We start from the raw sequence: 71,496 nt of genomic DNA on the forward strand, positions 1-71,496 counted from the left end.
CATCACCGGCCACCGATCAATTCGTCGGAGACACTCATCGCCTAATCCACCTCCGCCATAGTGTGCTCCACCCACAGAATCTCGGTTCGACTTTCGTAAGTTTTCTTCTTCGTTTTTGGATGGCTTTCTGGTTGTGGTGGGTGGCTGGGTTTGTGGGTTGCGGTGGGTGATTGGGTGGTTTGTGGGTTGCGGTGGGTGATTGGGTGGTTTGTGGGTTGCGGTGGGTGATTGGGTTCGTGGGTTTGTGACTGTAAATGAAAATATTTTTACTTCGAAACAAACGGAGGAGTTACTTTTTTGCTAAAAGCTTTGTAGCTTGAAATGTTAGCGTTTTTTCATGGGATACAGTAATAGGGATTATTAGTTTTTTAGATTGAAATGTTAGCAAATTTTCGAGTATCAACCAATGTGACAGTGAGACAATTCAGCAATATTCATAGATCACCCATTTTCGGCTGTTGTGTCCAATATGTTATTCCATTACTATGCAATCTTAGGAATTTTTGTGGAAGACCCAGAACTGATCTTTATCACTCGATGAATGTGCCCGGAATGGCCAAATTTGAGATACCCAGAAGAGATTCTAGTGCCAATTCGTATTTGGCAAGGACTAATTGGCTGATCACCAAGTTTTTAAGAGAGGGTAGAATTGGGGATGCACGCCGAGTGTTCGATCAAATGTGTGAGAGAGATGTGGTCACTTGGACAACGGTGATCGCAGGGTATGTTAAGCGTGGGATGGTTGAGGAGGCAAGGAGGTTGTTTGATAGAGTGGATGCTAAGAAGAATGTGGTTACTTGGACAGCTTTGGTTGGTGGGTATGTAAGGTTGAAAAGGTTTAAGGAAGCTGAGAGTTTGTTTAATGAGATGCCGGTTAAGAATGTGGTTTCTTGGAACACAATGATTGATGGGTATGCAAGAGATGGTAAAATTGATTTAGCTTTGGACTTGTTTGATAGGATGCCAGAGAGGAATGTGGTTTCGTGGAATACTGTTATTACGGTGTTGGCGCAATGTGGGAGGATCGATGAGGCACAGGGGTTTTTTGAACGGATGCCTGAGAGGGATGTGATTTCATGGACGGCAATGGTTGCGGGTTTGTCAAAAAATGGTAGGATTGAGGAGGCACGGTTACTTTTTGATAGGATGCCTGAAAGGAATGTGGTTTCATGGAATGCTATAATTACTGGTTATGCACAGAATAAGAAGTTGGATGAGGCTCTTAGCTTGTTTGAGAGAATGCCTGAGAGGGATATGCCCTCATGGAATACCATGATTACAGGATTTATTCAGAATGGGGAGTTAGGTAGGGCTTGGAAGTTGTTTAATGAAATGCCCCAAAAGAATGTCATATCTTGGACTGCGATTATCACAGGGTATATTCAGGATGGGCAAAGTGAAGAAGCCCTGAAGATTTTCTCCAAAATGCTGGTGGCCGATGGGGTGAAACCTAATGAAGGAACTTTTGTAACAGTTTTGGGTGCTTGTAGTGATCTAGCAGGTCTTAGTGAGGGACAACAAGTTCATCAGATGATAAGTAAAACAGTCTATCAAGGTTGTGCATTTGTGGTATCAGCACTCATAAACATGTATTCGAAGTGTGGAGAGTTGGGTGCTGCTAGGAAGATGTTTGATGATGGGCTGCCAAGCCATAGGGATTTGATTTCTTGGAATGGCATGATTGCAGCTTATGCACACCATGGATGCGGCATAGAGGCAATTAGTTTGTTTAATGAAATGAGGGAATTAGGGGTCCAGCCTGATGATGTCACCTATGTGGGGCTGCTCTCAGCATGTAGCCATGCTGGTTTGGTGGAGGAGGGGCTAAAATACTTTGATGAGCTTGTGAAAGATGGGTCCATAATTGTGAGAGAAGATCACTACACATGCTTGGTTGATCTCTGTGGCCGTGCAGGGAGGCTTAAAGAGGCTTTTGATTTTATAAAGCGGCTAAGGAACAAACCATCAGCATCTATTTGGGGGGCTCTACTTGCTGGATGTAATGTTCATGGGGATGTGAACATAGGGAAGCTAGCTGCAAAAGACCTTTTAGAAGTGGAGTCAAAGAATGCAGGCACTTATCTATTGTTGTCTAACATATATGCTTCAGCTGGGAAATGGAGGGAAGCAGCTAATATGAGGTTGAAAATGAAGGATAAGGGGTTGAAAAAGCAACCTGGTTGCAGTTGGATAGAAATTGGGAATAGACCATATGTGTTTGTAGTTGGTGATAAGTCTAATAGTCAATCTGAACTTATTTGTTCTTTACTTCATGATCTTCATGGAAAAATGAAGAAGGTTGGATGTGTACCACATGATGATTTGATAATGGATGAGGATTTTGCAATAACATAAGACTTGAATTGACGTAATGTTTGATGGTGCTACTATAGGTCACATGTAGAAATGATGCTTAATTAGGAGCATCTACCTATTAGTCGGCCATATTCAATTGGATGATGCTCTGATCATCTAGGATGATTTATAAGTTAAAATGAACCAAAAATTGGAGAGAGAAGGGTAATGTTGTACTGTTTTTTTCACTTTTATGGGCCAAAGTCCCCTCCTTTCATTTATACAAAACAGAGAGAGAGAGAGAGAGAGAGAGAGAGAGAGAGAGAGAGGCAATGGCAAGGCCATGGGCCATGACTCTGTGGATGGCAAAGACGTTGTGGGTGGCTCTGTCTGGGTAGGTTTCTTCTTGTTTGACAGTTGCTGATGAGGTTGCTGGCTCTCTTAGAACTGGTGATATGGGACCCTTCCATGTTGGCTGATTGGACTGTCAAATTCAGAAGTCCAAAGCTTTCTGGTTTGTCTCTAAAACCCACGCTGATTATTTGTGATGTACTGTAATATATCTTTCTCTGTGTCTTTAATTCCTATTGTACTTTGTTGATCCTTGCAAAACTATAACTGTTTGGTTATTACAATTTCTTATATTTCTCTACCATGCTGATTATTTGTGATGTATTGTAATATATCCTTCTGTCTCTTTAATTCCTGTTTTACTTTGCTGATCCATGCAAAACTATAACTGTTTGGTTATATCACTCTAAAGTTGTGAGATTTCCCTATAATTGTTTCTGTTTTTGTTTTTCCTATGATGGGCTTGTTGAATTATTTATGGATATGGTCATCTCATCAGTTCAAAAGCTGTGGTTTTCGAGTTTTTGTCTGGTAACTTTGTCGGTCATATATATGGGATTTGCTCAATTGCAAGGAGCAAGTGTTTAGATGAAATATAAAAACTTGGAAAAATTGCAAGCTTTTCTTCATTTTTCAATGATACAACTTCAATTTATGTCCATCTGATATAGGGCAAAACCTATGGTCTGTAACTGTAAAAAGTACTAATTCTACATGTACGGTACTAGGTACCTTAGTGGTGTATGTCCCATGGAGCACTTTAGTCATTATCTATCTGATAAAATGCAAAATCTTTAGTGCAACTATAAACAGTACTCATTCTCTGTGTTTTAACTTTTGAGAGACAACACAATCTAGGCTAATGAATTAGATTATGGTCTAGACTAATGGGATAGAGAACTCTCAATCAATTTTGTTATGATAGATAAATATTCAGCGAGTTATATGAAAATACATATCCTACTTGTTTGTTCACTCCTCGTAAACATGTTTATTTAAAATATGGCTTATAAATTCAAAGTCAAACTTTCGGTTGTTGATTCTGTCATTAGCTACTATAGGCATAATGAAAGGAAGAGGTGAATGGGAATATTTGGGGTGGGTGGTGTACAAAAGAAGTAACAGCTGCTTATGGTGTTAGTCTGTGGAGAACTATAAGACAAGGTTGGCCAGCTTTCTCTAAATCCATCATCTTCAAAGTTGGCAATGGTAATAGAATTAAACTTTGGCATCACTTGAGGTGTGGGGGTTGTGCTCTTTGGGAGGCATTTTCAGAACTTTACAGCTTTAGTTGTAACAAGGATTCCTATCTTGTGGATGTCATGTCTTTTCCTAATCAGAGACTACTTTGGAATCTTCAATTCTATAGAGAGCCCCAAGATTGGGAGATGGAACAATTTGATATTTTTTGGAATTTTATACACTCTATGACCTTTACTGGTAAGGGGCAAGACAAACTTTGCTGGAAGTCGACAAAGAATAAGGGCTTTAAGGTTAGTGAGTTCTATTTATCCCTCTTCTCGACCCTTGACAACCTCTTTCCGTGAAAACCTGTGTGGGGCTCAAACATCCCTCCTAGAGTTGCTTTCTTTTCTTGGACTGCCGTCTTAGGCAAGATTTTGACCCTTTATAGATTGTGGAATAAGGGTGTACCTGTCATGGATTGGTGTTATATGTGTAAAAGAAGTGGGGAGTCAGTAAACCATCTTCTTCTTCATTGTCCCATTGCTTTCGAGCTATGGTCTATGGTTTGGAGCCTTTTTGGTGTGATTTGGGTGATGCCTCATGTTGTAGATTTATTTGCATCTTGGCAGGGTCCATTTGGTAGATAGCGCAATATAGACCTATGGCAGGCTGTCCCACATTGTGTGTTATGGTGTCTTTGGCGGGAAAGGAATATCAGATGCTTTGAGGGGACGGAACGGTCAATTCTTGCGATTAAATCTCTCCTCCTCCGCTCTTTATTTGCTTGGTGTTCTATTTTCACTTCTTTTCTTGCTCTAATTTTTTTGTTATGCTTGATCATTGTAATTTCCGATCTTGATGTAATCCTTTCCATGTACACTCCCGGTGTACATGAGGCTTTTGATTTATGAAACATCAAAAAAAAAAAAAGAAAGGAAAGGAAAGAACTTTTTTTTTTTTATAAGCACTACAGGGAAAGAACTACCATCAGTATTTATGACTACCTAGTGATTAAAAAGGTTTTTCTGCTAATACTCTAGCTTTCTATTGTTCTGTTGATTCAGTTGAAATTTGAGATGACAGATTGTATTAAGTATAATTTTTTTCCCTTTTCGTGGACAGATCAGCCGAGGCCAGTTGGAAACAAGAGAGGAGATTGAATACATGGTTTGGGGATTTAAAGCTATCATCTAAGTTCAGCAGTTGAATGCTTTGCGCAAATCTTCTTAAATGTTTTATGATTCATTTTCCATTTTAAAACAAATTGTAAAGCTTTGACATACTTTATACGAGAGGATTAATATTTGTTATTAGGGTGGGGAAAAAGAGAGGTAGGGGGGGGGGTGTTGAATTGGTGCTTTTGGTTTGAAACCAGTTCTGTAGAATTTACAACAAGGGTTGTATAACAAATAACTGTGACAATGTCTTGATGCTCCAATTTGGTTGCTGCATGACATTGTGTTTGGTGGTGTTCTGAAGAGACTCACCATTTATTGGGGGATTGTTCTTCAAATAGATAAAAATGAAACATAAACGTTTGGATTCCGAATAAAGGTCTAATCCTTTTTTTAGTCATGCATGATATTTAGGGAATGAAAGTAGTCAATGTGTGTTTGGCATGGATGAAATTCATCAGTTTATTTTATTATTCAGCTTATTTTTGGTACTATTCATGAGTTTCACTACACTTTTTGGTACTATTCATGAGTCTCACTGTACTATTTCAGTTAATTTTTACTTTTATCTGCAATACTTTCAGTAAACAGTTTTCAGTTTTAGCAAAATAAGCGGATCTCAAACAGACCTTTAGTTTGCCCTTTTTAGACAAGGTACGCTCGCTTTTTCCCTCATTTTGGCACATTTTTTATTGGCTTTGTTGTTTTCGGAATGTATTGTTTAATAGCTTTGAGACTGAAGTGGTTTGGACTATGGATTATCATTGGTAATGATATTGATAGCAACGCCTATTGAGATTTTATGAAATGATACCCTTTCCAAATTATAGACAACATAATATTCCCTCCTTAAAAGTTTATATAAATACGACATATAAAATAATATGACAGTTTCTAATGTTCCTATAAAATCTTCTTGAATTTCACCCTTAAAAAAAATATTACATGTAAGGTTAATATGAGTTTATGCACGACTTCCTCACATAATATTTCGTCTCTCCTAGAACCAATTCTATACGACTTTGGAATAAATGTTATGACACTACACTTGGCACTAACAAAAAACAGAGTAAATGATCATTCTAGGTCATTGATTCTTAAGATCAAACCTAATCCCAACTCTCATCCTTCCTTACTCGAAAGAAAGTACAAGCACTACCAGCATAAATAATTGCCCCCGTTGGATTTGTCAACTATAATATATAATTCAATGGTGATGAATAATCTACAACTTTCTTTGAGGTTGAGGTTTCACAAAATGATACTTCCTATAAAGAATGAACAAACATGATACTTTCTCCTTGAGGTTTTTATAAATACAACAAATAAGTCATATACCCTCTCACAATGAGACTTCCTCAACGATTTTAATTTTAAACAAAAATATTCCCACTCATTTATACAAGCCTTTATACAAACCTCAAGGAGGGAATATACAGGCCTCTATGGATTAAACCTCTCTTGCTATTTTATTTTGTATCAGTTGTCAACTATTATTGGTGAAGCTTCTATCCCTCTTGTTGTTCATTTTGTAATTCATTTGAACCTTACATTATACTTCTTTATGAGGTTCTCTTGTATAATCCTTGTGTATTTGAGTTTATCCCTTCTCACAAAAAATTTACTTCTTGTCTCCCAAAGGAAAAAGAAGTAGAAGATAAAGATGCAGCATGTATTGCTAAAAACATGCACAGCAGCACAGGCAATCGAGCATTCAAGGAAGCTTGAGGTGAAAGGCAATCAGCTTTGTTTCTATGCTTTGATAAGCTTGCTTACTAATTTAAGATATATGATAAACTAATATTGGGGTAGGCTACAGTGATTAATTATCCTCCCAACCAAATGACTAATTATTATTTTGAAGCTATGGTTCATCAGGTGGGAATCTGAGCAACTGTAAGAGTGCAACAAACTACAATCATTAAGGTGATTAAAGGTTGGAGAATTAGCCTTTTCTGCAATTCTAAAAAAAGTTTATTCAAAGGTATATCTCTTCTTTTAGTGAGGTGCCAAAGGTTGCTATTGTAGCCACTCTTGCTATTAGCATTTTGAGATTGGGCTGTGATTAAGGGTTTTTTGGGTTTTATTTATTGATCCTTTCTTCTTATTCTGTAATTTTTAAGCAATGGTGAAGCTAAGGTATACAGGACTACAAATCATCCTACTTTTCTCTTCTATATTATAATTTAATGTATAAATTCTATTGACAGAATCTATATATATATAAAAGTTGAAGCACAGCATTTATTGTTACTATACTCCAGTTGAGCCACATCATCAACCATGTCACTTTTTTTTTTTTTCATTTCATTTTTTAAACAATATTAATATATAAATAAATAGTGCAACATTACCGATTCTCTAACTCATTAAATCCAACTCACCATGAACAACTTTACACATTCTTTAACTCATTAAATCTAAGTCACCATTAATTTATCCTTCTTCCAATTCTCAACTCTTCATTTTCCCTTTCAAAACCATTTCGTTGTTTTTAGCACTATAAATTTACAGTTGCTCTCTCTACCTCCGCAAAAAGTTGCCAAAGTGGCATCAGATTTGGAAAGTCCCTTTGAGGTTTGTTCTTTTCCTTCTTATTTTTTCTTTTCCCCCCACTTCAGTTTTTCCATTGGATTTCTAAAGTTTGTGGATGATATGTTTTTTTGTGGGTTGTCGACAATGTGATCACTTTGGGGCTATGGGTGACTAGGATTGGTTTGTCTGTTATGAGAAGGGTTTTCAAGAATTAGAAATTCCTACGACAACTTCTTACTTCATATTCATATTGTATCATTTTTATTTTATATTTGTGTTTTTCCTGTTCAATTTATTTATCTTTGACATTTTAGTTTTCTTACATTTTACATTTGTTTAACTCTATGTAAAAAAATGAAGAATAGAAAACCAAAGTTTAATGTATTTACCTATGATTGTTTTGAAACAATAATAGAGTATACGTTGTAATTATATTCCAATTACTGCTTTCATATATTTTGACTCAATGGTTCTTTTTTGTTGTGGAACATTTCTCAAATTCTGTTTGGCTTCAACAAATATTATGTTTAGCACACTTTTTCTTATTATGTGTAGCATATAATAATTTGATCATATAGTCCAATAGACAATAAAAAATCTACCTCAAAAGTTTGGTCACGAAGAAATAGAAAATCTCAAAACATGATTAATTGGGGATTTAATTTTTATTTGATTTTGATAATGCTAAATGTAGAATTTGGTTCTTGCAGGGTTTAGGATCATTGACCTAGATACATGAGAGTTTAACAATGAAGGTTTCTTAAGTGGCTAAAGACATTTCTAAGGAACTTTAAGAAAAGAAAGAATTGTTTTTTTCAAAACTTCCATTATTATATATGGTATAGATAAGTATAGACATTGTTTTTTGTTTTTTATTCTTCATTGATTTCATGATTTAGTTATTAAGAAAAATCCAAAATAATAGAACGGAAATCGATAATACTTTTTAAAATAATTCAATTTTTAAAGAGAACAAATTATTTTCAATAATTTTTAGAGAATAAATTATACATTATAGCATATTACAAAATAATTAAATATTCTCAGTGAGTCTACTGCTAGTGAATATTAAAACTTGGAACATGTTTTCAATTTCCTTATCATTTTTTTAAGACTCAATTACCATATTGTTAAGTACCTATAGCATGGTGCTATAGAATATGAAAAAATATCTAGTGTTTTGAATGCATATAGAATCATACTCACATCATCTAGGCCCACACTTGTCACGAATGTGATATTGCATGCATCCCAAAATCCAAATGCTAGATAATCATCTCTTAAATACCACCTGAACAAACACGCCAAACCAACATTAATTGTTTTTTGACTATCTTGCTCACGACAATTACATTAACCAATCTAGTGCTTGTTTGCTAACACTTGATAATGACATTGACCAAGTCACTCACCACACAAATCTTCATAAGCTAAGCATGAGCTTGTTTGTCAGCATTTGATAATTAAAAGATGCATTTGCCTCATGAACATGGTATGTCAGAAGCTGAATACGATGTGCTCCTTGTACATGTAACAATATGTATCTTTCCTTCATCCCTTCAAAGACACTCGGGTGGTGAGTTCAATGAATTTAAAGAGCATACTATAAATCAAAATATTCCAAGTTCCATCTACCACACTATTGGCTAATGGAGAGTTTCGGAATGTTTTATAGGTAAAAAGTGAAATAATCTAACTACTTATTATATACGTAAAAAATAAAAAACCTTCCCTCTTTTAAAATTTGAAATAGCATAACAATAAAGTGGGTGCGATTGTGACTCTCTTGGTACCAGAGGCCTGAGCAGCACATTGAAACAAAAGAGTCATGGTCTGGTCTGTGTGTCATTAGGTCTCAATTGGTGCAAGGTGGTCCAGCATCTTATCATATGTCCATTTCTATATGTTAATTGGGGTGCAAATGATGGCAACCTTTGTATATTTATGGGCTTGGATTTCATCACGTCTTTCTGCTTTTCCTTTTACCTTGCCAGATAAACTGACAAGTAACTATCATTCTTTCATTACGTAATAAGCTTTCAGCTTTGTTTGTATACTGAAACGCGGAGAAAATTAAACCAAAAAAAGAAGAAAAGTTTTGTGGTTTTAAGTTTTAACTGTTTCAGCTTTCCGGGAAAAATGCACACACTCTCTTAGCATAATTATAAAGTATCATCTGGATGGGTATGAAATATGTAATACCTTTTTTTTTTTTTTTTTTATGATCATCACCGTCATCGTCATTATTATTATAGAGTTAAGGTACTATATTTGTGTGGGTCATGACAAAATATGAATTAAATCCCTGTAAAAGGAGAAATGGAAAAAAAGAAAAGAAGAAAAAGAAGAAATTTAAAATAGATCAACTTGACTAGCTTTGTAGCTTGTAGTGTGGTTAAGATTACTCTAACTCTAACCTAATAAATTTTAGTTTTCCTCTTGTCATGAATTCTGAAATAGTTTGCCTAGCCTAAATGTTAAGCTTTACATGATCAGCCAAGTCTTCTAAAAGATTGCATTTGTTCATTCAATTTCACTATAAATTCTGTGTTCTAATAACCTAAGAGGAGTGGAAATAAATTAAAGAAATAACACTGATTATAAATAGTCATTTATCAATAACATAATAAATTAATTTTCTTTTTGGTTTTGTACTTGAAAATTGACACCACAATTTATAAGATTTATGTAATAAAATTTATAGCATTCTTGCATTACTCGATTTTCTATCTATAGCACTGGGGTGGATAATTTCTTCTCAAATGGTAATTATGTGTTGGTGTAATTTTTCAAAATTTCAATGAGTTTATTTTATTTTTTTCCCTGCAAAGTTTCAATAAGTTCGTCATTTAATTTTCTTAAAAAAACTATTAAGGAATCCAACAACCCTGTTACAATTTGCAACACGAATTAGAGTTGAATAGAGTATTCTTCTATTTAAATAATCAAATGAAGAGAAACTTTCAGTTCAGGTCCAATTCAATCCAGCAAGGCGTTAGCTAGATGTTGTAGGGAAAATTAAAACTTTCATGAGAACTGTTCCTTGCTTTTACTTCCATGAGTGCCACTTTCTTTGGGAAACAGATAGCATAACACATTAATCATTTCCACGAGACATTGCCAAAAGGATGACAATAATTTCTCATCACTCACAACAAGAAGGTCATGTTAAATTGGGTTGAATGTTGACAATAATTTGTCATCACAAAGTAGTTCACAACAACAAGGTCATGTTAAATTGGGTTAAATGTTTGATCTCACAATTATGTAATATTGAAAGTCCTAACATGATTCTATAACTTAACATCTAAATTATTCTTATCTTAAGTGTACAAATTGGAACCCAAGTTTTCTTTTTATGGCAAACTAGCGAGTATCACTAAATCACAAAGATATTGAATATCACTAAATCTCATACACATTGACATTTCAAATTACTCATTTAGTTTAATAGAATGAGATAGGTAATAAGATAGTTATGGGAGTGATCATAATGTATTAAGTATTAGCCAATGGCTTTTGGTCCAAATGGAACTTTCACTCCCCAAAGCATTGTGTGTTGGGTGAGAGTAAAGGTTAGGATCATGTCATAATCTTATGATCACATTTCTTTTTGTTTGATGTTCACAATTTTTTTGAGCCTCGGGTTGGGTTGGGTTAGATTCAAGCTACTAGTTTTTTTTTTTTTTTTTGTTGAAAAACTATTTGACTCGACTTAACATATATAAATTTATTTTACTGACATTATTTTAGTTTTTATTTATTATTTAACTTATATTGGTATTTTGATTCTCTCAAAAAAAAAATTTGGTACTTTGATAAATATTTTTGACGAATTTGGAATATAGTTCAGTCATATCATAACAATGTATTGAAAAATGAAAAAAAAATTTATAAAATTCCAATTTTACAAGGCATGAAACATTTATGCTCAACTCTAATGATATGTGTTGAGATGGTTTCTACCCATGTAATTGGTTGGGTTAGGTTGAAAATTTCTCAACCTAAAAGGGTTGAATTAGGTTGAAAAATCTCTGATCCGACCTTTGCACCCTCTAAAAACTAAGGTCATAGACTCATAGGGTGACAATAATTTGTTTATAGGAATGCTAAGCTGGACTCAACTGCTACCAATCAGATATGCTTGAATAATGAACAAGCCAATCAGAACAGAGTTAGAAAAGCAAAATCTAACAACATCCACTTATAAAATAAAGTTGCTGTAACAGAATCTGCCTTTTGCTTATTCCTTGATTGCTTCCATTAAGGAGAACTGTATTTAAAATTCACGTGATTTTTTGCGAGTAACTTGAAGACAAAATCTTCTGTGAACAGTGAACTTGACTTCTTCTAACCAAAATTGAATACAGTTATAAAAGAGCCAAAATTTGAATAGTGCATTTATCTTTATATATTTTATAAAGAGCCAAAATTTGAAAAACTATAATTGAATTTGAATAGCTAAAAATGTTTTATTCGAGATATATAACTTTAAAAAGAAAAATCAAGACACTAATTAGTTATTAGTGTAAACAGATTTAAAATGTATAACCTAAAACATATAACCTAAAACATAATTATGAAATTAGTTTTAAAAAAAATACTATAAGACATGCTTCGCTTTTTTTCATGAAACTTCCCTCGAGTAATTCATAATATAAAAAGAAATTTATTACATTTGGTAAATTAAAAAAAGTATCAAATATCAGATTTGAGCAAATCAAGTATGGTTTGCCAAGTATTCATAGGTTCAAAAATCGAAACAGAAAAAGATCTTTTGCATTCTTTCCGCAAAAACATTATTTCATCCAGAGTCCGTTTGGATAGAACTTATTGCTGAAAACTGAAAACTGAAAACTGAAAATACTGTACAAAAATAATTTTTTAATGTGTAAAAATTACTGTTCATCCCAAAAATTACTGTTCATTGGCCTAAAATCACTGTTCATGGCCAATGAACAGTGACACATGCGCGTGGAAAAAAAAAAAAAAAACTGGCCAGACGTGGACGCAGCCTCCTATCCAAACGCATTCTGAGAGTATGACATACCAGCCAATTTTTTCAACCTTATTTAATTCTTGGAAACTTTCCGGAAATGTAAATATTATTAGAAAGAAAAAAGAACACATTCTTTGAAGCATTAACCAAACACACCTTCAATTCAAATCTTCCCAATCTATTAATAATGCCCCAAGAAGCAAACTTAATAACTGTCAATTATTGATTTCATCGAACAGATCCGTATAACAACATTGATTTCATCAACTCCTCCCACCCCCACATCCAACCCATCTTGAAAGCTCCTTATAACCAACACACTATTCTCTCTCTCTCTCTCTCTCACTTTCCCTCCAATCCTTCCCTCCATGTCTCCAAAGGCAATCCCATCTCTCTCTCTGTGTGGAGATCTCTTCTCTTCCTAACAACAGCAATCAAAAAATTCCCACAAAAAGGCCTTTTTCCAATTTCCAGAAGAGCACACTCCCAAAACCAAACAAAACCATCCCCTCAAAACAAAAGAGCCTCTTAAAGGAGACACAAACCAAGAACCAAACCAAAAGGTTTTGAGAGAGAGAGAGAGAGAGAGAGAGAGAAAAGGTAGAACACACTTTTTTGGAGTTTTGGGTTTGAGTTGACCACTTTATCTCCATTTTCTCTCAATCACTCATTCTTTCATTCATGGGTTGCTCTTCTTCAAAACCCAACCCCCATTTCTCAGCAGAACTCCCATCATCTAACCCTTCACCATCATCATCATCATCTTCTGCCTCAGCTTCACATTCACAGTCACATTCACACTCTTCAAATTCATCACCAGCCCCCAGAGCTCTCTCTCTCCCATCCCCACTTGTCCACCACCCACCTCTCAGAAAAGGTGACACCCACCACCTTGTTTCTCTCACCTCCACCACCTATGGTTCTCTCCTCTACATTGACCCCCCTAAACCCTATCAAAATCCCACCTTTAAAACTCCAATCCCACAACCAGACCCAAAAACAAACCCAAACCCAGAAGAACAACAACACTCATTGTCCCCTGTCTCTGTGATCAACACTTGGGAACTCATGGATGGTCTCGAAGACGTCTGTGAACTCCCCAGTTCTGCGATTTTCGACCGCCCATTTGTGATTCAGGAAAAACCCAGTTCGTGCAGGTACACTAGCTCTGATGGGTCAGTGCCAAAACTGTTTGATTTAATTGAATCTACGAAAAAATCTGAACTTTTGTCTCAGAAGTCATCGTCTTCAGTGAAACCACTTTGGCAGCATTTGTCTGAGGAAGCTTTGCTGTCTAAAATGGACCCCAATGTGGTTTCTAGCTATAGGCGTGCATTGTCATCCAGGCAATTGAATTATACTGCTTCCCCTAAAGGTACAGCAAGATCATTGGGGTCTAGTCCCATGGCTAATAGTTATTCATTTTCCAATAGTTGGTATAGTTTGCCTGGCTGTGAAAATAAGGTTGTGATTTACTTTACAAGTTTGAGAGGAATTAGAAAGACTTATGAGGATTGTTGTTCGGTTAGGATGATACTTAGGGGCTTTAGAGTGCCGGTAGATGAGAGGGACATATCAATGGATGCAGAGTATCGAAAGGAGTTGCAAAGGGCTCTTGGAGGGAAAGCAATGAGCCTGCCACAAGTGTTTATTAGGGGGAAGTATGTTGGGAGTGCAGAGGAGGTTAAGCAACTCAATGAAGTTGGAGAATTGTCTAATCTTTTGGAAGGGTTTCCTACGAGGGATCCCGGGTCTGTTTGCGTGGGGTGTGGAGATGCGAGGTTCGTGCCTTGTCCAAATTGCAATGGCAGTCGGAAGGTGTTTGAAGAGGAGGAAGGAGAGTTGAAGAGGTGCCCGGATTGCAACGAGAACGGGTTGATACGGTGCCCAGGTTGTTGCTGCTCATGAATATGTACGGTTGCCAATAAGTGATGCATATATTGTTAGGATTATGTTTTGAGATTCTATATAAAATTTTACTATTTGTAGTGCTGCCACTAGATTGCCATGAATTAATATATGTTTAGGTTTTGCTTTGAGATTTTTTTCTTTTCTTTTCATCTGTCTATATTATTATGCTTTTGTTTTCATCGTTAATGCTCTTTCTGAACAATATTAAATAAAACCTGGCATTTTTGCTTTTAAAATTTAATTATGCATTTGGTTGAGTTTGTGAAACTTTTGTTTGTATATTTTAAGGTCTTTGTGGTTGTTTCTTTATCTTTATGGGAGCAGAAATTGTGTTCTGTGTATTTGATTGTTAGACTCTTGATTGGAATTATTTAGTTGGCCATATTAAAAATGGACTCTTTCATGCTGTATTTTGCACTTAGGTAATTTTATTACTAAACTTAGAAGGTTCTTCCTACTAGAGCATTCCTAAATATCATGGACAGGACGCAATAACTAACAAGTTTAGAAGAGGCCAAACTTTTGAGAAGCATATGTTTATTACTATTCAAGAGTGTCTCCCCATGTGCATTGCTGAAAGCTTTCCTTATTTACATATACATTCAGTCTATTATGAACACCCAACTAGTGCGTGTGGTCGTGTTTCAGTGCATTCGTCTCTGCACATTCTTTAGAGCTTAGTATAATGCAATGGCAATAATTGTCAGGAGCCCCCCGGATTTTACTATTGATTCATCAAACTCATTCTGAACATGAAGTCTTCATTTTGACTTTTCCCTTTAGCATTGAACCAACCTTTTTTGCCTTAGAATTTATCCTAGTAATTATCTAGTATGAAACAATGGGACTAATATTCAATTACTTAAAAAGAGTTCCAAATAACTGATTAGCAAAAGATAAATAAATAGTCATGGCTTTCTTTGCTCATTTTCTTGACCATAAATTATATTATACAAGCAAACGTTGGATGCTCACTTTCATGGCTTTCATTGCTCAGTTTTGCATAGTCTGTCTTTATTCTCGGTCTTTATTTTTTGTTAAGATGTGATACATTCGTGTAATTTGTGTGATTCATTGTATGGTCCCCGGCTGTACCCGTATACTTGGGTGATTCTCTTTTTTGATATCAATAAGAATTGCATTACTTGACAAAAAAAAAGTTGGATTTTATACTATGTTGCTGTGAAATTTCAAGTCATTAATCATTATAACATGTAAAGAGTTCAAGCTGGCAATTGTCTGTGGGTCTCTTGCATTTAACATTTCCAAGTATCCCATTCTTGGTTGTATTTGACCCCAAAGCCAAGGACCATGTGCTCTTGGAAATATAGTTGCCTCCCATGAGCTGTTGTCATGTTAATTTGCAGCGTTTGGTAGAGAGGTAGGTGCTAAGTAGTCATAGCCAAACCAAAAGCAAACTTTCTGGCAGCAGCTGGAAACCTTGATTTTCTTTGGAACTGGCAGTGATTTAATCTTTTAGTCGTATTATGGGGAAAAAGAGCTACATTTATTGTGTATGTATTAGCTGTACCATAATATCTGGTTTAGAATAAATTTTTGCAATGAAAAACCTTAGCTAAACCAATTCTTCATTTCTAATAAGTTAATCTGGATTAACTTTCCATGGCCTTTGAAATTTGAAGACTTAAAACCCGACTGATTCGTAAGACAGGATTCAACTCTTGCTAAATGCCAACAACAGGTTTGGCCTCTTGAACGAAGAAGCAAGCAACCTTCATCTATTTTCAGCTGTATTTTGTGATTAAATCTGGATTCTTAGAATTAAACTTTGAAAGGAGAACATTTGGAACTCTCAGAAGACTTGTCTTTAGCGGCAGATATCTTGGAAGCTTACTTCTTCCATTTTTAAGCTTGAAACTTGGGACCCAACACCATGACTAAAGAAGAAAAATGGATTTATGAGAATTTAATTCCTAAATCACTTCCGAATGGTATGCTTCTAGCATGCGGCTGTAGAAAAGCCTCATCTAATCTTGTAACAATAATTATCTCATCTATCCAATACACATATCAATACATTAATCCCTCCTTTGGGGCCTCCTTAAAAATTAAAATTAATACGTGGGATTTACATGCTCTTACTTTGGGGCCTCCTCAAAATTAATACGTGGGATTTACATGCTATATAAGCTACAAGAGGAAGGATGTGTACTTGTCATACATGAAATACCTTCTTCCTGCTTTAGGCCACCTCGCCGCCTCAAAATAAGTTGCGACATGGCAAGGCACCATGCCAGAATCATACCACCGCAAAATCAATTTTGACACAGCAAGGCAATATGCCAGAATCATGTCGTCTAGCAATGATCTGCAGAAATCATGGGGACATAGTGACTAGTTGGATTGATAAAGATCTCCCAGGTGATACTATCTGGGCTGAAGGCTGAGGCAAGAGTAGCCTTAATGGATGTTAAATTGAATTTGGCAGCTATAACCCTGAAGGAGATGCAGTCCGCATCATTAACCCAACTCAAAGCATCAATTGCAAATCAGATCAACTAATAGCTCCAATTATGACACCAATTGAATGCGAAGTCCATGACTTACTAACTCCTCGTTTACTATGGTTTATTATCAATATTATTGCAGCTTTTAAAAGGATAACGAATTGTGATTCATATGAATGTAGGCCTGTGCAACAAACCTTCAATCCGACCAAGCCACTCAATTCACTCCGCTCAGCAGTGTCTCGTATGGATATAATATTTATTTTTAAACGGGCTAGATAGGTTCAACTATTAAAGTGGCTAGTACTGTCTTATATGGATATGATATTTATTTTCAAGCAAGTTGGGTAGGTTCAACTATTAAAGTGACTAACACTGTCTTGTATGGATATGATATTTATTTTTCAAGCGAGTTGGGTAGGATCAACTATTATAGTGGCTAGTCGATTTTTTTTTTTCAAACGCCAAGACTCGACCCAACCATCTATGTATATGTGTGTGTGTGTATATATATATATCCATCTCTTTTTAATCTTTATCTCATATAAAATTTAAAGTGTGCTTTTAAAAAAAATTAACTCCATGATTTACACGTGTCAATATGAAAAATGTGATACTTTTTCAACTTATTTATAAACATACATAATGACATGGATATGGTAAGAAACTAAGCATAGCCTTGTTTTGTTGAGAAAAAGTTAGAAAGTACCCATACCTTTAAGACGTGTGTATTTTGATTTATGAGAAAGTGGACACTTCCTATGATTTCCTTTAATGATTTATATTTTTGTTGCAAGTTCTTCAATGGCTTATAGGATTTAGAGAAAATAATTTTCAATTTTTATTTGCAAATGGTAAAATAAAATTTGAAGTGTACACTTTGCTTATTTTGCTGTAAAATGTTTTCATTGAAAACCTTTTACATTTGACATCAATTTTGGTATAATATTTTCAGGTGTTTGGTGTGACATGTAAAATTTGTTAGGCACAAGCCACCATAATTAATGGCTAAGCCATTAGAGCCGCTAGCACCGGTTGCTCGATTATCGACTTTTGTCATTGAAGACTTAGGCATCTAGCCATCAGATATTTTGGGGGTGGGGGAGAGAGTCACTGTGTGTTTTTATAAAAATGTTTTACCTTTTTTTTTTAAGTTAAAATGTTTTGCAAAAAAATTTATGATCAACATAAAACATTTTCAAATTTAACTAAATTTTACAATGAAATAAATAGAATAAAATGCTGCAAAAATGTCTTCACTAAAACTTTTTTTTTTTTAGTGAATAAACGATTGTAATTAGTATATAGTACATAACTAAACTAACCTGTCTAATTCGCCCAATCCACCTAGTTGAAACAACCCAAATTTTCAATTTAGCCGCCATTTTTGTAGGTTGATGGGTCGGTGGTGGTTTGAAAATTTTCCAACTTGCCAATGGTAAATTAGTTAAAAAAAAATTCGAAAGAAAAATAGCCAAATAATTCATTACAAAAAAATGTCATTGAAATATACTTATATGATTCTAATCTTTTTTTTATTTGGGTTCATTCTTTGAGTGTTTTGCTCACAAGTAAGAAAGACTTATTACCGCTTGATTTTTTTTTTTTTTTTTTGAGAATCACTTGAAAAATTTAGGAATACAAAAATGGTATGTTGGATTGATCCAACAAAGGAAGGCGTGAGAGTGCTCTCCACTTAAATAATTTTATTAGCTAAAAATTGAACAAAACAAAACCAATGAGCATTTTTACTGGTACTCATTTTCCTTTCCATGGTAGTATCATGACTCATCTGTACCAAACCAATGAATAACTAATTGTTTTATAAGACTTACACCATACGTAACATTTTCATATTTTTACAATGAATTCGAAGCAGTAAGTTATAGTATTATTAGTTCAAATTTAAACTCGCTACTGAAATTAATTTCTTTACCATTAGTAACAAGGTATAACAATATACTATTTAAAATTTGTTATAAAAATGTTATAAAAATATTGTGAAGATAAAATTTTTCTTGTTTTATTTATTTAATAAATCGGACCAATTAACACAAAAGTAGAATGAAAGGGTGAAGCCCATCCAAAATCAATCCAGTTGGTGGGCCGGCCATTTTGTGAGTGGACATCAGTGAGGCAGTTGATGTGCATATACGGATAAACCACTTTGATCCAATCCAACCAAAAGAAAGAAAATTAAAAAATAAATTAAATTAAATTAAATTAAACAGCTATGTTGACTTGAGTGATTATAGTGACGCGCTATATTGCGCGTGGAGTTCGATGAAAGCAGAGAAAGAAATATAAGACAAAGTCCAAAACCCAAGAAAGCGAAAGTAACGCACGCACCACGAGCAGTTAGTGTTACGGTCAGTAAAACAGTCAATTCCTTTGCCTGAAATAAATTTCATAACCTTTTTTACATGACCTAACTATTTTTACCGTCAGCAAAAAAAAAAAAAAAAAAAAAAAACTAGTTTACCCACTGTACAGAGTCTCTCTCATTGGCCAATACTCCCTTCAATTTTCAGACAGCAAGAAATCCCTGAACTCCATTTTACTTTTTCAGTTACAAACCGAAACGGTAGATTCGAAACATAAAAGGAAAAGTCAGTTTGTGACTTTGCAGACCAGAGCTTCAACGAGACTCTATATGATTGGAGGTGTTTTTTTTTTGGGTGCTAAAATTCTAATGTATGGCATTGACTCCATTTTTCAATATCTATATTTTTTATTTGACAATAAAAGATTTTATTAGCTGGGTAGATAAAATTTATTTCATAATTAAAGTTTAGTTAATGCATTAAGTTTATAAATTAAATTCAAAAACATAATTTTTTTTATTATCATTGAAAAATCTAAAATAGAATAGAGCAGTAGAGCTCTAACAAAATGGAACCGACGGAGTATAATACTTGTTGGAATGAAAATTATTACCATTTTTTTAAAAAGAAATAAAGCATTTGTTTAGTCCTCCTATGCCCTATTCCACACGGAAAATTATTGTATATTCTAAAGTACTATAAATGCGTATTCCTCCCCTCTCACATGAATTGTGAGTCACACCTAGAATTTAATTAGTGGAATCTATAATTATATGAGTGAGAGAAGTATGCATTTATGGTACACTGAGAGTTTTGTATAATTACTCTTTCACATGCCGTTTTATTACATAAAATAATATTTTTTTTATGTGGCCCTAAGATATTGGTTAAAGATTTCGAATCTAAGAACTTTTAATTAAAAATTACTGCAACTTACACTTAAAAAAAAAATAATACTACAAAATTTTCACACATATTCTTATGGTATATTGTAGTAATCTTTGTGTTCGTTTTGAATAGGCCGAAATTTTCAATTTATTTGTAATTTTAGCTTATTTTTGCTATTATTCATGGGTCTTATTGAACTTTTTAATACTATTTATGGGTTACATTGTACTATTTAGCTTATTTTTCAGAAAAAAATTCTACACTTTTAGTAAAAAGTGTTTAGCTTCAGTTAAAGAAGAGGTTTTCAAATGGATCATTTGTTATTAAGTGAGTGTTTGGATACGCCAGCGTCTGCGTTGAAGCTGGCATTTGGCTTTTTGTGTGGGTCCCGTGATTGTTCACGAGACCCATAAGTACCTTCATTCAACAATTTTTTTTTTAAATTGGCTTTTACAATACTATCCACACATTTAAAAATTATTTTACTACAAATTTTCAGTTTTCAGTATTAAGTTGTATCCAAACATATCCTGATGAAAAAAATATTAGAGCTCATGATGAGGTTGGTGGGCTTGCCCTCATTGTAGTTTTTCCTCCAAGTAAACTGTGGTTATGGATTGGTCACTTGGGTGAGTCATTAGAAGTACAAACAAAGGGAGCTTGTTTTGCTCTTTTGCTCAGAAAGAGAAAGAGAGAGAGAGAGAGAGAGAGATGGAGGGTGCTGGTGTTGAAGCTGAGGGGCAGGGTGAAATGAATGGGGATCAGGAGATTCTAGGACCTTGTATGAGCAGCTATGTGGACCAAGAAAGCACAGAGAGTCACAAATACTACCTAGCTCGCAGAACTGTGCTGGAAATGATCAAGGACAGAGGCTATTCTGTACCCACTTCAGAGATCGAGCTCTCTCTCCAAGACTTCAGAGCCATTCATGGCCAAACTCCCGACATTGAGCGCCTCCGCCTCTCCGCCACTCATCGCACAGACCCTCTCAAAAGAGTAATGCTTTTCTGGGTTTGTCTTGGTTTTTCCAATGAATCAAGTTTTTTTTTTTTAATTCTTTGTTTCTTGTGTCTTGGACTAGCAAATATTTATAGTAGTTATAAGCTTTTTCTGGGTTTGTCTTGGTTTTTCGATTTAATGAAGTCTTGGACTAGGAAATAGTATATAGTACTATGCTAGAAATATGGTTCACTTAGTTCAGTTTCTGGTGTTTTTTGTGTGCTAAAATGTTTAGTTTTAGCCCCCCTTTCTTACTTTCTGTGTAGGCTAGGCATTTTGTTTCTTCATTAGGTGAACTTAAAAATTTGCATGTATATTCATTGGTAAAAAAAGAAAGAAAAAAAGCCAGAAATTTGCATGTACATCAGGTTTTTGTTTTGAGCATTTATGGATGAAAGAACCTGCAGAATATATTAAAAAACACTCAGCTGAGCTAAGCCTTAAAAAAAAAAAAAAAATCTTTGTTACTTTTTATGGTCTAGTAAATACTAGGTAGTAATGGTGTGCTAAAAATACGATTCACTTTATAAGTTTTAGCCTTTTTTTATATGCGTTTCTGATTGTTTGGTTGCTGTGTATGCTAGGCACTTTGTCCTTCATTAGGTGAAATTCAAATTTGCATGTACATAATAGGTTTTAGTTTGGAGGATTTAAGGATGAAAGGAAACTCCAGATTGTATTAAAAACACACTCAGCTTAGCTAAATTAGTATTTTTTTTTTTTTCATGTTCATGTTGAGGTCTGTTGCATTAGTCATTCTCGCCCTCTATCTTATATACCTGCACTTTCTTTAGCCGCACTAAACTCTTCCTCTCATTTTGAGCCCATTTTGTTGTACCTTTAATTTTGCTAGAAGCTAATTTCATCACCTTTCACGCCAACATGCAGTATGTGCCATCTGTTTCTTGTGGTTATTTTTTATAAACTTCAGTATGGATTTTCATATTGCATTTGTTTACTTTGTTTCTGATATATGGTACAGTAATATAAATAGCATTTGATCATAGTGCAAATTGGTATAGATTTTGTTGTTAATTCTGTTATTGATTAAGATTTTCCTGCTTAACTTTTGAGCTGTGTTTTGTTTTAGTCTTTTTCTTTGGGTGTAAGTACTGGTGTTTGATGACAAAATGTAATGCTAGATTGTCTTGACATGAGAATTTTTATCGAACAGAGATGAATTATTGATAGGCTTAACACTCTGTTTTTATTAATTGAAAACCCTATGTGAAGATAGTTTTTCGCATTTTTCTGTATTTGGTAGTATCTGAAAAAAAAAAAAAAAAAAAGGGTCAAAGGAAAACTGTTTCTTAACTTCCCTTATCTAGTTTGTCGTGAGATAGAGTTGTTTTCTGCTAAATTTTTTTGAAAAACAATTATATCTCACGTGAAGCCTAAATAAGAGAAGTCAGCAAATAGTTTTTCGTCTCATTTTAAGGTTACTACCAAACATAGGAAAGTGAGAAAGTTTCCGAAGATATGCTTTTTGAAAAATGATTAATTTTCTAGAAAATATTAACTTCGAAACAAATAGAGCGAAGTGTCAGAAAAAAAAGACAGAGATAGGAAATGTTGTGTTATTTCTTTTTTGGCACTTTATTTGCTTTTGAGATTTGATTTTAGTAATCCATGAAGCAGTCCTTATTTGATGAATCTAATGATGGTTTTTATTTTCATTTTTAATTGCAGATTTTGGTCATTTTTTGTGGCCCAAGTATGGTAAAAGTTAATTCGATCCGTCTCATTACAAGTCAGATTGCCAACAAGGAGACTTTAAGTGGGCTGATATTAATAGTGCAAAACCATATAACAAACCAAGCTTTAAAAGCTGTGGATATTCTTCCATTTAAAGTTGAAATATTCCAGGTTAGTTAGCCGTTTGCCTTTTTTTATGCCATCCGGTGTCTTGATCTACTTATACTTTTTCCGTGGTCTGGTTTCAGAAAACTTAGGTTTTTCATGGGTCATATTCATTGTTGTTGTGTGTACACACTTAAAATCGGGTGCTTTCTTCATCACTAAATGAGAGTATATGAAATAAACATTTAATGTAATTTTTTTTTTTTTTGACCACGTAGAAAATGTTGTCTCCACATTGTGCCTTCAACAATCTAGAAAGATACTTTGTCTAGAACAAAATCTTCTTTTCTTCAAAGTAATATAGAGTTCTTAAACTACTGCTGGGCACCTCAAGTCAAAAAATTAATCGGCTAACTTGTTCTTTTTATTATGTACAGTTATGGATGTTTGAGGCACAAATAGATCCCTGTTTTTTTGTTTCTTTTATTTATTTATTTAAGACTGAAAAGGACTGCATTATGTGGCTTTGTGTGCATGAAGTTCTTTTGGATATTCTCACTTTTATTAATCTTGTTTACTAATCCTTGAGTCTGAAGTTAATAATCTAATACTTCCAAAAGCTTGAGTTGATGGGAAATGTTAAATTTAATCATTTATTGATCTCATTTGCCAACATTTTCACCATGGGTTTGTTTTTTGTCAGATCACTGACATGCTGGTTAACATTACAAAGCATGTGTTAAAGCCAAAGCATCGCGTTTTGACTGACCAAGAGAAACAAAGGCTCTTAAAAAAGTACAACATAGATGAAAAGCAGGTCAGTTCTTTATTTTATTTTATTTTGGATAATAAAATCTAGAAAATCACTTATCAAAAAAATTAAAATTAAATCTAGAAAAGCTACAGGGGAGATATCTCAGGAAACAGAGCTTATTTGATTTCTTTGGTAAATCTGGCAGTGGATTATTGCTTTGTGTGTGTTTGTAATGAAATTATTTTTTACATCAAATTTGCTAATAGGAGCATATGTGCATCCGATGTACTCGTATTGATACTTTGATTTTTAGAATAGTCATGCAAATATCCAATGCTTCTTCTAGACTACTCAATTCAACTAAGTCTTGATCCCAAGCCCCATGTAAATGGGGTCGCCTTTTGGAAGGAAGCGGATTAATTTTCTTCATCTAATTTTTTTTCCACAATAAATGGATTGTATGGTGTGCCTAAAAAATTTTGTGATTCTTTGGTGGATAGGCAGGGGAAAATAAGAGGAAGACTTAAGAATTGTGGCCATCATAGGTGTATTGCTTTATCTATGTTTAAGAAATTGTTAAATTTTTATATATATTAATTGTGGACTTTTTTGGAAATTTTTAGACTTATGAGATGGTATATTATGAAATATGCTAAAGCAAGAACGACAATTTAGCGTATGATAAATCTGAACTGCAATTTGCATTTCTCATGCTATAAGGGTTTGTGTTACAAAAAAGTACATAGTAAAGGTACTTAGCTGTAGTCATTTGATTGACAATAGGACATAAATTTTGGTGGCCTCATATGGTCTCAACGGTGCTATGCAGCAATTTCATATTTCTTGTCAATGTTCTCCATTTGTTTGTGAAGGAAGAACATTTTTACCATTACCAAAATTTCGGATCTGAAAGATCTATCTTGGTTTAGGATTTCCTCCCAAATATATGGCATTCTCAATGCTTCTACCCTTTCAAGTAAAATATACAGTATGTTACTTCTCGGGGTGACGATGTATATCACAAATCCCTTGAAGTGCTTTTAAATAATGTAAAGAGTTATTTCTATTGTATCATTCTTGCTATCCTTTGGTGGATATGTGATTCAAATTTCATATTTCCCTCCACGGAAATTGCTGAAAACCTTATTGGGGTATTTCCATCTTAAGCTACTCTTTTATAGAATTTATGCTTTTGAACTGTGGAATGAAGTAACTGCTACAACTGCTATATAGCGGTATGTTGGCTAGGCTGGGTGCACTACAGGATTTTATCGTCTAAGAGTGGGGTATTGCCATCTTGATCTTCTCTTTGTACTAGCTACAAACCATAAGCATAGCACAACTTGAAGGGTGGATCCCCAATAAATAAAATGTTTTCCTTTTTGAAGCAGGAAGCTAAGAAATCGATTCAATTTCCATTCTTTGGGCTACAAGAGTTTGAAAACTTCCATTATGTGAAGAACTCAAATACTTGGGTGCACCGGTATTGCATTTAGATTCGAGGATTTAGAATCAAGGAAATCATTTAACCATATTAGTATAAATTGATTCATCAAAATTCTAACGACAAACATATGATGGATTTAGGTTACGAAGGTTTGCCTCGATTGTATTATGAATCTGAACTAACATATCACACCTGATCATTTCAAACTCATATCAGTAAGGCATAATTCTATCCATGATAAAATCAACGGAAGAATCTTGGAGTTTTCTTACTCACATGAAACCATTTAAACAGATAAACTAAAATTCAAACATTCTCTTATAATAGTTTACTAAAAGGGGCCTGAACCCCCCCCCCCCCCCCAAAGAGAGAGAGAGAGAGAGAAGATATATAAGGAATGTTACTTCTAATATTTTATAATGCCTTCTCATCACGTAAAGTTGGTTCATGGTTAAGTTGTTTCTGTTTTAGCTTGACCAAAAGGTCTTTCTTAGTTTGGGATGGAATTGATAATCCTTGAGCTCTCTTTTATCTGACAAGATAGAAATGGTACAGTTTCTTCTTAATGCTGATTTGGTTTCTTCTGATGGTAATTGATAATAAAATAAGGCAATGAACTTATGCCTTTAGGTTGTGAATGTTGTTTGTTGGCCAACTCAAAGTTGACATAGGTATTATTAATTTAGCCAGCATGTAATTTGTTGTCTGCAGTGTCTTGGTAGAGGAAAACTACTCTTTGTAGCCAATAGATTTTGCCAAAAACTTATCAGTTCCCATTTAAGGCATATGAATTATGATTATGTGTTGATTTATGTGTTGATTTATCACTTCCCATTTAAGGAAAACTACTCTTTGTTTTTCTTTCCTCAGCTTCCTCGAATGTTGCAAAAAGATGCAATTGCAAGATACTTTGCCCTTGAGAAAGGGCAGGTGGTGAAGGTTACCTATGGTGGTGAAATCACCCAGTCGCATGTTACTTACCGATGTGTCTGGTGATGCTGATGCCTTCATTATGCAGTTTTCTAATGTATCTTCCTCTGGAAGTTCTCTTGTATCATCTGATGTATGCTTTATGAACGCTTCAGGTCACACTACCTAGTATGCTTGGTAGTGATGTGTGCTTTATGAAACAGTTTGGGTTACTATGATCCTTTGTAGTTCATTAACAGTCTTATTTTCATGTCAATTTGGATCTCTTAATATGGTTTACTGCTTTACAAAGATTTTGCATCCCCAGTCCTAGCTAAAACGCAAGGCATAGCAAATTGAAGAAAAATGCTATATATATTGAAGGTGTTAGAATGTCTGTTAAGTTAAAATGATTAAATTCATTATTTTCTAACCATTCCAAATGGCAGGACCCATTCTGTTCTCTATTCTCAGCTCAGCTAATGAAAAGATTTAGCAGAAATTTGTAATGTGAAGCTTTTTGAGATAAGGCAAAACTTATGTACAATTTTTTAAGTGTTTTACTTTAGGTTTTTTTAATTAAATTTAATCATATAGTTGTAATGGCCATTGAGTCATATAATTGAATTTAACTGTCTATGAGCATAAGTAACATCTAATACTGTCATATGGTTGAATTTGATTGGTGAAAAAATTAATGCTTAAAAAATTATATCTAAGTTTTTTCTCAAGAAATAATTAATGCTTAAGAAATTATATTTAAGTTTTTTATTTTATTTTTTATATTTTAATAATGGAGAGTTCAAATGTAGAGATGTATTACAATGTAGTTTTTTTTTTCCTCGGGTTTGTAGTTTAATTGTCACATTTCTATGTACAAAATGCTTAGGGATCCAGGGTTGAAAATGTTTGAGAGGCGGGATTAGGAGCATATTTTAATTATCTTAAAAAAATTGTAATATGGTGTGTTATAAGATGCATTTGTAGCAAGGAATCTATATGAAGGAAAATACTATAGAAGACAAGAAAAAAAAAAGACTTCAGCTTGTACAAAGTACAAACTAGAGTAATTTTTTGTGCTTCATAGTTCATATCCAAACTGAACATGGCATATGCCCTGATTTAGGTGATGGTCTCTCTCGAAAAAGTTTTTGAATTTAAGGAATCATCAAACCTGGCTTGTGCATTCGTGAGTTGTTTATATGTCATTATCAGAACGAAAAGATTTCTGAGATACTTTTCTTACAAAAGAATCTATCCATAATGATTTTAAATACTTATATCAAGATATATATGCAACGTATGCATATTTTGCAATAGATGCTACCACATGATACCGTTTGGTCATGTGATTTCACATAGAAAACTAAGTGATTTTTTTTTAAAGGGACAAATTTTATCTCCTCAAATCCACCATATGGCAAATTTTTTGTTTTACATTTTTCTTTTTTAGAAGACATTGTATGGAAATTTAATCAAGATTGTCCACGCATATTTTTTGTAACATGAGTCATGTGAATCATTAAAATAATTTGACCTTGTTAGTTTTATGAATCTCTATGTAATGAGTTGGACAAAAATTCCTACAAACCTATTTAAATGGAACACTATACACTTTTTTTTATAATTATTATTAATAATATATTTTATACTAAACCCACTAAACTATCAAAACACGTGATCAACCTCCCAATTTTCAAAATATGTTACACTTAACCTCCTACCACTTGTTTATTATTAAGTTCGATTTTATTCATTAAAACCAATTTACCATTGTTGGTTATTTTTGGTTTTTAAAGGGGATAAATTGGATTTTCAATACAAAATTTCATCATACTTAAAACTAAAATTGATGGTAAATGAGCATTGAAACATGGTTATAATTTTGGGGGAGGGAGGGTCAATTGTGCATTTCGATAGTTCAAAGATTTCAATGTTTTCAATGTGAAAGATTAAGATGCAAAAAAATACTTTGCCCCAATAACTATCCTAACTTTTTTTTTTTTCTTTTGAACTATCCTAAGTTCCTAATTTAATAATTTTACTAACTTAGCCAAGAATTTTGTAAGTCAGCTAGTTGAAACCTCCTAATCTATATATATAATAATAGGTGAAATTGGGAGAAACTCAAATTAAAATTTTAAATTAGAGTTCTAATTTTGCAACATGTATCATAAATTATTTATTCTCAAAGAGTTTTATTTCTTAATTTTAGAATCAAATATGAGACTACATCATAAATAATTCAAGTGAATTATTAAGTACAAAAACTAAAGAGTTAGAATAAATAAATCGTAAAAAAAAAATGCTTCATAATAATAAATGAAAAAACATGGACAATTTACATTTTATACCTAATAATATCATTACAAATTTTTTTAAAAAGTTAACAAAATATAAAAATAATTATCAATAATATTTCAATTATATTTATAAAAATTATATTATATATTTTATTGTGTATTTTTAAGTATATCCATACAAATCATAATAAAATTGATTTATTAAATAAAAATAAACTATAATTTTATTTATTTATTTATTATTTTACTCTTACATTACATCATCGTTCTCCCCTTTCTTTTGAAAAAAGAAAAAAGAAAAAGTTCAGACCGAGTCACATTCAAAAACATCTCAAACTCTCAAAACTCAAAAACGTACTAACTCTCGAAAGGTACTCTTTCGTCACCATCCATTTCATCAAATTTCCTCTTTCGTTTTCCATATTTTGATCGAATCGGAATCAGAATCAGATCCCGCATTTTGTAATTTTTGATTGGATTGTAAAGAAAAGGGATGAGTGAGAGCGAAGCGAAGAGTGGTGGATCCGATGCGACGCGAATATCGGACGTTGAGAAATGGCTAGCGGCTCGATTCGGCGATGCCGGCAAAGAAGTCCCCGATTTCGAGTACACTCCCAGAAGTGTCTCTTACTTACACAATCTCATCACCATCTCCGAAGCCAAAGAAAAATCCGCCGATATTCTCGCCAAAGATTTTCGCCGAAAAGCCGCCGAATATCGCTCTCAAGGTCATCCTCTCTCTCTTTTTGGCATTGATGCTTAGAATTGTGAATTATCATTTTAGTCCACTAAGGTTAGATTTTGTCATTTGAACTGTTAACTTTGAAAATTTGCTTTTGTTGTTGTTGTTGTTGTTGTTGTTGTTGCTACTAATGATGGCCGGTCTGGTATCAGTGTTTAGGTATTGTTGTTCAGTTTTCAGTGTTTTAAGTATTGATGTTTAGATTTCATCATTTAAGCTTTGTTGTTCAGTTTTGAGGGTTGTAGAAATATGTATTTGAGTGAAATGCTGTTGTTTAAAAGCAGTTACCATACAACTCCTATATCTTTTGAATAAATGCTATGCAAATAAGCTACTGGGAATTACAGGGTACACAAATGGATGCTCCGTTTGGAAATAGGTTATTTTATTTTTCTGAAAGTATTGTAGATAAAAGTTAAAAGTTAAATAAAATAAGTAGTAGACTTACACAGAATTTGCAAATAGTAGGAAGCTTATTATCCCAAATGGGCATTAGTCTCTCCGTTCATTGCCATTTGACAAACATTGTTAACTCTTTTAAGATGACATCGTTTTGAATCATTTTTCAATATTACAAACTGAAAAGCCGTCGTTTTAGGAGAAGTTATAGAGAATTTACAGAAGGGCAAGAGAAGGAATGACTCAAATGGCAATGTTGACAAGGTTTATAGACCAAAACTGACAAGATTCAAACCTAGTGGACTAAAATGACAATTCGCCAAACTTATAGGGTGTAAATTGTAATTTTGTCTAAGATTTATTACATGAATATGTAGCAGTATTGTAGGAAACTTGTAATATTTGGAGTAGCAGTTTTCTTGTTTTTTTACTTCGATTTGTAGTCTTATAAAGCTGTTGTTTTGTTAATATGGTTGTAGCTGCCAGGATCAGGGAGATATTGGAGAGTGTGGGGTTGGCGCAGGAGAGTTTGCCATCAAATGTGGTTGGATCCGCCCAAGTTCTTGCGAATGTGTCTAATTTGTTGAATATAAGAGACACTGAACTAAGTAGGTGGGTTTTCTTTGTTGTTTTTCTGTAAGTTTTGTTATTCTTTAATCTCTGCATTTAGTTTTTGGAGATTAACTAGGAGAAATGTTTTTTTATAGCTTTCTTGTAGCAATGGGGGATATTTCTTTGAGGAAGACTGGTGTGGATGAAAAGAGGGCTAAAGTACAAAAGGAGTCCAAAATTCTTCTAGATTTTACTCGAAAGGCAATATCTAGGCTAACTTATTTGAAAAGGTAAAATTTTAATGGAGATACATATTTATGTGTTTTCTTTTAATTTTAAACGCATTGCGAGTACTGTTTTTATATTGTTAAATTTTTATGTGGTATTTCAAAAAATAGTTTCACTTTATGAAAGTGATGTTGATTGTCTGTTTTATTTTAAAAACCATTTTTTTAGAACGCTGGCACAGTTAGAAGATGATGTAGCTCCGTGTGAGGCTCAAATGGAAAATTGGAAGACAAACTTGCAAGTTATGGCTGCGAAGGAGCGGCAATACCTGCAACAGTGTGCCAACTACAAGGTATTTAAGTATTATAAATTTTATACTTTGTTCTCAGTATTGGTCCCTTATCATGAAAAAAAAGGGTAAAATACTATTTTGGTTCCTAAACTTTATCAAAAATTTGTTTTTCATCCCTAAACGTTAAGAATTTCTTTTTTTGTCCCTAAACTATTGAAAAGTTCATCTTTCGTCCTTTCACTATTGAAAATGTTTTATACATGTCCTTAAACTTTACCAAAAGTTTGTTTTTCATCTCTAAACCGTTAAAAAAGTTCTTTTTTCATCCCTATTTTTGTCTCTAAGCTATTGAAAAAACTCTTTACAAAGTTTAGGGATGAAAAAAAGAACTTTTTAAAGTTTAGGGACCAAAAACAAACTTTTTGTAAAGTTTAAGGACCAAAATAGTATTTTACCAAAAAAAAATGTTGGTCACTATCTAGGGGACATTAAGTTTCATAATTAATGACAAAAAATGTGAGTCCTTCGGTGGTGTGATGCATTTACAAGAGGTGAAGTTTCTTGCGAAGCCTATGTGGATTGAGTAACATTAACAGAAATTCAAGTGGTCCAAAACTAATATGAAATGTGAAGGTAAAATAACTTAAGGGCACCATTCTGAGTGCAGATTTAACTTCAGATTTTTTTTTTTTTTTTAAATTTATTGATGAAACTGAATGTAATTGCATGGTCAGTGAGTTGTTAAACTATCTGTATAGGGTTGTGATGAGCCCATTGGTTTTTGGATTCAAACTGTGTGCGTTCTCTAACTCTCCACATGATTGGTTGGATGATATTGTAGAACTAAATTTTTTGTAAAAACTAGCTATAATAATGAGTTCCTATTAAGCTTAGCCAGTCCTCTACTACTCCTAGCTGCCTTATGCTCTTTGACAGTGTTTTGTTCTTAGACTGATGTATTATGTCTATGTGGATGATTCTGAAATGGCATAGGACTCTTTTCAAAACCTGTAGAGGTACTCTTGTTTGCAGACATTTGGGATGCAAAAATGGGGTGCCATTACACTTATACGCGGGCCTCAGTTAAAAAGCAAGGTTATATGTGAATCATACTTCATCAACAACAGCCTTATTCATGAAAAAAAACAATAATAATAACATTAAAAAAAAAGCGGCATAGGAGTTAGCCTTTTGTGATGCGTTGGTTACAAATTTATGAGTCCAAAGAATGGAGTCTGCCAGTTAGAAGTAGGCATATTTAAAAATTAGGTGAATATGTTGTGTGTGAATGTTGGATTTAGTGTTGGAACTCCTTCATATTTTGGAATCCAATATCCTTTCTATTGAAAATGGGGATCGCATGAGATGGATGTTGAAGAAGAATGGGGAATTTGATATCTGTTCGTATTATAATGAGCTGTGAGGTCCTTTCTCCATTGTATTTCCTTGGAAAGTTATTTGGAGAGTTAAGCCCCCTCAACAAGTTTCTCCATCGTGTTTTGTTTGGACCACAGCTTGGTATAAGATACTCATGGTTACAATTTGAGAAGTAGGGTTATTGCTTTTGTGGACTGGTGTGTCATGTGCCGTTGTTGTGGGGAGACTTGTGGATCATTTATTGCTTCACTGTGAGAAGGCTCATCAGTTGTGGTGTTTTGTCTTAGATCTTTTGGGGTCTCGTGGGTCTTACCAAGTATGGTATCAGAAATTCTTTTTGGTTGGGGAAGCACTCGTTAGACATTTGGAATTTAGTTTCATTGTGTTTGATTTGGTGTATATAGAGGGAACATAATAGGTGGACGTATGAGGATGTGGAGAGTTTGGAAGACCAACAGCTTGCTTCTTTTAGTACTTCTTTGTTTGATTGGTCTCGGGCTTAGGGACTTAAGTCTAGTGATTCCTTCCCTTGGTTCATTAGTTCTCTTTTCTCTTGTATTTAATTTTCTTTTCTTTTCTTTACTTCTTTCCTCTTTTCTTCTTTGTACATGTTGCCTCCTTTGTACTCTTTTTTATTTGCCCTTTTTGCATAAAGTAGCTTAATTAATAGTCTTTTCTTACTTATCAAAAAAGAAAGAAAGCTTGTTCTAGGTCCAACTTTCTTGTCTTGATCACATTGTTTGATTTAAAAGGATAAATACTTGATATTGACATTATTTATACCTATTTGGAAATTGTGTTGACTCTTTTTAGTATTTGGTTGAATCAAAGAATGCTGACTAACTGCAGAACTGTGAATGAAGGTTATGCCGGTGATTTCTATTGCAATATCTAGGCGGAGATGGATTATAGGTATATTCTTAATAGCATTGGAAGTGAATCTATAAAGATTTTAGAAGGGATTCAAGAAACTTCATACAAGTCAGCCACTTCATGTCTGGAGAAGTTCTAGTTGAGTTGTGGGAGTACTTATTAATTATTATGCAACGTTACAGCATTGTTTCATAGTATTAAAAGGAGTCCATGGCTTCTAACTGCTATTGGCAATAGTTTATTTAGAAGTGTAAGTTTGAAAATTTAGATGAATGCAGAGGCTAAGACATTGATCAGAGCTCGGTTAGGGTTAGGGTAGTTTGGTGTTTCAAGTGGGTTCTTAAGTTGAAAAGTTTTAAGGGTATGTGTGTGGAACTTCTAGTATTTTGGTTAAGTCATGGGTTCCATGAGAGTTTGAGTGGAAATGGGCTTAGGTGACTACTTCAAGGGAGTTGCAACCTCCATAAGAAATTGAGAGGAGAAAGAATGAGCAAGACTTAGATAGAATGAGACTTAAGCAAGAAACAATGCATCAATTTTATTATTCTTCATTATGACTAGTACATGATTACAATGCTCTATTTATACACTTTCATGCCCCATTCCCATTGACTATTACATGCTTCATTCCAATTTGCTTATGCTGAACTAACTCATTAGACACGTGCTTGAATGAATTTCCACACGTCAATGGGTTATATATGCAATGTCTTAACTCCTAACTCACTATAAGTCTATAGCTCCTAGCCATTTAGACGTGCTAACTTTTCCTTAATCAATTTACATGTGTTACAATTCCAAATCAAGTACATGGCTGTTATTAGAAGCTTCCTGTGTGCAAGGAGTTGGCATGAGCTAGAGTATTAAACTGTCAGCACTTGGATAACAACAAAATGCCAATTGGAAGCTTCTGCTGCCTATTAGAGCAAACCCTGATCAGCAGTCCACCTTGGTTAGGTGTTTTAGATTATTTGTTTTGGCTTTGTTTGGGCCCCTAACAGACATGTTACCTCTATGTGAGTTCTTTGGGACATTAGGAGGCAGTCACTGTTTTTGTTGATGAAAATAAGTAGATTGGACTTAAAATGAACTTTCTCATCCAATATTTATTTTGAATTTGATTTATCTACATATTTTGAGTATGCTATTGTTTGGTTTAACCCACATTTTTCTTCTTTAAAGTTATTTTGTTTGCAACTCATGTTTAACACTTTTTGGGACAGTCTGTACTCAATCGTGTGGGCTATGCCCCAGAAATTAGCCATGGGATGCTGGTTGAAATGGATGAGCACAGGAAGGAGTTGGAGAAGAAAACGAAGCCCATACTTGAAACCTTGAGGAGCTACCAGGACTTGCCGCCGGTAAGTTTCTATTTCAGTAACAAAGAACAGTTGGCATGTGTTGGATTTCTTTTATTTTTGAAAAGATTGTGAAATGTTAATTTGTTTTTATTATTTGTCATACAGGATAAAGCTTTGGCTGCTTTGGCAATTGAGGACAAGAAAAGGCAGTATGCTGCTGCTGAGAAGTATCTTGAAGATGTACTGCATTCAGCTCTTTCCACTTCAGAGTAATTTCACTAAGGGATAGCTTTGGTTGTTGTTTAATTGTGGCTTATATCTGGACAATGGATGAGTATATATCGTTGATCTGATGATTTCTACTGAAGGATGTTGCCTTGTTGAATTTACCCAATTGTCTTTGGCTTCTAACAATGAAATTTTCATTATTATAGATTTAGTGGAAGAGAAAAACTGATGGAGACTACATTGTATCTATTATAAGTTATAACAAATTGTTGATATGTTCCTGAAGAATTTTGAACCATTTTTATTCATTAAAAAAAAAAAAAACCCACCATTTTTGGCTTATTAAATTCGAACCATATCAAGTCTCCTTAAATTAACAGTTATTTCGGTCAGGGCATGTAATCTGAATGCCTCACAAATGGTGCTAGTTGATTAAAGCCAGTACTTACTCAGTTAGAGCTTTTTTGGTTTCACTGAAAACACGAAATTTTCAGTTTTCATTTGTTGTTTGCTGTGAGCCCCACCACCTCAATGTTTGTTTGGTTTCATTTTAATTCTCAGTCTTCGGAACCCATCACCCAAAAAATTGAGAATGAGAACAAAATTTTGGAGTTTTCAAAAGTTGAGAACTGAGTTAAGTGCCATTTTTGTAATTCAAAATGGGACACACACCTGTGCCATTAATTGAGCCTAATGGATTTTTTTTTTATACTTCCTCAACTCTCTCTTTCTCTTGGTAGAGTTCACATCTCTCTCTTGGTTAGGTTCGATTGGTGGTGTGGTGGGGTTTGTGTAGGTCTTGCCATTTGTGGTAGTGATGGGATTGCTGTTGGGTTGAGTTTTGAGTGGGTTTATGGGTTGGTTACGTGGTTGTTGCTGAGTTTGCTGGGTTGTCCCTGTAGCTTGTGCCAAAGTAATGAAAAAGCTCAATGTTTGTAGTTAAAAAGTTGGGATTTTCCAATAGGTGCTGCCAAATCCTGGACTTAAAAGAGGGAAAAATTCACCTCCTGCATTGTGTCTTTTCATGCTCTCTTCCTATTGCTTGCATTTCAATCCCTTAATCGAGTATGTTGCAAAATAGGGGTGGAATTTTTATTTTCCCATTGGTGTGGGTGTGGCTGTTGGTAGTGCCTAAATATGGCAAAATGGGTTAGAGTTTGCTGACTCCCGAAAAATACCTTATTCAAACCTGAATTTTTTGCGTCAAAGTAAAAACGGATTAATTTGTGACCCAATCCATTTATAAAAGAATTCACTAAAAAATATTTAGACTATGCCATGGGTACTAGGTGCATAAAGCACAAAGCATGACTGGCTGGCAGTCTACTGCCTAGCCAATAGCCAATAAGAGTTGCATGACAAGTTAACAACACATTTATTAAAAAAAAGTTAAAATGAAAGGAAAACTGAAAACTAGTAAACAAAGCAAGACATTTGATTTGACTATACATTAGTCTAACACTACTGAGTTACTAACATAGTAACACTAGTTGTCTACTTACATAAAGTGACAAAACAAGTTGAAGCCACTAAACTTAAAAAAAAAAAAAAAAAGTCCAAACAAGCAAACCTAACACCTAATCTTCAGACCATGCCTACGCCTCCACTGCTTCACAGTTTTTTTTTTTTAAAGTGACAAAACAAGTTGAAGCCACTAAACTTAAAAAAAAAAAAAAAAAAAGTCCAAACAAGCAAACCTAACACCTAATCTTCAGACCATGCCTACGCCTCCACTGCTTCACAGTTTTTTTTTTTTTTTTTGTAGGAATGATATCGTTAGCGGTGTAAATTTGAAACATATACTTTTGGTGGTCCTTAAAACTGTCATGCTCAAAATTGTCAAAATTGGAAGGATATTATCAATTGGCATTAGGTGCAATTTATTTCTTTGAAAATTGAATCCAACTCGAAAAATACGGGTCAACCCAACTTGAAACTTGATTGACCTGTTTAACATGACCCATTTACCTGCAACTCAATTGACTCGACCCAAACGACATGTTTGCCACTCCTAGAACTAGTGTTAGTGCTGCTGTGGTTGATGATGTTGGTGTGGTTGTGAATTTTTAATTGATGCCAAACAAAAGTAAGTGGCCTTTTGAGTTTTGAAAATGGGTTATGAGAACAAAGTTTTGAAAATGAAAACTGAGGAACAAAAATTTGAGGAACCAGACATGGCCTTAAGGTTTCATGACATTTAAATGAGGAAATGACATCTCTAGTCTTAAAAGAAAGAAGTCGTCTCATCACTTCATCATAGACCTAGCACATGCATACCAATGAGCAAAGAAGACAAACGAGAAAATTTAAAGGGAGGTTGAGGATTGAAATGTGTAATTTATGAAATTTGTTAGACAAGTAAGAAGATCTATTACGGTTGTACCTTGTGTTATATATGCGGTAGCATTCTAGAAAGGGTTAAGAAATGGTTAGGAAGTTTTCTAATGGATGAGTTGTCCCTAGCAAGAGTCCCTTTCAAAATATTCTTGCCCCATTGTATTTATCCTTTCCATATAAGGAATGAATTGTATATGTTCTGGTATTGTGTTAACGGGCACTGTTAGATGCTGTTAACAACAACTTTTTTGGAGTTTTTTGTCAACTTTTTGCAGCTTTTTGTCATTTTTAACCGTTTCTTTTATCTCTTTTGACAACTCTTTTTATAATTTTTTGTCATTTTTATTAAGTGAGATCCATATAAAGAAATCTTAAGAAGAACTGCATGTTCTAAGCTGGGCTTCTATGACATATATGCTCCAACTTGAAGACATATTATGTTATATATGTGGTACCATTCTAGAAAGGGCTAGGAAGTCGCTAGGAAGTTCCTATGGGGTGACCTTACAAGCTGTCGCTTTCAAGAATATTCTTTTTCTTATTGTATTTACCCTTCCTATATAAGCAATGAATAGTATGAGCATTGGACAGAATTCCAGCATATCTTCCCTATGTGCTTCTATAAATCATTTACACATCATTTGTTAACAAAATTGAATCCTTTAATTGTTGGCAAAAGGTCTAATTTTGTTGTGGCTGAAAGGTCAGCCATCTTGTCCACTTTTTTTTTTTTTTGGGAGGGGAGGGGGGGGGGGGGGGGTGAATTATAGATCTTCAAAAAAAATTTAAGTAATAAAGTGATGTTAGTTGTAAGTTTAGATGAGAATCAGTGAAAATTGGCCACAATAATAATTTTGTGTTTATAGCATTACTTTTTTCTTTTTCCTTTTCAAAATAAAATGGCTTTCAAAGGTAATATTGGTTCCACCATTACAAGTTTTATAGGGCAACACTATGTTCGAGTTGTTTGAACACTAATATAGCAAACAAATGTTGGATGCTTGCTAAGATGTGCAGGCCAACTAGATTCTCCCTTTAGAATATTTAGCAAGGCAGCACCTTTCGATGGAGATCTAAAATGGTGTAGATTTGCCACCTAGGGCAGTAGTTTCTAATGAGAATGTCATTACAAACTTTTGATAAAGTTTAATAATTTTATTTGGGATAATAACACTCACCCCTTGAGTTTTGGAAAAAAAAAAACACTCCCCCTTGACATCTGATTGACCAAGTTTTGTTAAATTAATATTAAAAACATTATGAACTAACCTGTCTTTTGTTTAAGAGCAAGTTTCAAGAATTATCCTCCATTTCAAAATTAAAATTCATTATATAAAATTTTTAATTGAAGTATATTTTAAAATATTAAGTACAAATTTTTTTTATATTATTTTTTCTTTTTTAATGAGTTATGGAAAGATTTTAGTTGAAAGTGTTTTGGTGCTTGATAAATTTTACATTTTTATTCTAAATTTAACAATTATTTTTATGAACAAAACTTAGGTACTACGTGTTGTTCTTTAAGTTTCTCTTTTAAGATTAACCATGTGATTTATTTTCTTATGGGATGAAAGTGTATTTTTAATTAAGTACATCTACATGGCAGAACCTTGAGAAGGTGAAATAAAAGAACATCACCTAAGTTTTGCTCTATTTTTATTAACTATAGTTAAATTTTTGTAAAGAGATTCTTATAGAAATTTAGAATATTTTATTTCTAATATAAACAAAAGGAAGAGGAGGGAGAGTATTAATTTTTTCAAACCTCAAGGGAGGAGAGTGTTTTTCCCATTTAGGTTTAGGCTTGAGTAAAGTTCTCTCAAATCTCAAAGGAGAAAAGTATAATTACCTCTCTTTTTTTTTTCTTTTTTTTTCACATTTGCTAACATAATCTATAGTCTATTGTGATCGATACATAATAAAAAGTGTTGATGAGCTTCTGAAAAAGTGATGTTTCTTCAATCACAAGTTACAACTGCAACCTTAACAAGTGAAAATTTTTGTGTATCCTAGCATTGATATCTCCATAAATGCATATCTGGCTTGTCTGTAAGTCCGAGAGATTGCTGGGCATCCCATCATGTTGAACTTTACATGGTTTCCTGGTCTTTGCTATAATTGTAGAGAATTTGAGTTTCTATAAAGACTAAGGGTCCGTTTAGTAGAGTTTGAGTAATATTGTTTGTAGTTTTTGAAAATACATGTGGGTGAAAAAATGTATGAAAATATGTGTAAGGTTGTTTAAAAACTGAAAATGTGGGTTTGAACTCCCTTGCCAAACAGGCCCTAAATCATCCACTTCTCATGGTAACAAAAACAAAAGCCATGGCACATGAAAGGGCATTTTGGTTTCTGTAATGTATACTATAATCATTGTAAATTTCTTCATCCACCAATAGCAACCATGATACCAGTTACGACTAAACAGAGGATGCCTGAATTACATGAAAGTAGAAAACACAATATATGAAAATGAATACCTTACATACACACAAAACAAATTTACAAGTTCATATTCAAAAAGCCTACTTCCATAACATAAACGGTGTCAAACTTTGGTAATTGTTTATATTCTAAGTATAGTCAATTAATACATTCTTTTGAGAGGAGGGGGAACTCAAACCATTAAAATAAGCCAATTTGGAAGCAGGTCATTATGCACATTGTTAAAAATGAAATTTCACTTCTTGCGAGCCAATGCTGCAGCAATACCACCAGCTATAAGTCCAACAGCAGTGGCAGTGATGCCAATTCCAATGACACCATCTGCATTCCAACAAAAGTGTTTAATATTACTTCAGTCTAATATGCTTACTATGTATTAAAAAATATGTTGATGGAAATTCTAGTCTTTACCTTTAGCAATTTTATCTTCAATAGTCTTCTTAAGGGTAAGAGCCTGCCTCCAATCAGGTGCAATCTACAAAAGCAATGGTTTCAGATAATAGTTGATAATAGTAAAGGAGCATGCATTATTTATAAGAAAATAATCAAGCAGTCAATAATCATAATCCCTAATATGCAAATGATGAAAGGATGGATGTCCTAAAAATATCATATCATATGAGCTAATAAATGAAATTTTCCTACTTATTACAATCAATCACAAACATTTGGTACTACAATGAAAATGGTATAGCTCCATGCACATGCAAAAGTTTAAGGTAAAGAAAAAAAGCCCATACATTGTGAGCAGACCAGCAAAAGAGAAAAAATGCGTTGTTGACTATTCAAGAAATGAAATTTACAACTGTTGGCCAATGCTGCCTACATTTGAAATAAATTTAAAGCATAAAAAGACTACAATGCTGCCCATTTGCACTAAATGTGACGCTGTTAACTCAAGCAAATGCCAAATGTAAACCACGAATGCACACACAGTAGAAGAGGGGAGGTATATACAACTAAGAATAGGATTTTACATTAATTAGTTGCAATCTAAAAAGTAGAAAACACCAACCTCTAAACATTGCTCCACAAGCTGCCGACTCCTGGAATATGCACCACTTCTGTAATAGCCAACGGCCAGCAGATAGAGCTTCTCCCTCTGCTGCAAAGGGCTGCTTGTATTGTTCACCAAGGAATCTGCAAATGACAATGTTACATAGTACAGAAAATAATTTTTAGGTTAGCAAACGCCTGCATTTCCTAATATCTTATATCAAAAGCTCAATAGCATCAAAGACAAACAAAAACATGAGGTCCTTCAGTAAACAAGCCAAAGAAGCAATTGCATGACAGGAGAAAAGTAGGTAACAGGATTAATCTTTCTTCTTTTTAAACAGAAAAGATAATTTAATTAAACAGTGGAGTATAGAAATGAATATTAAACAAACAAAAGTAAACATTTAAATACACACACACGCACACGCACACACACACAAAGGTTCAGCTTCGCCTCTTACATTATATTTACCCCACCTTTTCTTTTTATCACTTTGTAGAGGATCAGGTTCCAATTGCTTGTCTCAGGGCAATGTATGGAGCAAAGGGCCTTGGCAAATGTAGGAGTGCATTTGACTTTTAAGGGGTTATAAGAAATCCAGACAAGAGATGACTAGCAATATGCAACTTTACTATTTTTTGCTTAGTAAAAAGTTCATTCTTTTTTTTGGGTAATAGGTAAGAAGTTCATTAATAACAAAACACAGAACAGAACAAGTACAAAGGGGGTGTACAAGAATATCTCTTATTGTTGCAAATTAAAATTTAAGAAAGAGCATGACTCATCCAAACTAAATCACCAGCACTTCGCCACTTCCACAGGACTTCATCTTCTGTTGGTAAAAGGGAAAAACTGGAGGTCCTAAGGGAGGAGGGGTGGTAGTAACTCGGGGTTGCTCCCCATAGAAAAAGGTCATGGGGGGCTCAAACTCATCCAAATTGAATCCTAGTCGTTTGAAATTATATTGGAGGAAACAAAAAGAAAAGGGGGGGGGGGGTGTTTAACATTTTCACATTAAGAATTCATTAAAGAGGGAAATATTTCCTATGCTCAGTGTTCATGCGACGAGACAGTGCGAGGTGGCTCAATCAATACATTCATTGAACTCACACAGGCAAAAAGCTCTAAAGTTTTCTTGAGGAGCAATTGTGAGGCCTCCTCATGGTCCAACAATGTACCAACACGTTTGACAATTTCATAACCAAAACAAAGTATGGAAGGGATGGTGATTATCCCGGAAGGCAACTCAGGATGGATAAATTTTGGAATAGAAGTGCGGAAACTGCTAGAACCAAAGTGTTATGCCAATCTGAAAGCACCTGACCAACCAGCAACAGTTACAATGAACCAAACAAGACTGGGGACAAAACAAAAAAATTCACAACTACCAGATACCAGATAAGAGGAGGAACCACAAGGACACAAACCAGTAGGAAGAGGGCAATTAAATCCGGCGGGAGATCAGGGCAGGCGGCATATCCATTTTATGCGGTCATGGTATATAAGGTAAGCAAAGACAAACTCCACAGATTCTGGAATGGAATCAAAGGAAATACGAGAAGAAGGGGCTAATGGTGACTCCTAGGGTCAAATTCTTGATCAGAAGCTCATTTTGGCTCATTAAACCATGATTCTAAAATCACAAGAAGAATTGGGAGATCCATATGAAAAGGGAAGGGCCTGTTGCTACCATCATGTAGATAAAATAGAGTCATGATATTACATGGGATGAATGTGCGGGGGAGATTTGAGAGGATTTGAAGTTTACTTAAGGACAGGAAATTAGATGCAGTCATCTGGAGCTTTCATTAAAAAAGAAAAAAGAAAAAAAGAAGCATCTGGGGAAATCAATTTGTGGATTAACTCCACCTAAATTCTGGGGAAGCTTCAGGATGTGTTTCGGTACTATGGGACACAAGGGTAGTCACTAAAGTTGACGAAGCTATTGGTGCTTTTTTCCGTATCATGCAGATTAAAAAATGTACTTGATGATTTCTATTAGGCATTCTGTGGGGTTTATAAAGCCAATGAGGACACAGAATGAGATACTGTGGGAGGAGTTAGCAAGGGTGCACAATTGGTGGGGATCCCATGGTGTAAAAAGGGGATTTCAAAGTAAACATATTCCAAAGCGAGAAAGTGGGTTCTGCTAGAGACAAATCCACGATGTGGGATTTCTCATATTTTATTTCTGAGCTAAACTTGGTTGACCTCCCCTTGGAAGGATGTTCATATACGTGGTCTAATAATCATGATCCTCGTTATCATGCTTAGATAGGTTTTTGGTTTCCTTGGAATGGGAGGAGCAATTCAGCAGTCTTTTGTAAAGACTATTGCCTAGATTTTTGTCTAATCACTCCCTACCATACTTAATGATAATGGTATTACAAAAGGTAGTGGGTCTTTCAAATTTGAGACCATGTGACTTAAGGCTGAACGATTTGAGGAGAAGGTTAAACAATGGATGACCACTTATAATTTCCAAGGCAACCCCAATTTCATTTTGGCAAGAAAACTCTAAACTTTTGAGGCAAGATTTGATGTAGTGGAATAAGGAGGTGTTTGGTGATGTGAAGGGAAAAAAAAACCAAAGAAATTCTTCATGGATGAAATCATTAGATCTGTTTAATAGGAGGACGATAGGCCACTCTCTGTTGAGAAGAGAAACTAGATTCTGCCAAGGCAGAGTATGAAAAACTCATTCTGATGGAAGAAATAATTTGGAGACAAAAATTAAAAATATGAGCAATTTGGATAAAGAAATGTGATTGCAATACCAAATTCTTTCATCAAATTGCCATTTCACACCGATGATACAATCATATTAGACAACTGCAAGTTTTATATATATATTAGACAACTGCAAGTTGAAGAAGAGATTTTTCAGGCCCTCAAAAGTCTGAATGGGGACAAGGCACTGGGCCTAGATGGCTATACCATGGCTTTTACCCAAGTATTCTAGAGCGTCATAAGGGAAGTTTTAGTAACTTTCCTCAAGTATTTCCATAAAAGCAATATGTTTGAAAAGGGATTGAATGCTACATTTATTGCTCTTCATGAATGTTAAAGATTTTAGACCCATTAGTCTTACATGTAGTGTGTATAACTCTCTTACACAATTCCAACAAAACTGTAGCCAAGGAGAGGATGTTGAGAAGATGTCTATATGAACAGAGAAGATCAAAGAAATAATCATAGGAGAAGCAATTGAGTAACCCTAATATACTAGGTAAAAATAAAAATAAATAAACAGACATGCAACACACACATACATATAAAAATTAAGACTTTATGGGTGTGTAAAAGGAAGAATGCCAACACCGGGGAAGCCAATAAAGACCATAAATGGAACCAGAATGAGACAAACATTCTAAAAAAAAGATCAAGGACACAAACATTTGAAAAACTTGAACCAAGAAAGAAAAGAACTTTTTTTTTGGGAGGGGGGACTTTGAACTTAGGTTCTCCCCATGAGAAGAACCAGGCAGTGCCATTGCGTCATAGGACTCTTCGCACAAAGAACATTAACTACTTTAGAGATTTATGTACCTTCAAGCATGGCTATCCCACGCTGCACATCTTCTGGCTGCCTTGAATGAACAAGAGCCCATGACAACCTCATAATGCTATCACTCTTACGTTCATTTGAGTCACCAGCCTCTGCAACTTCTCTCTCACAGCCCTGCCAAGACACAGTAGAGTTTTAACCAAAGAATAGATGAAAAAATGGAAAAGGATTTAAATAATGTGACTATGGCAGTATGAAGACTAAAGTAAACATCAATTGATAGCTTCTTATATCCTTAAAACACGGAAACTGACTTTGAGCAGCATAGATTACACTTAAATGTTACAGGCCAAGTCCATTATAATCACCAAAAAAATTTAATACATATATTTTTCCCCCAACATATTTCACGTCTCTCACATGAAAATTTGACATGACACAAGTGGGACAAATATATTGGAATAGAAAGTTCCAACTTCCAACTCCACATTGTGATTCCCTATTTTGCAGTTAAGCCAAAAAGGGCCACACCAAATTTGTAAATCCCTACTTTGCAATTATGCACTTATGCCTAGAAAAACCAATTTGGGATCAACCAATGAAATCACAGTTCGACGAAACTTCCCAGAGCATCAAGAAGTTGCTCACCGGGAAGCAAATAAATAGTGATCACCATAAGATTGAAAGAAGTAGAGAAAATCGATCAACGTCAACAACTCTAGCATCTCTTTCATCCCAACCCACCCCCTTCCACAGCACGTCTCTTTTGATTGCAGCAACAAGATAAAGAATCTCCAGCAAGCATATAGTCATTTCTACAGATGTATTGCTTTTTTCTTTTTTTTTCTTGATAGCTATTTCTACAGATGTATTGCTTTTTTCTTTTTTTTTTTCTTGATAGCTATTTCTACAGATGTATTGCTAGGAAGAGAAACTAACTCAACACCCTGTCTCTCATGAAGGGCTTGAACATCCTTCTAAGGTTAACTATCCTTTAACTACTCAATAAATCAGGACACCATATATCCACATAAAATTTCCTACTATACACATTGCATCACATGAAACTCAAATAACATGGATGCAAACGATTCATTAGTGCTTGAAAAACCAAAAGACAACCTTACAAAATGTCAATTTCAACAAACCCCATTTGTTCATTAATCCAACATCACCAATACCTTACCCAATTTTCCCAAAAGCCTAAGCGGATTGGAAACCGTGAATTTAATCACTTAACCAATATTCTAACAATCACAATTCAAATCTAGATTTAATTTGGTCAGTAAAACTTCAAACACACAAAGGCCTAAACTAATAGAATGAAATAACAATGATCTCAAAATTCAGCCAATTCAAAAAATTCAGTATTCTTGGCTGAAAATAACAATGATCTCATCAAAATTCAGCCACTTCAAACATTTCTCACACCCTTCAGGCCTCAAATCCAAAATGAACACTTACATGTTATCAAATTAAGTCTTTTACACTTAAAAATGAGGACCCAATAAAGAAAACCCATAAATGAATTCAAGTAAATATCAAACTAATAATGTAAAGAAAGACTATATAAACAGGCAAAATAGAACAACCTGGTAAAATTTGAAACCCCAATATCTGTGACCCAAAACCTGTAAAAGGAAAAAGATTGGCTTACGGCGATGATGTCGCGGTCGCACCAAGGGATCTGATCGCCGCCGCCGAAGAAGGAGCCGACGGAATCGAAGAACTTGCCGATCTTGGCGTCCATGGTGTTTGCCTCTTTGCTAAGAGTTTTGGTTACAGATAAAAATTCTAAGTCCTTTTAAATATTTTGATTTGTTTCATATATAGTTTTTATGTTTTTGCCTATTCATTTCAGTGAATGGGAAGAAAATAAAACCACGTGGCATGATATTTCTAGTTTTTTTTTTTTTTTAATTGTGAATAAAATGACATTTCTTGATTCTAGTAGCTACACATTTGCTTGCACATGGCATATAAAAAATAGTTTAGTTAATAATTCATGTGAGGATACTTCCCCAATTAATTGGATTTATCCGCTTTAGGCCTCACTCGCGGTTTATCGGCTGTGTAGCAGGATTTTCACTGAGCAAGGCTAGACCTTGGACTCGCAGGCTTGACACCAAGTCGCGTAGATTTCTCCACACATGGTTTATAAGCTTCTGGAGCGACCATGTGTGTACCATTACTAACACTCAGAGTGCTAGTAATGGTACACACATGGTTGCTCCAGAAGCTTATAAACCATGTGTGGGAGGGAACTCTAACCGATGTGACACTTGGTGTCAAGCCTGCGAGTCCAAGGTCTAGCCCTTGCTCCTGGTGAAAATCCTGCCTGCACTCGGGGTGGCTCCCCAAAGCGGATAAATCCGATTAATTGGGGAAGTATCCTCACAATTCATTATAGGAAATATTTTATGAGGAATTGAAAAATTTGTTTAAAAAGTTATTTTTTTCAATTTTTTATTAAATAATTTTTTAAAATGGTTTACTAGCATTCGCCTTAACGATATAAATTAGTAAAATCTTTAAAATAAAAAACACTAACGAATAACAATAAGTCTAAAAATATTATAAAAAAAAATAAAAACTAGTAAAAATTTACCAAATGTCATTTTATCTGTTTTAATAAATATTTTATGAGAATTTAAAAGAATTACTTAAAAAGTTAATCATTTTTTTTTCACTTTTTCATAAATATATGTTCTAAAATCATTTATTAACATATGTCTTAAGGGCACACGTTAGTAAAACCATATAAAAAAAAACACTGACAAATAACAATAGGTCTAGAATATTTAAAAAAAAATAAAAACTAGTAAAAATTTTACTAAATAATAGTTGTGAAAAACTGAAAATTGTTGTCTTCATAACATTACTTTTTCTCTTTTCTGATAAACTTTATAGCATTACTCTTGTAGGGGTGACATGCCCAATAGTGCACGTTGGGCCATGGGCCTCGTCCGAAGACGCCTAATAATCCGAAGACGAATAAACATCATCGCGGAGGTCCATGTTAGCGTATGAAGAGGGGGGTCTAGTCTTGAGGATTTAGGGAGGAAGTCCAAGGACAAATAACACCTCGACTAATCCAAAGCAGAGGTCTGAGGGTGTGGTCTACCATCAAAAGCAACACTCCGGAGGCGTCCATTGATAAGGATAAACGTCAGGAAAACATAGGACAAAGGGAAGTTAAGAAATATTTAAAAGAAAACTGTTATCATCGCATTGAATACTTTACAGCTAATTCTCTTGCCACATTAATGTAGAGGTAATAGTTGAACAGTAATATTCAGCCTTACAATCACTCCCAGAGATTTTAGGAAGGTGCAAATGAGACAAAGATCAAAACCAACCACTTGACCTACACGTGGAAGGTGGAGATGAAGAAGAAGGAAGAGAATATAGAGAAGAGAGACACCATTATGAGGGGGATCGGAGATTTGAGAAAAAAAGAGTGTAGCAACAAGAACTGGACTTGTAACCAAATTTAAAAGATAAATCTGTATATAAGAACTAGTCTCCTCGAACTGTGCCGATGAAGATTTTCTTTGGGCAAAACTAGTATATTCTTGTTTTCTCGTCATCTGGGCTCACTGTAATTGCTATCTAACTCGTTAAATCTTAGTTTTCTAGCCTACTATCTACAAATTCATTGTATTTGACTCTTTGGGCCTAGATCCTTTTCCTTTTGGGCTTTCGTACCAAATTGGGTCCTTACAACTCTCAAACAATACATCTATGTAAAAAAAAAAGTTCGTAGAAAAAAATTTAGAATTTAATACAAAAGACTAATACAAGTTTAATTTAAAAATATGAGTAAATTATAAGAATATTTTTAATTAAAAATTCACATTTTACTAAAACAAACTAACTTTTTTCTTTTAAATAAAAAATATATAGTATATGACCAAAATAATTTAAAATAAATGATTTAAACTCTTTTTTTTTTTTTAATCTTTTGAAACCTTTTGATAATAGAGTTTTAATTATAAAAAAAGTATTTTAAAATTCTTAAAATTTAGTCAACGGATGCACAAATTGTTATTGCAGTTTTTATTATAAAAAAAAAAAAAACAGTATAGGACCAAATAATATAAAATAGATTATAAAACCTCCAACCCCCACCCAACTCCCCCAAACGTTGGTAAAAGAGTTGAAATAAATACTACTTTTTTTAATGAGAAATAAAATTCTACTTTAAACATTTTATCATATTATTATATGCGTTTTTTTATTTATTTATGAATATTATTATATGCGATAGTGTCCTCTATTTTAAAATATAATACTACAAGCATTAATTTTTTTTTTTAACCTTAACTTTGAGATAAATGGTAACTTTTAAGAATAATTTGTTTTAGGTAAGAAAGAATGAAATATATTCATGTAATTAGCATTATTCTTAAAAGAGATGTACACATTATACCGTAGTCAATACAACAATTGTATAATTTGTCCCCCAAGGGTCTTTTGAGGATGACCCTAAAAAAAAGGGTCTTTTGAGGAAGTTAAATTGAGCAACTCATGCATGTTTCATTTACTGTTTTTGCTAAATAATTTATTTTGACAAATTTTTTGGTTAAAAGATTTCTTTCAAACTTATATTTAGACCTAGCAAATGGGTCTGGTGTCGGGTCAATGGGGTTTATATAAAAGGGTTGTGTTAACGGGCATCGTAAGGTGCCCGTTAACAACACATTTTGAGTAATTTTTTGTGTAATTTTTTTAACTTTTGACACTTTTTCAATTTTTGGCAAATTTTTTTTATCTCTTTTGATAATTTTTTTGAGAGCTTTTTTTCTTCTTTTTAAACACAATTCATATAGGAAAATGTTAACAAGCACTGCACGTGTTAACATTTTCCTATATAAAAAAGGGGTTTGAATTAAAAAGGACCATCTAATCAATCAAATTACTGGTCAGGTCTAGTAGACTGAGTTTGACCAAATTTGAATAACTTTAACCAAGGTTTGTTTGAGTTTTAATTGAAATCTGACTGTTCAGTAAAAGCAAACTTGTTGCCATTTTAAGGAACATGGAAAAACTATTGAATCAACTGTCCATGGATAGGAATTAGAGTACTAACAAGTAGGATGTTGCAGAGTCAATAGAAAAATGGCCAAAGAATTTAGAATATCTTGCCACTTGGACTTTGGGCACGTAAACTAATTTTGGGACTACATTTGCTCACAAGTGTGCTTTATACCTCAAAAAATAGATCCAAAAAGATGCGGCTTTCTTAAAATAGAAGGAATTCTAGCCCATTGTTGAAATGATGCTAGTCTAATCGTATTTGAAAGAAGAGTTCAAGAGTTCTATGATGATGACACCAAAATCACTCAAATTGGACTTAGGAAGACCTCATATCAAAGCCGAACTCAATATGAAAAATCAATTTCTAAAACACAAAACATTAGGGCCGGAACCAGGATTCGAACTTGAGGGGGCCAGCCAAAGTCTTTTGTTTGAGGATTTTTAGAAATCAAGATATCAATGCTAGAGGAGGCAAGGTGACAATATCATTATTGGTTTTTTGATATATATATTTTTTTTCAAACTATTTTTTCCCATAATCTACGAATCAAATTAAAGTCATAGTAACTATAGGAATTTATTATAGTTTTAAAACATGGATTGGACAAAGAATAAAAAATGAGTAATTCTTGGTTTTTTAGTCAAAATGGTGACATCATAGCTGTAAGGACACAATTCAAATTCCCAAACCACGACTGGGAGGAAAATGGGCTTGAAAGGCCTTTCTTCACAATGAATTTGTAGATGATGGGTTTGTAATTTAGATTTCAAGGATGGTTTAGACAATTACAAAAAGAACGGGCTTTGGGCCCAATGGAACAAAACAAAGAATCGTTTGCAAAGAGTAAGACTGAGAAATCGTCCTCGGATTGTTTCCAAGGATGGTTTATAATAATATTTCTCAGGTTTGGATACAAATGCTGATTATCACTTACTATTGACTCTATCTCTTCTACTCCAAAAGTCTTCTGGCTTCTTCGTATGCCTTCCCTCCTATTTATATTCTTTTCTTTCCCTTCATCACCTTCCACTTTCCGGTTGCAATCCTCATTTTCTATATACTTGTCCCATCCATTCTTCCCTAAAGCCCGCTGGGATTAGGGACCAAGTTCCAAGCTCTATGCTTAGATCCCATCCTTCCATCTATGCAGTCAGCGTATCATTTACAGAGCTTTTAATGTATGGGCAGTGGTAGCAGCTTTATCTTTAGACATTCTACCGCTCTTTCTATTGTCCTCCACGTATACTGTGTATCCCCATAGTGGTAGGACTCTTCATAATATAACCCAGGGACACTAAACTTCTCTTCCTATGTCCTCGGCCTAGTAATCCGAGGACAATTCTACTCCTCGGACGTATTTGGATATTTAAATAGTCCACGATCATTTTGATGTCTTCGGATTTGGGTTTCCAGCCCAAAATACTTCGTTGGGCCATCCTTTATAAATTACTGGGCCCAACACCCCTACAATAGCTATTATAATTATGTATTTAATATTATAAATACATAAAAAATTTGGCTTTATTCTTTTCATATTATTCTATAACCAACCTTTTATAATGCTATATATTAATAACTACCGTTCAAAATTTAAACCCATATTAACTACTAAATCAATATATCCGGTAAAATATTGGCTAATTAATAGCATAAGAGGAGAGATATTTCAAAAAGTTGCATATCCATAAATCTAATGATAATGATGATAGCTCTCAAGCTATCAAATGATAAGGGACAAGTCTATCTTTTCTTTCAAAAAAAAAAATGATAAGGGGCAACTTATATACACTTATACTAAATAAATATATAATAAATGTTTTTATCAGTTATTTTTAATTGTTTTCCATCAATTAGTAACAGCCACAAATAAACTTTTTTGCGTCATTTTATTTTCCTTTTTAACTGCTTATCACATATATGGATAAAGACAAGTCTAAACACCACAAAGACCACAACTTAAAAAAATATTACAATAATAAAATAGAGAGAAGTTTAGAGAACTCATCAAAGCAAATGAGACACAATAATCGCACAACAAGAGAGAGAGAGCAGAAAGTGGGAGAGACCAGATCAGATAAGAATGTGATCAACAAACCATACCTCAGCCGATTGTGGAGTCACCAATGGACCCAAGGAAGAAGGCTAGAGCATTTGTAATTTTATTTGGTTAGGGATTTGTGATTTGTAATTGTTTTATTAGTATTTTTTGCTGTTGTTATAGACCAGATTTGTTATTTGTTTGTTTGTAATTTGGTTTTGTCTAAAGGTTTTCATTATTATCCAGATTTGTGAATTGTTTGCTGGTGTCTTGGTTTACCTAAAGGTTTATCTGGGCAAAAGGAACGGTTAAATAATTATTTTTTTTTTTGGTTTTCATTTGTCAATTTGTAAAACTTTTGTGAGAGGGGGGACAAGAATAAATATTAAGCGTTAAGATCTAAAATTTGTGTAAATTTATATACTAATATATATATTTTCAAAAACTGAGGGGGCCGTCTCCCCCCCCCAAGCCAAAAGGTAGGTCCGTCACTGCAAAACATTAATAAGCTAGCTAATTGCTAGCTTATCACATTAGAATGGAGGAACAAGATAATTATAGCTTCCAATAGAGGTAATATCTAAACAACACATTCAGGAAACATAAAAATACAATGATAATAATTAGAAAAATATTCTCCCACACATTTACTTTCATTATTTCACACGCATATCCACAATGATGCAAAAATATAAGCATTGAAAAAATGTCCACAATTCAAACATAAAAAAGTGGATGTAAAAACATTGATGTAAAAATGTGGAGGTGGGAATAAAAGCCTATAATAATTTTGCTTGATATTTGGGACAAACATTTGAACCACTACTCTTTTTTCTTTTTTCTTTTTAATTAAAGGATAAATTTTTATTAAAAGGAACATAAAGCAGCATAGAAAAACACTACAACTCAGCCACAGCAAAACACTACAACTCAGCAACAGAACAAACAACATTTGAATCACTACTCTTCAATTTTAGGGCATGTTTAGTAATATTGTTTTATAACGTTGTTTAAGTTTTTTGAAAATACGTGTGTGTAAAAAGGTGTTGTAAAAATACGTATTATGTTGTTTAAATAATAAAAACTGTCGTTTAAATACCTCTACCAAACACCCCCTTAGTACGAGGAACCAACATAATAGGGCTCCTGACATTGTGGTGACCATTTTCCTCAACCCATTCAAGTGCACCAAATGCAAATTTAGGATGGCCCCTCCCTTTATACTTTATAGTGACATCGTATGTCTGTCTCTCATACTTCTTTGAAAACACCAACGTCTTTGGAGAGATTGCTACCTCATAGCTCTTTGGCACTGTTATGACCACCTCGACCCCGACTACCACCACGTTTACCACGGGGAGCTATGGTGTTTTTGTTGTAACAAACTTAATAAAGAAGATAAATTTGATTTTAGTTCGAGGAAAAGCCAGACCTCCCAATTAGCAAATTTGCTGAATAATATTCTGATTGATTTTTTTATTGATATAACATGAAGCTATATAAATAGCTTTACAGACTTGGATAACCAATAAACAACTCCAATATTCCTAAACAACTCACAAACTGGATAAGGATAAGCAAGACTCCTAAACCAACTCTCTAATACTTCAATCTAATAACTATTCAGATAGTTATTGATGATGCTGAAAAATCACCAATAAGTCGCAAGCACTCCTCTCACCAAAGCAACACCTGCAAAAGAGGAAAAAAGAGGACCTAAAAGAGGGCACCGGTGTGGTGCCGGCCAAAAACCCTCCGAAGGTCAAGTTAGAGCTTTCTTCTTCAACCCTAGAATGCCAGAGTTGAGATAATCGTGCGTACCTTGATACTAGGGTTTCTGGGGTATTTATATTGGCGTAGAATTTCCTTTCCCTTTAGGATTCTACTTCCTTCTTGAGCCCTTTTCCATATAGGAGTCTTCTTATTATGGTCGAACGTGTAACGCAAGAATTCCAGGAGTACACGCTTGTGTGGAGATAAAGCAAAGTCAAGTCAAACACATCGTGTGGCAAACAGCTAAGGATTTACAATTAATTAAATAACAGACGGGTACTCAATGATCGGAACCGTCGTATACGTATAGCGACGGTATTAATCCGTCTACACCAATTCCGTCCACCTAGGACGGAGGAAAGATCCGTCTTATATTTTTCATCCTCTTCAATTATTATCAAACCAAACTCCTAATACTACAATCTGATAACTATTCAGATTGTTATTATTATTATCTCCCTTGACTCTACTAGCACAGAGAAGCCAAAAGCAAATACGAATAAAAGGTAATGGCTAAATAACTCAAAACAAATGAATATCCAACAGAGCATGTGAACCTAGTAACTCCAGCCACTTCCTTTGGACATAACACGCACTTTCACCAAAACCTTGTGTTTTGCAGAACCTTTAGCAACATTAGTGACCATTCTCTTAAACTTTTGAGGATTCATTACACCATTTTTGGAGAAACTTATGAAAGATGGATAATTAAGATCATATGATGGGTTTAAGCAACTGTAGCTTCTTGATCTAGTAAGAATATCAATATCACTCTTGTGACCTTGACCATAAAATGGCATAATTGATTGACATAATCTTGTGGAGTTGCATCACAGTCAAACCTGGGTCAAGTGCTTTATTGGGATCAATTTGGCCTGCTCCCATGCCTAGCGGGTAATTAATATTCAATTTCGACTCCATTCTTCTCTTTAATTGGGTTTAGCGTGTTGTCAAGTAGGTTTGCAGTGGAGATAATGGCAGACGTTATAGCAGCTGGGCTCCATTCTGGGTGTGCAACTTTTAGAAGTGTAAACACACCTGCAACGTGAGCACAAGCAACAGATGTCCCAAGTCAATTGAAAGTAAATTTCGGGTGTACCATTTGGCGGGATTGTAGCAACTAAAATGGGCCTGTTTGATAATATTGTTCTAGTAATGTCGTTTGTATTTTTTAGAAATATATGTAAGTGAAAAAGTGTGGAAATACAAATATGCCTAAATGACTTAGTGCCATTACATCTGGCTTCAAGACCCAAGGAAAACTCAATGATAGTTCTCTTGTAATGCGGGATGCGGAAGTGTCAAGAAGAAAAACAAGTATACTTTTAGAAAACAAAAAACAAAACACGTTTACTTCTGAATATAACCTCGAATCCACGAGGGTTTCTTGAGTCTAGAAGGGTCCTTGAATCTACAAGGAGAAAGGGTCTAAAATCCACTAGAAAATAGAAAGACAAAGGTTTGAATTTTATTGATTGAATAATTGTTAAAAAAACGTGTACAAACTTAGTGGCCTATTAAAGGGCTCTATAAAACTTGACGGACAAGAAAATATATTCTAAAATAACTCTTAATTGATACTTAACCATAACATGAACCAAATTTGACCTAAAAAACATTAAAAACACCTAAAAACAAGGAAATAATAACCCTAAACCTAAAATAGCGAAAATTATAAATTAAATACCAAAATTAATAAATTACAATAATTAAATAATAGATTCTATCCTGCATCATCTTGAAGCAAAAAGAGGCACATCTGGTGCAGGCTTTGATTTTGTAAATGTCTGTCGGAACTCCATGCTTACCAAAGGCTGATAACTAGATCTTGCATAAGAGAGCAAATCCCTTGCTTTCCTTGAGTGAACCACAATACATGGACAACGAATGTCTATAATGATTGACAGATTGATAGGATCATTTGAGATAAGTATTGCTCCGGTTATATTTGAACTAACAATAGGCTTTGCTTGCAACTCTAACCTCCCAATGTCAGAAAATAGGACAATGCCTTTAGGCACTGCATGTGACAAAGAATGAGAATCACACCTTGAAAAGGTTTTACTGTACACCAGTGGTAAATTTTCTAGCACGGTTGCACCTACGAACATTGACCCTCCAACAATTTTTAGCCCATTGCTCGTAGATAGCTTTTCTGTTGCTTGCTTGTATCCCATGGCAATGCAGATCACATCAACACCATCAGCAATGGCTTGATCCATACCAGCAACAACATCAGAACATCTTGTTAGAGATATATTAGCCCATTAGCATAAGCCCAAGCTTAATTCTACTTTGTGTGCAAGCCAAGTTTCCTACTTGTACTAGAAGTCTATTAGTTTAGGGTTTAGTCTACTATATATACACATGTTATGGTTCATTATAACACAGGATTTGTTCTACACTCTAATATATTATTGATGTAGCCTTTTAGGGTTTCCTCCGTAGATGTAGGCCGTTAGGCTGAACCACGTAATCCTCTTGTGTTATTGTGTTCTATATTTTATGCTTTCGCTTCCGCATCCATAATAGCATATTCAACATGGTGTATCAATGCTAATATTTAACATGGTATCAGAGCTGGCTTCCTATGGCCATGAGTTTTCTGTCCTTACGGTGTATTAAGAGCAATCTTTGTCTTCCTCGGTGTTTCTTCGCTGCGTTCATCTTCTTTGGTTTTCCACTGCTGCCGTCAAAATTCTCCGGTATAGTCATGTCACCGTTAGAAGTCGCATCGACACTACAAGACTATTGCCTTTCTCAAGCCACCGTCACAGAGCCAAACTTCATTCAAGAAATCTTTTCAACCTAATCAAATCTCAAGATTTCATCAAGTTTCCATCTTGAGTTTGAGAGGGGGTGTTAGAGATATATTAGCCCATTAGCATAAGCCCAAGCTTAATTCTACTTTGTGTGCAAGCCAAGTTTCCTACTTGTACTAGAAGTCTATTAGTTTAGGGTTTAGTCTACTATATATACACATGTTATAGTTCATTGTAATACAGAATTTGTACTACACTCTAATATATTATTGATGTAGCCATTTAGGGTTTCCTCCGTGGATGTAGGCCGTTAGGCTGAACCACGTAACCCTCGTGTGTTATTGTGTTCTATACTTTATGCTTTTGCTTCCGCATCCATACTAGCATATTTAACATGGTGTATCAATGCTAATATTTAACACATCTAATGCCTTCATTCCAAACAACTTTATACATGGAGATCCTAGCATATGGTGCTACACCTTTTGTTGTTCCTTCAGCATAGCCATCAAAAGACACCCATTCTAAGAAATTCCCAGCAACTACTGAAGACACATAGGTCCCGTGGCCTGTAGTGTCCCTAGCAGAGTCTACAATAGGAGACCTAAATTTTCTTTTCAATGCTGCATTAAAGTACCTAAGTCCAATGAGTTTGGAGTTACACATTGACGAGTTAAACTGTTGTCCTCCTTCACACTTTCCCTTCCACTTAGATGAAACCTTACCAGCAGGCCTGCCATGGTCTTCAAAGCTTGGATGTTCAGGCCAAATACCAGAATCTATAACACCAATTATAATGTCTTTACCATAATTTGAGGCAGGCCATAAACCAGTGGAGGCTTTAAGGGAGAGGAATTCTGGGCTATAGGTGGTAGCAAGCTTGAAAGGCTTATCAGCACAAGCTGAAATGAAGCCTAAGGACTTATTTAGAGTCTCTAGTTCATCCAAAGATAAAACAGCGCCAAAACCATGAAGAGCATTATCTTTAGTGTATAAAAAGTAATGGTGAGGATAGACTAGTATGTGGTGATTCAAGGTTTGTGAACTTGAAGGAATCAATAATGGACGAATACCAATCGTGGTGGCCAGAAAATGCCTTAGGCATAAGAAATTTACCATGTAGACAATATATGTGGACCTCTTTGGCATCAATATTGATTTAGCACCAAAAGCCAACGAAACACATATAAGAAAAAAAAAAAAGAAAAAAGATGGAATTAGAGGAATGTTTCTCATAATTTTTTCTCTAAACATTTTTGCTTTGAGATGAAAGTGGCAATAAGTTATTTATACAGGAACAAAAGCATGAGTTAAACATACAAAAATATAGAATCTATAAAATTTAATGAAAATTTTGTGGTTAATTATTGTTTCAAAAATAAAACTAAGACTTTCACTTGTGTAAGGTACAACAAACTGAAACATTCGGTCACTTCAATCTAAAAAGATATCTTCCCTTTTTTTTAATAGTTAAAGGTCATAGGAAGGGGTGGTTGTAGAAATAAGTTAGAAAATACGCCATAGGAAGGGGTGGTTATAGAAATAAATTAGAAAATACGCATCAATTCTTCTTTAATAAAGCTTTAGTTTGACAAGTCTTTGAGGTAACTTGAATTGCATCAAGCATAACATTAATTCAATGATGAAAACCTTGGACAATGAAGAGTTGGGGTTTGGAAGGATTTGTGCAAAGAGATTATTATATCCATCATTGTGTAATCCATGCCAGTTTCGGATTAGAAGCAAAAGAAAGTCATTTTAAGAAAACAACTATAATTAGTGACAAAACGAGACACAATAATTCAAACTGTACCAAAACTCTGTCAATCCCAAGTTTAGATTTCCTTCAACATTGCCTGGATGGTTTCTACTAGTTTTGTAACTAAGCAATATGCTAGACGAATAAACCTCTCTCACGCCTGCAACTTCTAGTTCTTACCCACTGAGAATGCTATACCTGTGAGTAACAGCATTCCAAGAAGTTGCAGTATATACAACTTTAGAGGAACCAAAGAAGTTTGTTGCTTTGCCATTTTAAAAAGTTGATGAGATCTCTAGTTCTTCTTGTACCCCTCTTTGGGCAAATTCCATTTGCCATTGGTAAAGCACACTTGCCCTTGCACCATAACATTTCTAGTTGAACTATAGTACATACAGGCACAACCACTCTATCTCCGAAGCTTGATAAACAAAATCACAACCTTGACGATTATATTCAGCAGCCATCATTTACTTCCTAATCAATAGCATTCGAAAGCAGAATTCGATTGCATAAAAAGGCAATGTGACATACACAACTGATTTATTGCTCCCAATTTTATTGACAAAGGATACAGATCCATCAAGACTATCACTTCTTTGAAACAAAATGGTTTATTTCAAATTCCTATAGATGCACCACAATTTATTAAACTAGTCTTTTGGTTTACAAATTCCCCACTTTTCCAATCCTCAGATAAATTGGAAACTTAACAACCTTCTTGTCTAAACCATCTTCAGTCCAAGCATTCTTAAATTCCTCAATCACATCATCGCTCAAATGCTCCACACCCTTCTCCTTTGCTATTTGATATGCTGACCTTGATCTAAAGTATGTAAAATAATCATCCAAATCCATTAATCTTTCTGTTACAAATTCAAATGGCCCAGTATGATCAGCTCCATCCACTGGCTCAAATGGAAAATCGATGGTCCTATACATGTTGAAAATGAATTTATGTGCTGCATCCCAATTGGGGTCCACGGAAACGTAATGAAAAGGTTGGAAGAGTGCGTCGACTGATTCATTAACTTGTGGCAGAGTGTAGCACCATGTAGCTATGACACCATGAGGTTTTTTGAGTACCCACTTCACTTGTTCGTAGAAATTTGGGAGGTCAAACCAGTGGAGGGCTTGTCCAATAGTTACAACATCAATGCTTGATTGAGGTGCAACATTGCATTCAAGCTCGGCACTAGACATGGTGGGAGGCGTATGTTGGTATCTAACATTGGGTAGCCTAGGTGCGAATGAAAGCTGCTTTGAGCTTGTATCGGTGGCTATGACATTCTTGAAAATACCAGCTAGCTGAAAAATAAGGTTGTATAAGAAAGGGGGAAAAAAAAAAGGCTATAAAAAAACAAATGTTTAAATTGGAATTAGATGTGTCTCTACTCAATAACAACAAGAAACCAAAGCACTTAATATTAAGGTATAAAGGGTGTAGAGACCCAAAAGTGGTGTTTACTAATTTGGGGGTTTTCCAAAAACAACCTTGACTATCAAACTATGCTTATAAAAAAGATATATGTTGATATTTTATAAATATGTTGATATTCTATAAATATTTGATGAGGATATTGTATGGAAACATTGCCTACTTGTTATATGAAAAACTTGTGGGACAACTTGAACTTATTTAAATTTGTATGTATGGATAAATCTTTGTATTTCTGAGTACTATGACTGGATTATTTGTGTAATTTACATTTGTAAATGATATTTTCAAGTTTATGTGATGTGAAACTAATTTGTTGTGAGACCTTGAATTTGTTTTGAACCCTATAGCAAGTCGTGATTAAAAGCAAAATAGACTTTCTATAGCCAATATGTTAAGATTTTAGGCATAATATATATGACAATGATTCCTTTGCTGTACACGTTTGAATGATAGGAGGGGTTGTTAACTTAATTTACTTAGTGATGTTTGGAATATCATGAGTACCTCCCTCCAAAACGAGGGGCTAATACATAGAATAGCCAACAGAAGTACGAGTCTTACAAACTATTGTGTTTTAACTTTTGAACATAACAAAAAGGAAATTACAAAATCTATTTATTTTTGTTCTCGATGTGGTAAGACCAAATTTATTATCATGTTAATTTGTAGATTTTTCGTTTTTGTAGTAAATAAACTGTATTTTCAACGTTTTCCTGATTAATTTTACAATCGTTTAAGTCTTGTGAATTTAGTTAATTAGCTCAATTGGTAAATCTTGTCATTGAAATTCTAATATAACATACATCTTTGTCTCATGACAACTGAACTGAACTGCTTATAAGTTTACTACCACAACACCAACAATGTATCTCATTATTATTACCTTAAACGGTAGGTGTCAAAGAGAGATTCCAAATGAAGTTAATTAACTTCTTTTCTTGATCATACAATTTTAAAGTTACGGAAGGGGGAAAGAAACTCACAGATCGGGCAGCTTGGCCGCTTCCGGTGCCGACGTCCCATGCAAGATCGTGACATGGTGTCTTGGAAGCAATGAAATCAAACAATTCTGGAGGATAACAAGGCCGGCCCTCAGCATACAGCTCTGCCTGCTTGATGTACAATTCTGCCATCTCTCTCTCTCTCTCTCTCTCCAAGTTTCCAGGTCAGATCTATTCAGCCTTCATTCTTGGCTACCATTTATAAGTTCAAATAAATAAATCCAAATATAAGTTGGTAAATTTTTTAATTAAAAAAGAAAAAAAAAACGAAGTACCATCCAAAATTTTTTGAAAACGTCAATAGAAAATTTTGCCTTATAAAATATAAGAATAATAATTACGTCGACTCTAGTCTAGAGTGATAACTTTTTTTAAATGCTTTGCAGGGGCTGCGCGGCCAGGGTGGTCTCGGGACCACCCTAACGTGAATATTTTTTTATATATAATAATTTAAAAAAGTTTATTTGTTTATCTTTTAAAAAAGATTGGGAACACTTTTATTCAATAATTTGTTCTAGATTCAATAAATAAATGATTGTTTGGTTAAGTACATTAGAAGAGATGTAGCTTATAGTATTAATAATGAAACTATCATACAACAATTTCAAAATATGAAAACTCGTAGAAGGCAATTGTAAACTTTATGTATTTGCGTATTTTTTTATTGTTATTGTTGTCAATATATGAATTTCTCTTTTTATTAGATGGCATAATTTATGCTTCTTAAGAAATACACTGAGAAAAATTTCTGAAGCGCCACTAGTTTGCATGTTAGGGACTATAGTTAAGGTCCGTTTGGTTGGAGGGATGAAAAAGTGGAATGATAGAAAATGATTGGAGGATGAAAAAGTGGGAGGATAGATGATATTTTATTTTTCTATCATTTTTAATTGGTTGGGAGTGGAAAAGTAGAAGGATGGAAAAAATGAATTTGAATAAATTTATCCATATACCCTTGTTAAATAATGATGCCCAATTAAAACAAAAAAGTGACAAATAACCAAAAAACAAGAACAATCACCCAAATTTATTTAAAAATAAAAATCATGTCCCAAAATAAAAATCGGGTCTTTTTAGAAAAAAAAAACAACTATCAGCCCTAGAAAATCAAAAGAAAAAAAAAAGAATAGAAAAAAAAAAGAGGGAAGAGGCAAGTTATTGCCCAGAAGGAAAAAAAAAAAGAAAAAAAAAAAAAAGAGGTACCGTCGCCCAAAAAAAAGAAAAAAGACAACGTTATCGCCAACTGCCAAGATAGAAGAAAATAAATAAAGGCATGTGCACATGAACAGTTTTGTCAATTAAGAAAAAATTAATTCTCACTCAGTTTTCTCTTCATTTTGAGAGAAAATATTTTGGTGGGTCTAGGGAAAAAACATCTAGATCTCACCATTTATTTTTCTTCCTTTCCACCCAAGCAAACACACTTTAAAAAAGTTTTCCTCCCTATTTTCTCTCTAAAGTTTTCCATTTACCCTATTTCACCTCCAAACAAACACACCCTATGGGTCCGTTTGGTTGAAGGAGTGGAAAAGTGGGAGATGAAAAATTAGTGAGAGGATGGAAAATATTTGGTTTTCTCTCGTATGTGTTTGGTTGGAGGGGTGGAAAAGTGGGAGGGTGAAAAACTTTTTTGTTTTGTTGGAGAGAAAAAGGAAGGTTGGAAAATATAGTTTATATAAATTGACTATTATGTCCTTAGGAAAGTGAGAGGAGTAGATGAGTGTAATAAAGTGAAGGTATTTATGTAAATTACATCATTCAACATCTTTTCCTCTCCATTTTCCTCATAAATTGGGAGGATAAAAAAATGTGGGTTCGGAGGGATTATTCTCCTCTCCATTTTTTGTTTCTCTTGTTTTCTCTCCTAAACCAAACGATGAAAAATGTCATTTTCCACCCTATTTTCTATCCTCTCAATTTTTGCCCCAACCAAAGATTGGGAAGAGGAGTTCAAGATGAAGAGATGCTTCCTTTGTTGACTTTTTTTTTTGGCCATGTTTTTCTACAATTTCAATTACTTAGGTGAGTGAATTAAGGACGTTGTCTCTTGTGTAGTGGGTAGTAGTTATTCTCTATTTCGGTGCATGTATCTATAGAAACACCATGTATTTTCTCCAAGTGAGATTTTGGTCCAGTATTCAGTTGCACTGAACCCGTTAAGATTATAACACGTGTCCATTTTTAAACATATGTCACCATCTTAACCGGTTCAGTGCACTATATGCACTAGACTTAAGCCTCACCTATTATCTCTCATGTAAGGCCTTTTTACGGATTATATTAAATCATCCAAACAAGTGAGAAAGTAATTCAAGAAGTGTAGTGAGATAGCAAATAAGTGTAAAGATATAAGTAAAAGTGAAATGGTGAAGAGAGGTGTGTGTGGCAACGTGTGTATAATGTTTTAAGTATCAATAAAAAAAAAAAGATTTATTACAAAGTATTTATGATGGAAAATACTTTCTTCATACTGGAAAATACTTTCTTCATGAGTGCTAAATATAATTATTATTACAAAACTTCCGCAGCAACAAATCTCAAGCCGCCTCAATACCACTTGAGCCACTACATGACAATCTCTATTTTAGTAGGCGTGCATCCTATCTGACTATTCTCTTTTAGACGGTTAAAAGTCTTCATATGCGTGTGAACTTTAGACTAAGTTTTGAGTCTCCTACAAGCACTAAAACATAGAACAAGCTTTCTCTGTCTTTGTCTCTGTCTCTTCAAAACCTTAAAATTATGATTGATTACCTGAAATGTTCTCCCTCAATAATTCAAAACAGCCTGTAGATCTACAATCTCTCCTTGAAATGGGCAGATCCTTAGCAGTCTCTTGAACAGTTAAAATTTTGGGCCCATTTGGTTAAAGATTTCTAGTATCGTTGTTTAAGTGTTGTGAAAATACATATAGGTTAAAAAGTATCGTAGAAATATGTGTCTCAGTTTTTAAACTACGAAAACTGTTGTTTAAACACATGTAATCCCTTTCCATTATTTTTTCTGCGACATGGCTTCCTTATTTACTTCTCCTCATTGTTTGGTAAAGAATGGGAGAAAGAAAAGCTATGTTTTGCCTTAGTTTGACAAGTTTTCCATCTTTTAGGTGACTCTAATTGCGTCAAACATAACATAAATTCAAAGTTGAAAACCTTGGGCTCTGAAGAACTGTGGTTGGAAGGATTTGTGTAAATAGATGATTTCCATTGGTGTGTAATCCACTCATCCATGTCAGTTTTGGATTAGAAGAAAAATGGAGTCATTTTAAGAAAAGTATTATAATTACTGAGAAAGAGACACAATAATTCAAATTGTACCAATACAATGTCAATCCCAAGTTTAGATTTCCTTCCACAAGCAACATGAAAAATCCCTCTCATGTCTACTAATCCTAGTTCTTCCCCACCGAGAATGCTATAGTTGTAGAGTTACAGCAGTCCAAGTTCTTTTGCAGTATGCTATAAACAACTTTAAAGTAACCAAAGAGGTTTGTTGCTTTGTCATTGATAATTTGATATGATCTCTGGTTCTTCTTGAACTCACTTTCGGCCAACTCCATTTTCCATTGGTAAGCACACTTGCACTTGCGACATAACATTTCCAGTTTAACTAGCACATACAGCATACAGCCACTCTGCCACCAAATTAAATCAAATAAAGGCTCTCTAAATCAAGAGCAATCCTCTCAGAAGCTTCATAAACAAAGTCACAACCTTAACGATTATATTTGGTAGCCATCATTTACTTTCAAATCAATAGCATTCAAAAGCAGAATTAGAATGTATACAATGGCAATGTGATAAACACAACTAATTTATTGCTCCCAATTTTATTGAAAAAGGAAATGGATCCATCAAGACTATCAATCCTTAAAAACAGAATGGTTTATTTCAATTTCCTATAAGATCTAAACTAGTGTTTTGATTTACAAATTCCCCACTCTTCCAATCCTCAGATAAACTGGAAACTTAACAACCTTCTTGTCCAATCCATCTTCATTCCAAGCATGCTTAAATTCCTCAATCACATCATCGCTCAAATGCTCTACACCCTTCTCCCTCGCAATTTGATAAGCTGACCTCGATCTAAAGAACGTAAAATAATCATCTAAATCCATCAATCTTTCTGTTACAAATTCAAATGGCCCAGTATGATCAGCTCCCTCCACGGGCTCAAATGGAAAATCGATGTTCCTATACATGTCGTCCATCAATTTATGTGATGCATCCCAATAAGGGTCCACAGAAACGAAATGGAAGGGTTTGAAGAGAGCCTCGACTGAATCATTAACTTTTGGCGGGGTGTAGCACCATGCAGCTATGACACCATGAGGTTTTTTGAGTACCCATTTCACTTGTTGGTAGAAATCAGGGAGGTCAAACCAATGGAGGGCTTGAGCAACAGTTACAACATCAATGCTTGATTGAGGTGCAACATTGCGTTCAAGCTCGGCACTAGACATGGTGGGAGGTGTAAGTTGGTATCTGACATTGGGTAGCCTTGGCGCGAATGAAAGCTGTTTTGGGCTTGTGTCCGTGGCTATGACATTCTTGTAGATCCCAGCTAGCTGAAGAATGAAATTGTAATTGAGCAATCAGCAATCAAAGCACTTATTTTTAAGGTATAAAGGTAGGCATTTATGTGGAACATGTAAGTAAGCTACATATCAGGGACTGTTTAATAACTCTTTTTTTTTTTTGAAGTTCTACTTAATGATGATAGCTCTTGCATTATGTTCTTAATACAATTTTATGCATGTTAAACATTTTCCTAACTTTATAACTGTTTAAGTATGCGGTTTTCATTTAACTAAAAGTTTGTATAATCGTTTAACTCTCTTGACACGCACAAAAAAAAAAAAGTGGGTTTGAGACTCAATATAAATTTTCTATTAGCTAGTCCTTATTCTCAATTAATTACTTAACAAAAAAAAAAAAAAAAAAGAGAAGTTGAGGTCTAAATTCTAATATAGCATACATCTTTTTCTCATAAAAACCAAAAAAAAAAAACCATGTATCTTCTGATTATTGTTATCAGTTATTACCTTATTTTGTTGAACATACAATTTTAAGGTACGGAAGAAAGAAAGGAACTCACAGATCGGGCGGCTTGGCCACTTCCGGTGCCGGCGTCCCATGCAAGATCGTGAGAAGGTGTCTTGGAAGCAATGAATTCAAACAATTGTTGAGGATAACTAGGCCGACCCTTTGCGTACTGCTCTGCCAGGTTAACGAACAATTCTGCCATCTCTCTCTCCAAGTCTTCAGATCGGATCTATTCAATCTTAGCTTCTTTTAAAATTTATATATATTTTAACAAACCTAAATAGCAGCCACATAGTTTTCTTTCTTTTTCAACTTTTTGTCCTTTTTTGTTTATTTCATACTATCCTATCGGCACGGCCCATGTTTAGGAAAAAATTTTGTTTGCGTTAGGCGCATAAGCCTTCCCCTTATAGATAGGTGGGCCCCACACTAGTGGGCCCAGCGGTCAGCGAGAGAGATATCTTATGCGCCTGGGGCATGAGATACTCTCTCCAAGTTTAGAGGCTTTTTTTTTTTTCTTTTTTTTTTTCCCCTAAAATTAGTCAAATCTATTTGTTAATATTTAGAATTACTATATTTTTTAATCCTAAAAATATTTAAGGGTATAATGAGATTAATATAAAAAAAATTTATTTCATTCACAAACGAATAAATTTTATCGAGTAATACTAGTGCCACATAAAATGGTATAACTGATATCACAATTCACTCACATGGTGAGTTGTGAATGGTAGAGGTGTGCTGATGAATGTGTATGGGGGACACATCTCTATCACTCACAACTCACCCATGTGGCGAGTTGTAAGTGATAGAAATGTGTCCTCCACATGCATTCACCATCACGAATTGTGGTATAAGTTGTGTCATTTTATGTGGCACCAACATTACTCAATTTCATCACACTCCGAATTATGATGAATAGGGGAAAAAAAGCTTCTAAGCAAGTGCATACTCAAAGGCTAATATCTAATTGAACACTTTCTATGTAATTGTCTAATGAGATTTATGTATTTGCTAAAATGTAGCAATATATATATATATTAGAAACAAACTAACTGTTAAATGCACACACACTCAATTACACTCTCACCAAGCTAAATGTAGCAATATGAAAGCTAAATTTGTAATGGTTTAAAAAAGAACAACCGTCATTGTAGTTGAATCAGTTGATGAATTATACATATAGGCATAAATGCACTTTTGGTCCCTATATTTTGGTTTTTTTCCATTTTGGTCTTTACATTTTATTTTACCACTTTTAGTCCTTAAACCAATTAACGCGTGACATTTAAATTCTTACCGTCACCCAACTAACAAAAAAGTTAACGTGGCTGACGAAGTGCACTGCTGGCACATTAAACGCTGATGTGGCCATTAAAAAAATATTAAAAAAATTTTAATTGGCATTTAAAATATGCCACTTCAGCATTTTAATTTTTTTTTTAAAACCACGTCAAATAAAAAAAATAAAAAAACTTCAAACCGAAAATAGTTAAATTATTATTTTTTCTTTATTTTTGGGAAGAGCACGAAGATCAGAACATATGTTCTTCATTTTCTTCCCCAACAATAGAAAGTGCTTTTTCTTCTTCTTAAGCCAGTGATCGGAGATTGAAAGCTCTAGCAAGATAGGATGGGTGGGTGGGGTCAAATTTGGGTTTGTGTTTGGTTGCTTTGTTTGGATTTGAGTTTTCTGGGTTTGCTGAAAATGGATTGTTGGGTTTGTGTTTGTTGTTTTTGTGTTTGGTTGACAAGAAATGGCAATAAAATGCTAGAAAATCTGGGCTCTGTTCACAACCACCAACAACCCACAATTAAACCGATCTCCAGCAAACCCAAAAGATCCAGAATACCCACAAGAAAAACAAACCAAAAACCTCATCAATCATCAAATCTCAAAGGCCAAAAATTCCAAAACCAAATCTGAAAATTCAACCCAGCAACAAACTGATTCTCTTAACCAGCATCCCAATTCGCTTACATCCAGAACGAAACTAAAAGTTGTGTGAGTGAAGGACTTGGCAGAGAGGAAATCAGAGAGGAGTCGGTGTGGTCGACGTCGTGAAGCCTCATTGCTCCTTCGCGAAAAAGCTGGCCGCCACCACCACCACTATCTCTCTCTCTAATTTCTCAAATCAACATGAAGAGTCTTGTGCGTTTGTGGGTATGGGTTGGTTTCATGTTGGGGAAGAAAATGAAGAACACATGTTTTGATCTTCGTACTCTTCCTAAAAATAAAGAAAAAAAAATTAATTTAACTATTTTCGGTTTGAAGTTTTATTATTATTTTTATTTGATGTGGTTTTAAAAAAAAATATTTAAAATGCTAAAGTGGCATATTTTAAATGCTAATTAAAATTTTTTTTAATATTTTTTTAATGGCCACGTCAGCGTTTAATGTGCCAGCAGTGCACTTCGTCAGCCACGTTAACTTTTTTAGTTAGTTTTGGGGACGGTAAGAACTTAAATGTCACGCATTAATTGGTTTAGAGACTAAAAGTGGTAAAATGAAAATGTAAAAACCAAAATGAAAAATAGCCAAAATGTAGGGACTAACAGTGCATTTACGCCTATACATATATTTAGGAAATTTGAGAAATGATTTGACAAGTTTCTAATTTTAATTTTATCTAATTGAACCCAGTTTTCCCTTGCCTCCTTCCCCCAATTAAATAAGTGTTAAATGGCGAAAAATGGGTACTTAAAAAACTTGGGACCCCCCAGCCCAAAGACAAAAAAAAAATAATAATAATAATAATAATGATTATATATATATATATATATATATATATATATTTTTTTTTTTTGAGTTGTGCCTTACTATTCCAAAAACTTAGACTCGCTCTCTTTTAATTAGTCTAGCCCAAGTAGCAACTATATAACCAACTAAAAAAAAACTTAATAAAAACAAAATTTTAAAATAAAAAATAAAAAATAAAAAATCATAGTCAGCCAGTATTAAAGTACTAGCATTAGTTGTTCTAAATGATAAATATTTAGAACACCAAATGATTCTAAAAAAAAAAAATTTAGAATACCAAAAACCAACACTACTATACAAGACATTTCAAATGCTATATTGAAGTAGCAAAAGTAAGTTTTAGTTTGTGAAATTTTTTTTTGTAACAGTTGATGCTTTTAAGAAACAATATTATTTTGTATGATTTTGTCTTTGTTAGTAAATGATTGCATTTTAATATATTAAGAAACAATAATTTTGTGTATTGATCTTGGTTGATAGTTTGTTAGTATTATATGGATTAGTGCCAGCTCAAGGCCTAGGCAACTTAGGCCTAGGCCTAAGGCCCCATAACCAAAAAAAAAATCCCTACTAAAAAAAGGCCCCATTTCCATTTGTAAAGGCCCAAAATTTTATAAAAATATAACATTTTTTAAATAATTAGTACTTTTTTTTAAAAGTGATGTTAAAGATACTATAAATTTTACTATAGATTTAAGTTTAAATTTAACTAACATGTCACCAATCACATAAAAAATTAATTCAAACACAAATAAATTAAGTTGTTGAATTTCATCAATTACAGTTATTATCACATTATATTGTGAACATTTTGCAGTATCTTTAGTATTTTTCTTTTTCATTTCTAACAAGGCTTCCAAAATAGGAGACCAATAGAAATTAAAACCAATTGAAACCCTAAAATGTTACAGAAAAAAATGCTACAAATGTGATAGATCATCAATGATGACTAATCTCCTCTAATAGTTTGAGATCTTAATTTTTGTAAACTAATATCCTACAAAGCCATGCACCAAATAATATTTATCTATCTCTTTCTCTTAAAAAGAATATATAAATTAAAATTTAGGTTACAGCCACTGTTTTAAAAACCGAACCGGACCGGCCGGTCCGACCGGTTCAACCGGGAAAACCGGTGCAGTCCGGTCCGGTTAAATACTTCAAAACCGGTCAAAAACCGAAAAACCGGGAAAAATTGGTCAAAAATCGGAAATTTTGAAAAAAACAGTTTGATTCTCGATTCGGTTTTTAAAACCATGGTTACAACTATACTTAACTATGCATAGTTATATATCCAAGCTAAAGTAGGTTTTAAAAAAAAAAAAAATATATATATATATTTTCTAGTTCTTTTTGTTTAAATTTATGGTTCAACTATGATATTCAATCCTCTGTATGAAATTAACCTTAGTTTAATTATTATTATTCATCAATTTCTGTATTTACATCAAATTAGTCTTAATTTAATTAGTATTATATATATTTATTTAATTAATGTTTATATATAAAAAGGCCTTATATAAAATTTCCGCCTTAGCCCCCAAATTTTGTTGGGCCGGCCCTGATATGGATACCTATTTAGATTTTTTTTTTTCTTATACTTCGGCCCCCTAGCTAGGTCTATACCTATTATTGAGGACACCATATTTATATTTCTTAAATTTTATACATAAGCCAAATGTTTAGGAATTTGTGAGATATAAAATTATATATTTGTCGTATCAAACACAATCGAAAAATTTTACATTTATCAATACTAATGGAGACTTACTTTAAAAAAAAATCCTTGAATTAATGCTAAATCCATTTAGTAATCCACAAATGGGCTGAATAATATCCATTTATGTAAAATGCAAACCATTGATCAAAGCAATAAAAGAATGTTCGTACAAATGTAAAATTAAGGATGATATATAATACCACATTATATTTCAAAATCATGTATCCAAGAGTTTGGCAATTTTGGATATATATTATTGTCAATTTCTTTAAGACTTTCTCCATTCTTACCGTGTATGTGTTAAAAATAATTAGTATTAGTAGTAGTAGTATATATATATATATTTCAATACCATGTACATTACAAATTCCATTTGTACTCTTATATCAGGACTAAACTACCAAACTTCTCCAATTCCCACTTCTTTAAATATTTAAGTTTCCATGCATTGATCTGCAACCGAAGATAAGGAAAGCAACAATTCAACATTGTCATCTGCTTCATTTTAAATTTTATATCTCTTCGTTAATGTGGCCCAACTTGCTAACAAAAATTACTCTGTAACATTACAAAGTGTTAGGAGCTTTACGAGTTGTTGATGATGGCATGAGGAATTTGGAGTTAGGGTTGTTCACCAAACCGCATAAACCACACAAACTGCAAAAATCATACCAAAACCATATTCAAAATGGCGTAACCGCACCGCACCGCACCACACTGCATGGTGCAGTGTGGTTTACAGTTTTATGATAAGAAAACCGCACAAACCGCATCGCACCGCACCCTCTCTATATATTAATATATTTAATTATTTTTAATATTAAATATATTATTAATAGTTTAATAATCCTAGTTTTCCAAAAAAAAAAAAAAATTTGATAACTCTAGCAAGTGTTGATTAGGAAAGCCAGCCCAAAATAAAGAAAAACTAGCTCAATAGTTTAAAACTTGGGACCAAAACAAAGGAAAAAATTAGTTTTGGGTTAGGTAGAAAAAACCCAAAATTTGAAAAATATACCAACTTCAAATCATTCAAACCGCATTTGATACACCGCACCGCATATGTGACCGCAAAAATGAGGTGCGGTGCGGCTATGGTTTTGGCTAAACTTTAAACTGCACCACACCAGACCGCACCGCATATGTGACCATAAAAATAAGGTGCAGTGTAGTTATGGTTTTAGTTAAACCGCACCGTAAAGTGCAGTACTAAAAATGGCCCAAAACCGCAACGCGAACACCCCTAATTGGAGTGCTTGGATAACATCAGGCCAATCACTTGGCTCAATGTTTTTTCAAGACACTAATGGCTCCTCATGCTTATTTAGTGAAGCTCTTAACTATTCTTTGAGGGAAACAAGTCCGATCTCCCTGTTGGATTCAGAATGATGAGCATGATGAGGGGCAGCATGTGGAGGCACCTTGCTCCACATGATACCCCAAGGCCATGGCAGAGGTGGGCCATGGTGGGCAGAGGATGGTTTTGGTGATGATGGGCAGCAGTAGGTGGTGTTGACTCTATGTGATTATGTATAGCATGGTGGCTTGGCTGATGGTTGCTTTGTGTGTGGGCTTGGTGGTTTGTGTGCAGGTTTGGTGGTTTGTGTGCAAGGCAATGCTGGGCTGCTGTGATGATCATAGGCTATGCAAGGCATTGGGCTGGTTGGTACTGGCAAAATGCAGGACTTGTGTGAGTGAGCTGATGACAGTTACTTAATGTGCTGCATATGGGCATGCTGTGTGAGCTGTGATGTTGATGAGATGGACTTGGGCAGGGTGCCAAGCCTTTTAAAACGTGATGGAATAATTATGTGTGGGATGTTGGAGCATGGGCAAAGGCCCTATGATGTGCTGAGTGATGGGCTGACATGTGCTGAGTGTGCAGCAGCAGTTATTAGTAGATACCAAGCAGTTCCTAGCTTGCTAGATGTTCAGACTTGCTGTGTAGGGGCTGAAAATGTGGAGAGCAAGCCAAGACAGTATCAGTTGGAGGTGTCCTAAGTCAGACCACATGTGGCAGCAAGTCCTGGACATGAGGCAGTTACTTGGCAGTAACTGCTGTGATAGTTATTTCTGTGTATTTATCCTAGGTTGTTGGGGTTGTCAACAACAGAGTGTGTATTTTGCCTTAAATAATTTTGTGTGTATTCTCTAGGCTTCCTTTGTACTTGAATATTGAGTAATAAAGGTTGGGGTTGGTGCCCTGTAGATATTGTGTGTGCTGTGTGTGTGCGAATTCCCTTGATAATTCTGTTCTAAGTGTTCTTACAGTGTGTGTGTGCGGTGTATTGGCTGAGACTAAGTCAGGGACTTAATACCATCACAAGCAGAAAATTTAAAAGAAAAATTGACCATGTAACACAAAGAAACCCTGAAAGAACAATTCATTGCAGGCATGGAGAAATATTAAAATTAATATATAGAATCCTGAAGAATGAGGGGTCCTTGTTAATTTGTTCAAGAACATCAGTAACTTAAAGATCTTGTTAAAAAAAAATCACCCACCATACATATGCAAAAGTCAAAATTT

The 71,496-nt window shown here is 34.2% G+C and overlaps 7 protein-coding genes and 1 pseudogene across 7 annotated transcripts; 4 read left to right on the forward strand and 4 right to left on the reverse strand.

Annotated features, from left to right (window-relative positions):
• The first annotated feature begins 244 nt into the window (after positions 1-244).
• LOC142609748 (uncharacterized) lies at positions 245-2,489 on the forward strand. Its single transcript, XM_075781456.1, has one exon. The coding sequence runs from the start codon at positions 379-381 to the stop codon at positions 2,353-2,355; it is 1,977 nt and encodes a 658-aa protein (XP_075637571.1). The 5' UTR covers positions 245-378; the 3' UTR covers positions 2,356-2,489.
• Positions 2,490-12,730: 10,241 nt separating this feature from the next.
• LOC142609588 (uncharacterized protein At3g28850) lies at positions 12,731-14,579 on the forward strand. Its single transcript, XM_075781205.1, has one exon. It carries the CDS (start codon positions 13,222-13,224, stop codon positions 14,446-14,448), a length of 1,227 nt encoding a protein of 408 aa, XP_075637320.1. The 5' UTR covers positions 12,731-13,221; the 3' UTR covers positions 14,449-14,579.
• Positions 14,580-20,641: 6,062 nt separating this feature from the next.
• On the forward strand, positions 20,642-26,352 carry LOC142609417 (DNA-directed RNA polymerase V subunit 5A). The gene is made up of 4 exons (XM_075781000.1): positions 20,642-21,127; positions 22,820-22,996; positions 23,634-23,747; positions 26,002-26,352. The coding sequence occupies exons 1-4, from the start codon at positions 20,843-20,845 to the stop codon at positions 26,125-26,127; spliced, it is 702 nt and encodes a 233-aa protein (XP_075637115.1). The 5' UTR covers positions 20,642-20,842; the 3' UTR covers positions 26,128-26,352.
• Positions 26,353-28,602: 2,250 nt separating this feature from the next.
• LOC142609511 (AUGMIN subunit 1) lies at positions 28,603-34,620 on the forward strand. Its single transcript, XM_075781103.1, has 6 exons — positions 28,603-29,071; positions 29,964-30,096; positions 30,192-30,326; positions 30,493-30,616; positions 34,030-34,167; positions 34,273-34,620. Exons 1-6 carry the CDS (start codon positions 28,837-28,839, stop codon positions 34,378-34,380), a joined length of 873 nt encoding a protein of 290 aa, XP_075637218.1. The 5' UTR covers positions 28,603-28,836; the 3' UTR covers positions 34,381-34,620.
• A 4,492-nt stretch (positions 34,621-39,112) lies between these two features.
• LOC142610398 (mitochondrial fission 1 protein A) lies at positions 39,113-45,447 on the reverse strand. Its single transcript, XM_075782214.1, has 5 exons — positions 45,283-45,447; positions 43,667-43,799; positions 40,133-40,257; positions 39,529-39,592; positions 39,113-39,438 (listed from the first exon to the last, which is right to left on the reverse strand). The coding sequence occupies exons 1-5, from the start codon at positions 45,373-45,375 to the stop codon at positions 39,353-39,355; spliced, it is 501 nt and encodes a 166-aa protein (XP_075638329.1). The 5' UTR covers positions 45,376-45,447; the 3' UTR covers positions 39,113-39,352.
• Positions 45,448-55,647: 10,200 nt separating this feature from the next.
• Positions 55,648-57,036, reverse strand: LOC142609201 (subtilisin-like protease SBT3; annotated as a pseudogene).
• A 470-nt stretch (positions 57,037-57,506) lies between these two features.
• On the reverse strand, positions 57,507-59,779 carry LOC142611105 (uncharacterized). The gene is made up of 2 exons (XM_075783140.1): positions 59,423-59,779; positions 57,507-58,306 (listed from the first exon to the last, which is right to left on the reverse strand). The coding sequence occupies exons 1-2, from the start codon at positions 59,570-59,572 to the stop codon at positions 57,665-57,667; spliced, it is 792 nt and encodes a 263-aa protein (XP_075639255.1). The 5' UTR covers positions 59,573-59,779; the 3' UTR covers positions 57,507-57,664.
• Positions 59,780-63,180: 3,401 nt separating this feature from the next.
• Positions 63,181-64,754, reverse strand: LOC142609418 (uncharacterized). Its single transcript, XM_075781001.1, has 2 exons — positions 64,538-64,754; positions 63,181-64,007 (listed from the first exon to the last, which is right to left on the reverse strand). The coding sequence occupies exons 1-2, from the start codon at positions 64,685-64,687 to the stop codon at positions 63,366-63,368; spliced, it is 792 nt and encodes a 263-aa protein (XP_075637116.1). The 5' UTR covers positions 64,688-64,754; the 3' UTR covers positions 63,181-63,365.
• Between the last annotated feature and the right edge of the window lie 6,742 nt (positions 64,755-71,496).

This window comes from Castanea sativa, chromosome 9 (assembly GCF_040712315.1).
Source record: "Castanea sativa cultivar Marrone di Chiusa Pesio chromosome 9, ASM4071231v1".
Classification (NCBI taxonomy): Eukaryota; Viridiplantae; Streptophyta; class Magnoliopsida; order Fagales; family Fagaceae; genus Castanea; species Castanea sativa.

Bases quoted from the DNA above. Each gene is read 5' to 3' on its own strand.
- LOC142609748 (XM_075781456.1), top strand. From the start codon at position 379: ATGTTAGCAAATTTTCGAGTATCAACCAATGTGACAGTGAGACAATTC.
- LOC142609588 (XM_075781205.1), top strand. From the start codon at position 13,222: ATGGGTTGCTCTTCTTCAAAACCCAACCCCCATTTCTCAGCAGAACTC.
- LOC142609417 (XM_075781000.1), top strand. From the start codon at position 20,843: ATGGAGGGTGCTGGTGTTGAAGCTGAGGGGCAGGGTGAAATGAATGGG. The intron at 21,128-22,819 runs GTAATGCTTTTC...TTTTAATTGCAG, and splicing joins GCACAGACCCTCTCAAAAGA to ATTTTGGTCATTTTTTGTGG. The intron at 22,997-23,633 runs GTTAGTTAGCCG...GTTTTTTGTCAG, and splicing joins TTAAAGTTGAAATATTCCAG to ATCACTGACATGCTGGTTAA.
- LOC142609511 (XM_075781103.1), top strand. From the start codon at position 28,837: ATGAGTGAGAGCGAAGCGAAGAGTGGTGGATCCGATGCGACGCGAATA. The intron at 30,097-30,191 runs GTGGGTTTTCTT...GTTTTTTTATAG, and splicing joins AGAGACACTGAACTAAGTAG to CTTTCTTGTAGCAATGGGGG. The intron at 34,168-34,272 runs GTAAGTTTCTAT...TTTGTCATACAG, and splicing joins GCTACCAGGACTTGCCGCCG to GATAAAGCTTTGGCTGCTTT.
- LOC142610398 (XM_075782214.1), bottom strand. From the start codon at position 45,375: ATGGACGCCAAGATCGGCAAGTTCTTCGATTCCGTCGGCTCCTTCTTC. The intron at 40,258-43,666 runs GTACATAAATCT...TGTCATTTGCAG, and splicing joins TGGGATAGCCATGCTTGAAG to ATTCCTTGGTGAACAATACA. The intron at 39,593-40,132 runs GTTGGTGTTTTC...TTGCTTTTGTAG, and splicing joins TTGTGGAGCAATGTTTAGAG to ATTGCACCTGATTGGAGGCA.
- LOC142611105 (XM_075783140.1), bottom strand. From the start codon at position 59,572: ATGGCAGAATTGTACATCAAGCAGGCAGAGCTGTATGCTGAGGGCCGG. The intron at 58,307-59,422 runs GTGAGTTTCTTT...CTTATTTTTCAG, and splicing joins GCGGCCAAGCTGCCCGATCT to CTAGCTGGTATTTTCAAGAA.
- LOC142609418 (XM_075781001.1), bottom strand. From the start codon at position 64,687: ATGGCAGAATTGTTCGTTAACCTGGCAGAGCAGTACGCAAAGGGTCGG. The intron at 64,008-64,537 runs GTGAGTTCCTTT...TTCATTCTTCAG, and splicing joins GTGGCCAAGCCGCCCGATCT to CTAGCTGGGATCTACAAGAA.